Genomic DNA, 72089 nt, shown 5'->3' with positions numbered 1-72089 from the left:
GATGTTTCTGTGATTAAAACGCTCACCGTCATCATGGCCATTCTGCATCGACTTTAGAAGGAGCAGTCAGAAATCTTAGCCAGGCAATGGTAGCTGGTTTCTGCAATCCTAGCTAAGCAGCAGGCTGAGATCTATTTATATCAGAAAAGTGCACTACACTGTAGCTCCAAAATATCCAGCAGAGAACCAAGGCTGGAGGTGTGGCTCAAGTGGCAGAGCATCAACTAACCATTTTAATGTATTTTCAGTTGTAGTTACTAAATTTTTGTCTATTCTCAGTCTTAATGATCCAGGAAGTCCAATTCTCCAAGTTCAAGACGGCAAAGGAGATCCTTGTAATACAAAGGACACTATTATCTATAGTGGGGTTGAAATATTTTCATCTTCTTTTACTCAGAGCGATTCGAAGATCTCTGATCTATAGGTAGAATGAATGTGAACTTGTGATCAGACTATTCCCTTCAGCCTCCAAAGTATTGGAACTACAGACATGTTTCACTATATCTGGTTTGCTGTGGGGGGGGGTAGGTTTATTTAATAAGAAGGACAAAAATAACCTCCCAAAGAGTAAAATGACAAAATATGATTTCAGAGGAAATAGGAAAGCAACAACATCCTAAAAGGTATAGAACAATGGATAGCTGAAGCTCTCTAGAGTTTCTGATTCGACTCTACAAAGTAGAGTGTATTTCTCAAAGTTTTAAGTGTACAGGTTGGTATCTGCACCTTCTGAGTACCTGACTAAGAGGACTGATGAAGGACTTCAGAATTTCATCCTCCCCAAGCCATACTGACAGCTACTCTGACAACAACCTCTTGAAGACCATCACTATTCCCATGTAAGATTTTCCTAAACCAAAATGAAAAATCTATGTTCCTAGACATGAACTTCCCAAGGTATACTACCTTCTCCTTTCTTGCAAGCAGCTTTTGGTAAGAAGTAGGAATGTGTGTGGAGTCCTTGGAGGTAAAGATGCCATCAAGGAAAGAAGTCGTTACAGACAGTGGAGGCTGTGCACAAAGACAATTGACCTCTTTACCCATCTGCTCAAGGTCAAGCTGCATCTGGTATAAATAGGGAAAGCATCTCAATTTAGACATGGGGATATAAAGATAGCTAGGCTAGTAGCTATCTCACACAGACCCTTTAGGAAGACAACCTTGCAGAGATTTCTCCTGAAGTTAGATGCAATCTGAGGGCTTGAAGATGTAATTGTGAGTAGATTGTATGCCCTAAAATTTATGCTCCAATGTGTCATTAGAGTACATGATCACATGAAAATATTGTTTCTATGGATAGACTTTCTCTACTGGGAACTGTTCCTATATTCAAGGATTTCTGTTGTTTGGTAACCATGTACTTAAGCATTAAATCCAGGAATTAAATGGCTACCACCATCACAGTTATTTTTCCATAGTGAGGAAACATACTGTTTAAACTTGTAGTCAAAAGCAACAGATGTAGCAGGAAGAAGAATGTTGTAGATGACTATTGGCTGAGCCAAATAATATAATACCCAAGGCTGATATAAGTGTGCAATTTTGTTCTCAAATGTTCTACACTTCTATGCTGGCATCCTTTATCGTCAGGTACTGGGTATGGGATGTTAATTTCAGGTGATCACAGATGAATTGGAGACTTCACCCTGGAATTTGAAAATTAATATGTTTAAGAATGAGATTCCAGGGCCGGGAGTTTGGCCTAGTGGTAGAGTGCTTGCCTAGCATGCACAAAGACCTAGGTTTGATTCCTCAGTACCACATACATAGAAAAAGCCAGAAGTGGTGCTGTGCTCAAGTGGCAGAGTACTAGCTTTGAGGAAAAAGCTCAAGGACAGTGCTCAGGCCCTGAGTTCAAGCCCCAGGACTGGCAAAAAAAAAAAGAATGAGATTCCAGGCCAGACACTGTGGCTCACGCCTATAATCCTAGCTTCTCAGAAGGCTGAGATCTGAGGATCACAGTTCAAAGATACCCAGGGCACTAAAAAGCGGGATACTCTTATCTTCAATTAACTACTAGAAAACAGGAAGTAGAGCTGTGGCTCCAGGGGTAGGGAAGTAGCCTTGAGATGAAGAGCTGAGGGACTGGCCCAGGCCCAGAGTTTAAGTCCTATGACCGACAGAGAAAAAGAATGTGATTCCCTTACTCAAAGCACACTTAAGAAGTAGTTTGTATTATCTTTTTCTACCCACATGTTAGAGAGGCTTGTTTAAAAGGGTTTGCTCAGACATTTCCATTTCCCAGTTGTTTTCATAACTTCTGAACATCAGAATCTCCTAGATTGCTTTGTAAAACAGGTTTCTAGGATATATTCCAAGTGATTCTGACTTATTGGGTCTGGGATGAGGCAAAGAATTTTCCTACCCAGTGATATTTAGCTCTGGTTTACAATTGATGAACTTCACCTCTGACCCCTGCCAAAAAAATTATGTGGGATAATACTAGAAAGTTCTACAATAGAAAAACTGAGGCTCAACTAGGTAAGGATATTTGCCAAAGATCAGAATAGTTGTTAATGAAATAATTTCCAAGAAAAGTAACTGTTATACAAAATGTCCTCAAATCTTACCAGAACATTTCTCATACAATATTATAAAAAAAAGCCTATTTTATTTCTAAGCATCAGAAGGAACTCAAGTGTTAATGAAAAATGCATCCATCCAAATAAGTTCACATTTTCTGAGAAGTATTACAATTTCTTTATGAGTACATGATTAAATTAAGAACTTTGGTTTCTCATATTCTTTTTATTCAGTCATGAGTTATTAGGAATGAGGGTGATAGGCTATGAATTACAACATCATGCTTTCCAACCACCATTTACCTACTTGTTTTATTCAGGATCAGGTCTGAACTCCACCTTTAATCCCTTGAATGTGACAGATCTCATTCTATGATAATTTGAATGGTAACTGTATTGACTGTATCTGCATTGTACTTTTTCAGGGCTACTTCTATTAAATATATGTAAATATATGAATAAATAGTCAAATATAAGATATTATTCACATACATATATGTGATATATATTTTATATGAATAAATAAGAAATGTATTATTCATATAAAATACATATGAATACATTTCCACCGGTTTCGTCTATCAGGTCAATATCTCTCCAGTTGGACCACTGCAATAACTTCTTGATCTTTACCTTCTAGAGATTCCTGTGTTTCAAACCATTCATTCATGGTCTTTGTCTCCATAGACGTGAATGTCTCTGTGATATGCCCTACCACACTGCGTGCAGATCAAGATGCCTTCATTTATGGGCCTCAGCTGAGCTACCTTCGTCTGGATGGAAATGACATCAGATCTCCAATCCCAATGGACTTAATGGCATGCTTCAAGCTTCTTCAAGCTGTCATCATTTAAATGTATCATTGCTAAATCCAAAACTGGCCTTAGAGCTAATGTTTCTGATATGAAATTTGGCTACCAAAAGATAGGTTTAGGATGAAAATCGTATTTCTAGAGCTGCTGTTGGCTACCAGATTCATGCGTACAGCTGATTTATTTTTTTCTATTCACAGATGCTACTGCTTTTCTATCAGTTTGCTTTTCTTTAACAGACACAGAGTTAAGATAGTAAATCAACTCAAAGGTATTTACTTTTGTCTCTTTCACAACTAATATTAAAATAATCCCTCTATACTATGACACAATAAAAGGCTGATATATTTGTGTATGCCCAAAGTTGCTTTGCAGATGATATGTTAAAAATATTAATACAGTGGGGAAGAAAGAAGAAGAAAAGACAAAAGGACTGAAGAAGTTATATGCCTGCTCAGCCATGGAATGGAAATGTAGTCTTTTGTAGAAATAAAATATTCATACATTTCAAATCATGCACCATTCTGATTATCATGATGAAAATTCCCATCTTCTTCCTGCATCTCACCTAGGACGTGAATCATCTTGCCTGTATACATTGTGTCTACCCTCCCTGCCTGATAGTCACTTAATAACCCTCTGAGTTATCAGATGTTGTTTGTATTCTGGTCATGTTTCCTCAATAGACATACTATGTCAAAAGACCCACATTCACCTCACTTCATCTCATTCCACATAAGCATGAAAAACTTCTATAACGTTCACAAGAACAGAGAGTATATTACAATAATAGACTTTGGGAAAGAAAGAAATACTACATTCCCATAACTTTTATTAAGATATATCGCTATAAACTGCTCTGTTTTGTTTGTAATTGTTATGAATTGTGTTTAGTTTATAAATTAAACTTTATTATAGGTGGATATGAATAGGAAAAACATACCATACATATCTTCATCTAGGGTTTGGAGGATCCACTTGGAATCTTGGAATGTATCCATCATAGATAAAGGGGAATAATTATAGTTTTCAGAGTTGCCCGGTCTTTTTTTGTCACCTCATTTTTATATATCTCACTTCAATCGCTCATCATGAGAACTTTTCAAGTACAGAATGATTGGCAATTTAAGAGATAGGATGGATACATTAGACTAAAGAAAAAGTCTAAAGCAATACAAGTAGGGGTGAAAATATTCTAGGCAGAAGTTAAAGACTAGAATCCATAGGGACATTCTAGAAATTGTATTCCCAGCCTCAAAGCTAAGCGTGCATGTAGTCCTGGAAGGAATCTTTGCAGCTCCTTCTGTGGGGATTCACAGTACAGTGAGGATTCAATGAGGTAGAACATATGAGGGGCTGGAAGAGACTGTGAAACTTGGTATCTGTGTGTCTGTGCTGAAGTTTCTTCTGACATCATGGGTAAAATGGTTCAGGATCCAGCTAGGATTTTGTTCTTACGGTTTGGAGTACAAAACATGTGATGAATGTTCTGGAGAAAAGATCAGAACAGTAAAATAACGAGCAGGAGTGATTTTTTTTGTTTGTTTTGCAAAACCCATCTATAGAGATATGCATAGTGTATGTTGTGGTGCCAGGGTTTGTTTCTAATAGGGCAAGGGCTCTGCTGCATATTTCATTTTCCAGGTATTTTGTTTATATTAAAAATGACATACAGGCCAGGAGTTTGGCCTAGTAGCAGAGTGCTTGCCTAGCATGCATGAAGACCCGGGTTAGATTCCTAGGTACTATATACATAGAAAAGACAAAAGTGGTGCCATGGCTATAATGGCAGAGCTCTAGTCTTGAGGAAAAAGCCCAAGGACAGTGTTCAGGCCCTCATTTCAAGCCCTAGGACTGGAAAAAAAATGACATACAAAGCTGTTGGTTATTGAGGGTGTTGGCAGCTTGTCTAGATTGAGGGGACACTCCACATAAATGGAAAGAGAAATGAGTGAACATTTCTAGATAAGATTAAGTACTTTGGCACATTTGAAGCATATACAGAGTCTAATACACTTAAGAAACAGAAAAGGAACAGAAAATTAGTCCACTGTTTCAGTACCACAGCTGCTGACCAACCAGGATAAAGTTTTGAAAAGGAACATAGAACATGTAGAACCAAATAAAAATATACCCACAAAACTCTTTACATGGAAATGGATTGATTTTCATAGAAAAATCTAGTGCTTGCCTCTGAGGATATCATTTTCCTCTCTTTTAGTAGCGTAGAATAGGATCACATTGGATGTTCATATGCTTTCAATTTTCTTCCAAGTAAGGAAAAAAGGCTTAAGACAAGTTTGGTCAAGGTGTAAAGAAGAGAGTTAACACAGGTCACTTCTGTACCAAAAGACTGAGTGGTGTGAGGAGGAGGGGCAAAGTCTCTATCCTCCGGGATCCACACGTGGATCTTTAGGTATCTGGCTCTCAGGTAAATAAGAGGAGCCTAGGACTACTCTACTATCTAGTAGAGACACTTCTTGATTTTGATATTAAGTTACTGAAATGCCAAAATGCTGGGGGTTCCCTGGATAACTGGGTTTTGATCTACCTTTCAGTGATATAAATTGCTAAAACCTAAGTACTTACTATTTATAATGTAATATGTGTAATTTGAATTAAAATGATACATCAGCTTGGTAAGTTGGTTAGTTAAGAAAAATTTAAAGCTAGACAATCAGTCTCCCATCCTAGCCTGACAGCCTAGAAACAGAAACATTTGAAATATGTACTGATTCTGTATTTCTTGTGACTTTATATTTAAAAAAAAAAACTCTTCTGATTTGCCAATTTAAAGGAGTTTACATTGACTCTCTTACAGGAGTTCCTTTCGTACATCTATACACAATCTGCCACTTTTGATCCTTGCTTGCTTTTAGCCAACATCAGCCCTAAGACTACATCTTTTGTTTCACATATATGTTTTCCACATACTTCCTATATACAAATTTCAAATATGCAAGTTAAAAGGAATGCTTTTAGTATGACAAGTACATGAATCTTCAAAGTACATTTATATTTCCCCCTGTCTTCAGGGTTTTAATAAGAGACAGGCTCTCCATTTTCTGCACCCATCCCTCTAAATATTGAGCTGAATTCTTGGTGTCTCTGATTCACCACTTAACATACTTTTTTATTTTATTTCCATTGTCAACCAAGAGGTTGAAATCTGTCATATACAGTTGGCTTCACCTTCAGTTTTGCTAAAATGACTTTTAGTATTAAAAGGGTAATCTTACTGTTTAGTTGGTATAGCTTTAAAACTGATCCAGTTGGATTATTTGGTTGTTGTTGGTGGTAGTTGTGGGGCTTGAACTCTGGGCCTGGGTACTGTCCCTGAGCTCTTCAGCTCAAGGATAGCTCTTTACCAACCACTCTGAGCCACAGCACCACTTCCAGTTTTCTGGTGGCTAATTGGAGATAAGAGTTTCACAGACTTTCCCCAGGACTGACTTTGAATCATGATCTTCAGATCTCAGCCTCCTGAGTAGCTAAGATTGCTGGCTGAGCCACTGGAACCTAGCTCCAATTGGATCTTTAATCAGGCTTGCATATAAGACATTACTAGTAGATTCAATCCTTAGTTACTAGCTTTGCACATTGTATCAATCCTTAATCTAATCATCCAGATCTGATAGAAATGAAACTGTGTGAATCATTTTCTTAATGTACAGCCTTTGTAGATGACACCCTTTGTGATGAAAATTTAAGCAAATAAACCATACAAAGAGAAACCATACAAATGAGAAAGAGTTCAACAATTTTTAAGTTATTTCACAGAATTATTTGCTTCCAAGGAATCATTCCAAAATTTTAGTGGAAGATCTCAGCAGAATAAAATGAGAACAGCCACATCAAAGCTTCAGCATTTGTGAAAGAAACAGCTGTGACTAATGGGACTATAAGCAAGGAATTAACATTCAGTTATTCTGAAATACAGTTATGGATCTGAATGTGTTCACAAAAATATAAGTCCACACTCATTTAAAATGATCTTTCTGATGCCAGTGTACATGTATACATGCATATAAAATCTGATATATGTATGTGTATATATATGTATACATATATATCAGCTACACAATGTAATATCACATATTTTAATTCAGTGACTCTAAGCCAATATTATGATGCAATTCTGCTTAAATTTAAATTGTGCACAATACAATACTGTGTATAATGAATATTTCAGCATTATCCCTTTAGAGTCTTCGTCTCCTTCCCCTCCTTCTTTGTCTTCCTCTTCCTCTTCTTCTTCCTTTTCCCTCTGTCTCCCTCTGTGTCTCTGTGTATGTTTCTCTCTCACACACATGCAATATAATAAAACCAATGTAAATCTGGAAAGAATTATGTCTTCTCTCTACTGGAAAACTCAAAGGAAAACTTCAGAGGAAAAAATAGCATATATTTCATGTGCACAGGAAAAGAGTTGGCAAAATTCCCTCTCTGTATTATTTTTTATAATCTAAAGATTGCTTTTTCTACAATAATCTTGCAAAGATGTCCAAATGTTCTTTATCTGCTTTTCTAAATGAGAAGCATTTTGATCCCAGATGGTACATATATCATTTATCAAAAGTTGTGTGAGGCTAAGCACTTAAAGTAATTTTGCAAAACACACTTCATGGCTTTGGAGCTCCTTCCTCCCTATTTTTATTTGGAGTGATGAGAGTGGTAGAAATTTCTCTGAGATTGGCATCTAACATCTCTTTGAAAAGCTGTAAAGATTCAGAAACAGTCTCTTTCCAAATAGGTCAGTCTTCACTTATAGTTCTTTTAGCATTCATTCTCCCAATCAATTCTTTTAACATGTTCTTCAAAGGAAGTATGAATAGTAAAGTAGCTAAAGCAGTCACCAATATAACAGGGATAGCAAACTGTAACTGATATAAATCAAGCAAAAGATAAAGTGTCAAAAATGTTATTCTAGCTATATATGAGATTTCCCCCCTAAAGAACCATATGTTATATTTAAAGATTCAATCAAATTTCTAAATTGTAGTAGAATGTTTCCTGTAATGTATCAATAAATCTGTTGTGCATTACAGGTAAAATTAAAAAGAAAGAACAGTAGTATTTTGTTTTGTTTTGTCAGTCATGGGACTTGAACTCTGGGCCTGGGTGCTGTCCCTGAGCCACAGTGTCATGTACAGTTTTCTGGTAGTTCATTGGAGAGAAGAGTGTCATGATGCAGAGAGACTTATGATAAGCTGTGATTTAGGATTAATTCTGCCCACCTGGGCATTGTGGGAACAGCACCAAGTCCAGTTTTTCTGATGCTACCTAAAGTCTGTTGCTTACTTGAGAAAATTTTTTCACCAAGTGCAGTGGCCTGTAATCCTAGCTACTCAGGAGGTTGAGATCTGAGGATCAAGATTCAAAACTGCCAGGGCACAAAAGGAACTGAGACTATTACTCCCAGTTAACCTCAAGAAAAGGGGAAGTGGGTCTTGGCTCAAGGGTAGGGGAGTAGTAGCCTTGAGCTGAAGAGCTCAGGGGCAGCACCCAGGCCCAGTTTAAGCCCCATTACCCATAAAACAAACAAACAAACAACAACCACAACAAAAAGTTTCATGGATTTTAGTGCCTGGACTGGCTAGGATTACTGGCGTGAGCCACCGAGCAAGAGTGTTTTCTTAATTATATGTGTGGTGGCTTATTCCTATAATTCCAGATACTTGAGAGATGTGGCTTATGTGGATCATGGTTGAAGGCCAGAGTAGTCAGGCATCATCTCAAAAAATAATCCACGATGATTCACATCTATAAACCTAGCTACTGGGAGGGATAGGTTAGAGGACTGTGGCGTAAGGCCTGCTCTGGGAAGATCCTACTTGGAAATATTACTGAAAGAAGAAGAAGAAGAAGAAGAAGAAGAAGAAGAAGGAGAAGGAGAAGGAGAAGGAGAAGGAGAAGGAGAAGGAGAAGGAGAAGGAGAAGGAGAAGGAGAAGGAGAAGGAGAAGGAGAGGGAGAAGGAGAGGGAGAGGGAGAGGGAGAGGGAGAGGGAGAGGGAGAGGGAGAGGGAGAGGGAGAGGAGGAGGAGGAGGAGGGGGAGGGGGAGGGGGAGGAGGAGGAGGGGGAGGGGGAGGAGGAGAAAGGAGAAAGAGAAGGAGAAGGAGAAGAGGGAGAAGAAGGAGAAGAAGGAGAAGGAGAAGAAGGAGAAGGAGAAGGAGGAGGAGAAGAAGAGGAGGAGGAGGAGGAAGGAGACGGAGGAGGGGAAGGGGAAGGGAAAGAGGAGGAGGAGGAGGAGGAGGAGAAGTAAACAATAGGGAAGAATGAAGGAAAAAAGGAAAAAGGGGATGAAGAAAGGCTGCCATTTTTAATTAGCCCCCCCAAAAAACTGCAGAATATAGAGATATAAGTAGACATGAATGCAATTCAGATTGACCAAGACAGAGTAGAAACAGTTTTAACTTCACAAATTTCCCTGAAAAATTATCACAAAGAAGATAGCAAATGTGTTGCTTCTTTTTAGGCAAAATCAAAAAAAATCGGGAAGAGATGGCAGAATCAGCTAAGGCAAAGGAAGCTGAGCGCATGTCTATTGTACTGCAGCCATGGTGAGCATGCTTTCACCTTCTGTAGTTGGTGTACTAGCTATCACACAACCAGCTTCTTACCCAATTCTTATGGTTGGCTGAATATATGGAAAAACACAACAAAAGTTCATTTTCCCCCTACTTCTCTATAGATATAAGAATGGCTGCACATTCACTTCCAATTCTCCTTCTGCAGTAACACCAACTATAAATCTGATTGGGGGTGACTAGTTCATGGATGTAATCCCAGGGACATGGGGGGAGGGGTGGAACTAAAACAACAGTGAGAAAGAATGCCCAGAAAGTGTAGTCATGTATAATATCCATGGCGGATCCTTGGAGACTGAACTCCATTCATAGGAATTGTCTCAATGATTAATGCCATGGCTTATGAAAGCCTCCAGTGATGTTGAGGAACCTGAGGTTGTTATGTATCTCCTCCCACTCTATAACCATTTTTAAAATTCATTCCTCACCCCCTAAACAAACACCTGATCATGAATAGTTAGACATGAAGACACAGTCTGAAGAACTCATGTTAAAATATGTATTTGTTTTCTCCCCTTCCCTTTCCTATTTCAAATAAACAAATAAATAAACATATACAATATGCCAGCTATCAAAGTCAGCTATTGTAATAATATGAGATTAACCAAAGAACAACAAAAGAGAAGATAAAAACAGTACAGTATGATTGGGAGGGGATAGGGGAAGGGAAATTGGGACAAAAACATGAGAAGGTGCATCAATGTGTGAGAAGTAATACATCTACTATCTGGCAAATATAATTGTAACCCCTCTATACATTACAATAAAAATATGAACCACACCTAGAAAAATATGTATGTGTCTATATTGGGAGTATCAATCTGCTCTGGTAGTAGATAAGTGTACATACAGAATTAGATCAACAGATTTTGTTTCATCTGGATAGCAAAAGAAAATGGCCTCCTCCCTCAGCCATACAAGTTTGTCATGTGAAACTTACATAGTTGATAAAACTAACTCTTCCTTCAATTCTGAGCTTGATAAGTTTTAATCAAATAGAGTTTATGGGATTTATAACAACTCTACTCATTTATTTGTTTGTACTTAAAAAACCTCCAATGTCATATGTACCCCTGCTCATTAAATAAAGAATGGACTGTCTTTCTAATATCCAGAAAATCATCTGTAGAGTGAATAAATTAGCATGGCAGAAATAAAGCTTCTCCACAGGGGTGAAATCAACTTATCTGTTAAAGTAATTGAACAAAGATCACATTTTTTTATGATAGTCCATGTAATACTACCTTAAGACATGCAAAGAAATTTGTCAGTCTTTAATTTAGAAATTTAAAGAAAGACTCAGAAGAGGAAAGAATGATGCCATGTGTAAGCAATAAAAATTTAATCTCAAATAAGCCAGATCCTCCAAAAAAAAGAAAACCCCAAAACCCTATGATCAAAATTGCTTTCCAAACTACCTCATAATTGGTACCAGATGTTAATCATGAAAACAGCAGATAAAGAATTTATGGACACGGACACTGAATGCTTCATTTTGAATACTCAGAAGGTAACTTATGAAAGAGAAGGTCAGTACAAATCTGGTCAAGCAATAAGCCTTCTGTGATCATATTTTTTATTATTACAGGTCGAAATGTATTTTTGGATAAAGTTTAGGAAGTTAAAAGTCAACTGCATAGGAACAGATTTCTGGAGTTTTTCTTTTTGCATAGCTTTCATAATTTCCTCACTTGATTGCTACTTCAACATCAAAAGTTTAATAAGTCTAAAACTTATTTTCTCCCAAAGTTCTTTACTCTTAGTGCTTTATTTTTTTCTGTTTATTTAAACCTTCAAATAATTTGCCTATGTACAAATATTTTCTGTATTCAATTGGGTTCTTTCCTCTTACCACCAATAGAAACTCAAGACCCATGAGCATAGATCGGAAACAATCAATTGGTAGGAGAAATGGCAAGTAAGAGTTTAATGTTGGTGCAGAAAGATTGCTTTAAGGGAGAAGATATTTTCTATCCTCCTACCTCTGTCCTTTTCATTTTTCTATCCTCTTACCTTTGTCCTTTTCTCTTCTTTTTTTTTCTCTCCCTAGATATCTTTCTCACTCAAGCAAGAATGAGCATGATAACACTACATGTGTCCAGCTACATCTCATTTTAGTGAACTAGACTGAAGAGAACAGATAGATCAAAAGCTACAACATATTCTCCGAGGACACAGATGGAAGTGAATTTCCATGTCTTGTATGATGTGTCCCATCTGCACACAATTTCGGACCTACCTCATTGTGAGTAGGGACAGTGTCAGATTTCTTGATATGTCAAAGTATCTTATTTCTGGAAGAAATTATGAAAGAACTATTGATTATTAGTTCAAAAAGAAGACTGTTATCCTCTGTCACTCATAATTCAAGTTCTGGCAGTAACTATTCTGGGGCTCAGATATTCCACTGGGCTAATCCTGGCATGGCTACATTTCCAGCCTCCAGCTGTATGGTAGATGCTCATGGGTGGTCCAACCTTGTTAATGTGTGTGTATGTGCTCGTGTGTGTGTGTGTGTGTGTGTGTGTGTGTGTGTGTGTGTGTATTTCTACAGTAGCAAGCCAGGCCTATGAGCTCTGTGTGGAAGCAATTCCCTGACAGTGGTTCTAGACTCTGTAGAGAGCATAATTGTCATGTCCAGATGAAAAACTATGATTTCAAATGAAGAATGTTAGTTGGTTATATTTATCTTATGTATCACAAACTAATCATTTTCTTTCCACGTCCACTTTATTTGTCAATAAGTAAGTCCTTTAAAGGAACACACTGGAACCCCACCCCACAAAATAGAACCATTTCAGCCAGGTTGTTTTTCTTGTCATTAGACAGGTCCTCACTATGTAGCCTAGGCTTGTGTCCAATTCTAGATCCTTTAGCCTTGGCCTTATAAGTATTGTATTACAGTCATTTACATCTGACTTAAAGTTAGAAATCTTTACTGAAACTGAATATTTATTTCGTACAAAAAAATCACTTGGGCTGGGAGTTTAGCCTAGCTTAGCATGCATGAAGACCCAGGTTTGATTCCTTGGTACTACATACATAGAAAAAAGGCCGAAAAGGTGCTGTGGCTCAAGTGGTAGAGCTCTAGCGTTGAGAAAACCCAAGGACAGTGCCCAGGCATGAGTTCAAGGCCCAGGACATATATCACTTATATATGGAGACAAAATAAATGATATCCAAAATAGTTGTCTACATTATGTTTACTTCATAAACTTACTGTCTACTGAAATTCTAAAAGGTTCTATAACTTCATATTTTACTCTTCAATATACGTAGATGTTTAAATCAAATCAACGAATATTTATTAGAACACATAAGTATTTTGGGCATGATGCTCAGTGGACACAGCACAATAGAAAAAATTACAAATAAAAATTAAATGGTTGCAGCACTATTTACCATAGCAAAGATATGGAACCAACCCAGATGTCCCTCAGTAAATGATTGGATCAACAAGATGTGATATTTATACACAATGGAATTCTATGCTGCTGTCAGAAAGAACAACATTGCTCCATTTGTAAGGAAATGGAAAGACTTGGAAAAAAACACATTAAGTGAAATAAGCCAGACCCAAAAGAATATAGGCTCAATGATTTCCCTCATTTGTCATAATTAGTATAAACCTTGGACTCTCCTAGCAGAGGATTACAATAGAACAAAAGCTAGATACATAACCATAAGGCCATATAGAATGATGCTAAATGAAAGGACCTCCAAGATTTAGAAACAAAAGCCATATAATGTGTGGTTGTTGTTCTTAATGTACTATGTTATCTCTCATCCCTTTTGTTGTCCCTTGATTATCTCATATTGTTACAATATCTTATCTTGTTATCTGGTATAGTGTATATGTGTTTATTTGAAATAGCATAGAGAGGGAGGAAAACAAGATGAGGGGAGGGGGTAGGAGGAAGAAAATGGGCACAAAAGCATGAGAAGGGGTATCAATGTTTGTGAAGTAATGCATCTTCTATTTGGCAAATATAATGTAACTCTTCTATTAATTACAATAAAAAAGCTGTTGATGAAAAAATCAAATGGAAGTGAGTATGGTGGCTTTATCTATAATTTCAGAAATCTGGGTGGTGAAATTTGGAGGATTCCAGTTTGAAGCTAGCTCAGACAAGTTAATGAGACCCATATCTCAAAGAATAGGCCAAGCAAGATAGTATATATATATATATATATATATATATATATGTAATTGTTTCTGGGCAAGTGATGTAGAGGTTGCAGAGTCTCTTGACTAAGGCCATTCCTGAACATAATTTGAGATATTCTGAAAGCTGGCTAAAGCATAAAAGGACAAGGAATGGCTGAAGTGATAGAGTGCTTGCCATGTAAACAAATAGCTCTGAGTTCAAACACCCAGTACCACCAACAAAAGAATCATTGAAAAAGAAAATCCAATATTTAATACGCTATTTGAAGGGTAAATAAAGTCAAGTACCAATTGACTAGACATGCTTCATACCTTTAAGGATTTTCATTTTAACCATAAGTGCATGTACAGTAGAATACCAAACCTTATAAAAAGTAAACTTCATTCTGAAACATAGTACACAAGAGAACAAATACTTTTCTTCCTTATTTCTGAAGACTAGGAAAGGCTTTACTTATAAAATCTAAATTAAATATTTAATAATTCCAAAGGTTTCCTAGTGCAATGGAAAGGAAGTTCTCTTTCCTCAATGAAAACTTCATCATGCATTCCTCATAACACAAGACACGCCTGGATTGGCTGCCTGCACTTATCATAAACACATGTGTCAGCACAGTTGTTCATAAGGTTCATAAAGTTTGCTATTCTTCCCAATCCCTTTCCAGATGTTTGAAGTAGTCCTTAGCCATTTGCTTCACTGCGAAATAATAATGAAGTATCAAACTTTCCCCACAATCCCCTCCTCAAGATACCTTCATCTTGTGCTGTTCAACACACATCTTTGAAAGCTGTAATGGAGATGTATTTGTCATTTCATGTCTTAGGTATTTATATATACTTAGAAATAATAGTTTAACTTTCACATGTGATATCCTTTCACAGAAGAGAAATGCCAGGTATGCTGACCTGGATAACCACATGGCCTGGCCATCTGTGGATTTGCACTGTGGCTTTGATTTCAGATTCACATTATTTTCATCCTCATCGTGTTTGTATTTCATGACTTCTATCTGGGTCCCTTAAATAGATGTTGATTCATTAGTATTTAGTTTCATAATTTTCTTTCATGACTGTATTCCACCATCTCTGACATGCAATATTTTTGTTAAAATTTGGTTCAAATTACTATTTTTTACCTTTATTGCAACTTTTCTTTCACCGTATTCAGACATGCTTTTCCTAATATCTAATCACCCTTTTATTTTGTTATTTTTTTATGTTTACTTCTTTTGGTGAGATAATAATATTCTCCACAAGGTTTCAATCCTTAAAATTTGTAGAATGTTCTTAATACCTCCAAAAGTAATCAGTTTTTATAGGCATTCTACGAACTAAAAGTAATTCTACAAAACTGAAGGTAATCTGTATTGTACATTTGGTGTGTTTATAGAAGGTTCTGCAAGCAACCTAGTTCTCTTCTCCTCTCTTCAACTTTTCTGTGACTGCACTATGGATGGAGCTTATTTTTCATACCTTGATATTTAGTACTGGCCATGTAATTTTCTTTGGTCCATATCATGTGGGCAGATGTGAGAATGTAATAATTGTAGTTTAGTCTTTCAAGTTTCTACTTTCTTATTATACTACTGATATGAGATAAAAGAAAACTCATCATATTTGTGACAGTCTGAGACAGAGTCATGCTAGGTAGTTGAAGACCCGTGGAAATAAGTAGCTGATATTTTACCCTTCTGATTTCATACTTGGTGATTTATTATGTTGCTTTATTCTGGTAATAATTAGCTGCCACAAAAGTTTGCTTTACAGACTTTCTGTATCTCTAATAACATTTTAAAATTTATCAATGTAATTCATAAAACTATATTTGGTAATTGAAATTACCAATGCACAATGCCATATATAACATTATCTTTATGTGGATTTTCTAACGGCCTTACTATGTTGATTCCAGAACTAACATAACATCCTAACTATTTGCATTTATTATAGTTAGATAGATGATAGATAGATAGATAGATAGATAGATAGATAGATAGATAGATAGATAGATAATTGCCAGTCCTCAGGTCCTGAGTACTGTCCTTGGGCTTTCTCAAGGCAAGTGCTCTACCATTTCTGCCAAGGCACCACTTCTAGCTTTTTCTATGTATGTGGTACTGAGGAATTGAACCCTAATCTTCATGCATGCTAGGCAAGTACTCTACCACTAGGCCAAAATCCTGGCCTCTAATAGTTTTCATATAAGACTTTTCTTTTTTAGGTCAGTCATGGGGCTTGAACTCTGGGCCTGAGCCCTTGTCCCTGAGCTCTTCATCTCAAGCCTACTGCCCGCCTTACCTCTGGAGGCACTTCTGGTCTTCTAGTGGTTAATTGGAGATAAGAGTTTCTAGGACTTGTGTGCTCTGGATGGCTATGAACCATGATCCTCAGATCTCAGCCTCCTGAGTTGCTAGGATTACAGGAGTGACCCACGTCATCTTATAAATCTTTTCTAGCAATCCATTTTATTATTCAACTTCTAAAAAATAAATTAGAAATATCAGAATATCACTATTAGTACTGTATTAGTATTTAAACTATAAATACATTATAAATATATAGCAAATATATATTCATAAGTATATATAAATCATATTATGCACCATATTTTTCTTTTTATACTAAATTTGTATGCAATTAATATTTAAAATTTTGTGTACATTTGTCAAGTTTTAGTAATCACTCCAACTAAAAAAATTCTTACTAAGATAAATATTGTCACTTGCCCTCCAGCTCTTGTGATCGTCAATTCTGCTGAATTTTTTTTGTGTTCATCTTTTTTTTTAAGAATTTATTAACATTGATTTTTATATCATATTTTAAATGACAGGTTTAACAAAAGAGTGTTCAAAAAGGGACTCTCTATAATCACTGGGACTTAGTATTTAGAACTTAATCAAAATTAGGCTAAGGGTTTGTATGTCATAGAAACATATTAATTTATGAAATAAAACATTATGTCTATAGAGTCATAGGTTTTTATATCTATATAGTTAGGTTTATCTAGTTTCATTTATGCTGTGGTCCAAATTTCATCATATTGAAACTCAGGGGCCTAAGTGATAGTCTCAAAAAGTCAAGCCTTAAGGCGTTGTCAGTGTGGAGAGCAAAGCCCCTGTGGATTATATAAGTGACCCTATGAAAGGAGTAGCAAGGGAAAGAGAACTGGAGGAAAGAGCATCATAAGCATAGAATAGAACAGTTTAGACTCTGATAACTAATATTTGAAAAAAAACGCATTTCCTGCTGGTTTATTTGCAAGCATTTTTTTCTAAAAGTCTTGCCAGTGTCATATTTTGGCCTGGTGGAAATGCATTGCTATGCTCTAAGTTGGTGAGTGCTGGAAGTTTGTTAGCTATAACTTATCCAAAAGCATTGAGGTCAGCAACTAGAAGCAGCGCACAGTAATGTGAAGTGTTTGTCCTCAGTGTGTGGACTGACGTGCTATGTAGGGGTTTTCTGTGTGATTTTCCATTTATCTGTCTCCATATTCTTGTCCTCAAAAGCAAATTATCCAGATGGAAATTCCCCACCTCTGTGAAACCAATCGAATGCCATTTTTGCAAACATAACCAGTTGCTTTTGAATCTTAGGATGAAGGAGGTTTCATAGTGTTAGCACTCTGGACTCTGAATTTTAGGATTATGTTACCTGCTTAAAAATTAGCAATGCTTATGGATTTGTTATTGAACCTTGAAACCACAGGAATATCTCCTCTGGATCCTGGTTAGTTTTTGCTTTTTGGATAGTATTTTCTTATAAATTAATCCTAGGGCCACTTGTGGGTATACATGCAATTTTGTTAATTTATTTTTACAAAATGATTCATATTTGTATTTCTAATCCATCTTGATGCCTTTAGATGATTATCCTATTAAAATTCAAAATCTAAGTAGTAGGTAACTTACTCTCCCAGAAACTTACCTTCTTGTCAGCATTATTTTCTTTATAGTATGTCACTATTTAAAATTATTTTTAACAAAAGTATGTCACTCTTAATTTGAAAACACATTAAAGAAAACCAGTTTTGACTACTTTTAATACATTGCATCCACAGTTTAAGATGTCTTGACATGGTCATCATCAATTATTTACTGCAAATACTTCATAAATTATTTGTTTAAATATAAAACTACTTGTTTTGTATTGCCCTTTGTTTTTATATTTGCTTTTATCATTATCTCTTTACATTGACCAAAGGTAATATGGATTTAGGCAGAGTACACTGATAGATTTAAAATTTACTATCATTTATTTGTATAGTGCTGGGACTTGGACTCAGGGCCTTATATATGCTAGGCAAGCATTCTAGCACTTGAGTCACTCCCTCTCCTACCCAAATCCTTTTTCTTTTATTTTGCTTTGAGTCAAAGTCTCACCAGGAACTTTAACTAGGCTTGCCTGTTAAATTTACAATCTTCTTGTTTCCACCTTCTCAGTAGCAATGATTATAGGTATGCAATCACCATGCCTGCTAAAATTTATTCTGTGATTTACATATGCACACAAATGCAGATAATAACACTTACGATTCCTTAGAAATTATTAAACATCCAGGTCAAGTTGCTTTTGATTTAATAAAAATATGCATTAAGGAAATTGGTGACAAACATTACTGAAGTCTTTGGGGAGTAATGAAAGTTTGAAACCACTGTATTGGTTCATATATTTACATTAGAAATGTATAGAAGCCAGGTGATGTTGGCTCAAGCTTGTCACTGAAGGTACTCAAAAGGCTGAGATCTGAGGATCACACTTCAAAGCCAGCTTGTGCAGGAAAACCCTTAAGACTCACCTCCACTTAATGATCCAAGAGCTGAAGATGAAGCTGTTGCTCAAGTGATACAGATGCAGCCTTTATTTTAAAAGCTTGACATATGAAATGATGCACTGCAAATAATTCAGTGGATGTGAGACTAGATTCAGTGTATTAATTGGAAGGATAAATTTATGTTCATAGAAAAGTCCCCTTTTTGGTAATGAACAGGAAATTTCCCCTTGTTAATCAAAAGAACTTCTAATTTTGCAGTCTGTTACTTGGTGTTTTGAATTATTAGAAAAAGGCGAGATAAAATTTAATGTTTATATCTGGTGCCGATGCTGCAGACATTTTTAAAATATTTTAAATACTAGCATGTAAATCTAATAGACTCTCTTCTTAAAGTCTATTTCAAAGATATGTTTATTTTTATAAATAATTATATTTCAACAGTCTTGAAAACAGTACTTTCTAAACTTGAAATAGTTCTTTTTGAAACCTAAAGTTAAAAAACTACACAAAATAAAGAAACATATATAAAAACAACAGAACAGAGTTCCTAGCAACTTCTAAAAACTGGACCAACTGTTATCACTGCCTAAAAAAAACATAGCAAAATTAATATTCGAAGCACAGGACAGAACGAATGTTGGATGATGTTTTGGGATACGAATCAAATTTAGAGCAAAAAGCCTATTCAACTTAGACCCTTCAACTTATTCAAAAAGCTTATTCAACTTACCAGCAATGAATGCCCAGGGGAAAAATATATCATTTTGTAAATAAGTGCATGAATCAACTTATTTAATTCACACACGCTGAGTTAACCAAGTTAGACAACATAGAGAAACTCTAGCCAGAAGAAGATTCAGTATTAATCATAACAGACCTAATAAATGTCCAGTGGGAAATGAGGGCGGCAAAGCATTACAACTGTTGACATTCAGAGGCTTGTGAGGCCTTAAAAGTTAGAAAAAGATTATTCTGTAATAAGAACACCATACATGCACTGTGTGATACCATTCTCCTGCTCTAGTGAAAAAACAGCCTTCTTTGACTTAAAAAAAAAAATGTTCCTTTAGCAGCAAGAAGTATTTACTAAAGTAGACCAGAGTAACTGAGCTGATGTATAATACACACAGTGTGCATTGCCTGTGCAGACTAATGCGGGAACTTATCCACGATGATATCATGGTGGGAGGCAAAAGAGCACTAATGCTGTTGGTGAGAGCCTGAATTAGTTTAGACCATATAAGAAGTGCTATAGAATCACTCAAAACATGAAAGTAGAACTAATGTATGAATCTGCTCTAACATTTCTGGGTAAATCTCAAAAGATTCCAAGTCTGTCCACGAGAGCACTAATCACAATGGCCACTGGAAATCCATCTAGGTGACCATCAGTAGAGTTAGTGACAAGCAAAAGGTGCTATGTATTCACGGAGAAGTATTACTTTTCCATAAATGAGAGAGCAATAGTTTCCAGAAAATGAATTTGAACTGAAGGTACTCATGTTAAAAGAAATAATATTGAATTGATAAAGAATGCATGTTTACTCTCATATGTGGCATCTGGACACACATGAAGAACTAGGAGGGAAGAGAGAGGACTAAAAAGAGGCAGAACAAGAGACAAGAGAGAAATGTGGAAGAATGCATGTGATCAGAAGACTCAGTAGGCCAAGTGGTAGAATGTTTGTCTAGCATGCATGAATCCCTGAGTTCCATTCCTCAGTACCCTATATGCAGAAAAAGCTGGAAGTGCTGCTGTGGCTCAAGTGGCAGAATGCAAACCTTAAGAAAACTCAAGGACCATGCCAGGCCTTAAGTTCAAGTCCCAGGACTGACAAAAAATGTCATAAATAAATCTCTTATTTTGTAAAATTAGTAAAGGAATAATCATTTCATTTTAATATATTGCATATCCTTAATCCAGCATGATATTCTATATTTAGTTTGCATTCTCACTACATCATGAGAATGCTAAGAGCATGTGCCTCAACTATAGAGCCTGTGATACAACAGGGATTTTTTTAAAGGGAAATAAGGAAATAAGTATACTAACCTGTTATTGATATGCAATGGCAGTACTAAAAATGTTTTGGAGCCATTTTAGGATTACAGAAAAAAACTGAGCCATTAGTACTGAGTAACACCATGCTGTCCCAACCCACATATACTTTTCCTATTAATAATACCTTTCATTATTGTGGGACATAGTATAATTAGTGAACCAATATATTACCCCAAATCTGTAATTAATATTAAAGTTCACTAGAGTTGTAGGGTTTTGTCCTTATTTTTATGGGCTTCATTGGCGCAATAGGTCACATATCCACCATTTCTGTACAACATGGAGCAATATCCCCACAGATTACCCAGGCTTTTTCTATTCACCTCTACTCAAGTCTTCCAAGCTCTGACATTCATTAATATTGTTACTATTTCTAAATTTTTTGCCATTTCCAGAATGATGTGGTTGAAATAAACAACATAGTGACTTTTAACATTAGCTATATTTAACAATATATTCTTAATTTTAATTAGGAAGCCTACAGAGTGGGAGAAGATCTTCACCAACCAAACAATGGACAAAGGCCTCATATCTAAAATATATCAACAGCTCAAAAAATTGAATCACTCCAAAACTCATCTCCAAAGTAACAACCATCCCATTAAAAAATGGGCCAAAGACTTAAAGAAAGTCTTCTCTGAAGAAGAAACAAAAATGGCCTATAGACACATGAAGAAATGCTCAACATCTCTGGTCATAAAGGAAATTCAAATCAAAACAACTCTAAGATTCCACCTCACTCCAGTTAGAATGGCCAGGTTCAAGAAATCTAATAACAACAGATGCTGGAGGGGATGTGGCCAGGATGGATCAGTACTACACTGTTGGTGGGAGTGCAAACTCGTTCAACCACTATGGAAAGCAGCATGGCAGAGCCTCAACAGGCTAAACATAGAGATCCCCTATGACCCAGCAATTCCACTACTTGGCATTTACCCAACCATCCAGAAACTAGGGCATACTAAATCCACTACCACAACAATGTTCATTGCAGCCTTACTCACCATAGCAAAAATATGGAACCAGCCTAGATGTCCCTCAGTTGATGAGTGGATCAACAAGTTGTGGTATTTGTACACAATGGAATTCTATGCTGCTGTCAGAAAAAAATGACATCTCCCCATTTGTTAGGAAATGGAAAGTCTTAGAAAAAATCATATTAAGTGAAGTAGGTCAGACTCAAAGGAACTTAGGCTCAATGGTTCCCTCATTTGTCATAGTCAGTAGAAACCTTGGGCTCTACTAGTAGAGATCTGCAATAGAGCAAAACCTTGATACACAAGGCCATATAGTATGAAGGTAATTGAAAGGACCTCCAGGATATTGAAACAAAAGCCATATGATGAATGATTGTTGTCCTTAATGTACTATGTTATCTCTCATCTCTTTTGATGCCCTGGGTTATATCATATTGTTACAATATCTCACTTTGTTATCTGATATATTGGATTTATTTGTATTTGGTTATTTGAAATTGGACAGGGAAGGGGGGAAACCAAGACAGGGGGAAAGGAGGGTAATGGGCACCAAGACACATGAAAGGGTATCAATATATGTGAATTAATGCACCTTCTATCTGGCAAATATCATGTAACCCTTTTATTAATTACAATAAAAATATATTAAAAAGATTAGCTATATTTAACAATATATTTTTAAATTTTCCATTAAATTTGTCACCTGATTGAGCATTTATAAATTTTTTGATAATACACTACTACATAGAAATGTTAATATTCGTATGTTCATTTACTTATTAGAAAATAGGTTGTTTCCAATTTAGTGTAGTTTCAAATAATCCTGCTATAAACATTATTCTTATTTATGCTTCCCAAACTTTATAGTCCTTTTGTTACACATTAATGAACATTCAATACATGGTTATTATTATTTAGAACAAATTGTTATTGGTTAGGTAAATTAAGCTGAATATAAATTAGTTGAATATTCATCCTCTTACATACTTCCTTTTTTAAGAAATAGATCTATTTCACCCATAAATGTTTTTACTTTTCTCTAAGGAATGTTTAGCAATCTTTTTTTATTGCAAATGTACATATGTACAATTCTACTAACTTACATTTCTCTGCAAAGTCTTTGTCTTCCATTTTTGATATGTCTCTTTTAATGGACATATTATTCTGGAAATTTTTATAAAGTATTAATAATTTTTTCTTCTTTCTAACATTCATGGTTTCTGATTTAAAAGCTAATTGTAACTATTATTCCTATTCATACAAATATAAGAATATACTTGTACCCGTCTGGATCTATCCAATGATTCTCATGTCTTGTTCTGTAGTTTGTATAAGACATAACCTGCAATCCTTTGGTTTTTATTCTACTTGGACTTCTAAGTGCATAGAAAATATACTCGGTTTCTGTGGCAGTATCTTTGATGTGTAGAATTTCCTTCCATTGCCAGTCCTGTATGTTGCAGATTATTTCAGTAGAATTCTTAACATGTTAAGTATAGCTGCTTCTAGCTATACTTTGATCATTCAAATCACTATCCCCTCAAGGTGTTTCTTGATATCTTCTAACACCCCTTATACTTTTTATTTTTTGTTGTTGAAAATGTGGTATGATACACTCATTCCCTGTAGGAATCAGGGTTTTCCTATCAAGTATTGTGTTAATCTAGCGAAGGAAATGAGCTGTACTTAATATCCATGAAATGTCATTAGCATCATGAGCTTCCGTTTCCTTTTTCCATTGTCTTAGAAGTGATCAAATTTTTCTTACTGCAATGATGTTGAAGTGGTGGTCATTTGTCGAAGAGTGTTTCTATATACTAAAATGGCAGACCTTAGTAAACCTGAGTTCCCTGACTTTGACGTTCGCAAGCTGTTGTCAGTCAATTATATATATATATATATGCATTATATATATGCATATGAGTCAAGGGAGGCTTGTCTGGATAGGAGTTGTCTGATTTGAGTTTTTCCAGGCCAAATTGTGCTTTGTTATTCTATGTTCCCATAGAAAAAGGCCTTTGCTCACTTTTCCTAGAGAACATTTTAAAATGTTTACTAAACATAGAAATGGAAGGAGCAAGAAAATATGGTTGATAGGAGCATGGAAAATATATTTCAACAGGACATTATTATTGTTTCAGGAAAAATATCACATTTAAAGAGAAATAAAAATCCAAAGATATGTAATATTATATTCAAAAAATAGAAATCATCAAATAAGAATGAATCTTCTCCAGGAAAAATTGATCTAGTAGTAGAAAGGCCAAATGACCACTGGTGAGGTTGCCATGGTTCAAAGTGTAGCAAACAACTTAGGAGTCTCTGGAGATCAAAAACAAGTGACCTACACAGTGGAAATAGTCTGAAATTAGACTTTTCCATTGAGGCCTGTAGTGCCAGAAGACAATGAAGCAATGTTTCAATGTCCTAAGAAAAATGTAACCCAGAGATGTACTACCAAACAATTTGCCCTTATCCCAGAAAGCTTACAGACATTTTCAAACATTCAAGAAGACAACAAATAGATCATGTAAGAGATTGCTTATGGGGAAAAAATGGCAATGAAAACAGCCGTAAAAAAGAACTATCTTAAAATTAATCTGAAAAATTAGTCTAGTATGAACGGAAGAAGCCATTAATACTATTAAAAGTCATTGAGCAGATATTTAGAGACATATATCAAAGTATTCTATAATGAGACAATCTTGAGAAGTGAATTATACTCACTTCTTTTGGGCGGATGTTGCTGGTGATCCCGGGACTTGAACTCAGGGCCTGTGCACTGTCCTTAGCTTTTTCACTCAGAGATGGTCCCTCTAACTTTTGAACTTCAGCTCCACTTTTGGCTTTGGAGTAGTTAGTTGGAGATAAGTCTCACAAACTCTTGCTGGAGCTAGTTTTGAACTGCAATCCTCGGACCTTCTGAGTTATTGAAAGTATAGGCATAAATCTTGAGCATCCATGTAAAGGAGCTTTTTTACAAGGACATTGTGAAGGCTAAAACTGTTACATTATTCACAAAGAAGACTTGAGAGCCCCTCAAAATATATTAAAGCTTAAAAAATGTACATTCAGATATAGGAAAAATTATTACAAATGCTATAAAGAAAAATCCAACAAAAATTGAAATGTAAAAATTATAAATGTAAGCAAGTACAAGTATATATAAATTCAAGTAGTTAAAAATTATTTAACTTTCTTTTTTTGTGGGTCATGGGGCTTGAACTTTGGGCCTGAGCTCTGCAGCTCAAGGCTACCACCCTACCCCTGGAACCACAACCCTACTTTCTGTTTTCTAGTGATTGATTGGAGATAAAAGTCTCACGTTCTTTAGTGCCTGGGTTGGCTTTGAATCACGATCCTCAGAGCTCAGCCTCCTGAGTAGTAGCTAGAATTACAAGCGTGAGCCACCACACCCAGCTTAACTTTCTTCATATGTTCATGAGCACTACCCTTAAAACAGATAGCTGTAAACTAGTACTGTGATGAAATATCTGATTTTTACCACTTCCTTCAATTAAAGTACTTTAAAAGTATATCTAATGATAAGTATAATTACAAATTTTTAATTATATCTTATTATATAAAACTAATCTAGATATATAGATATACACATATATGTATATATACACATGTATATATATCTATATTTATATATTTCATCTCTCTTTTATCTGTGGATAATTAGTATAATTCAATGGTAAGCCTTCTAGTAGTGATTTTCTTTTTTTCCACATCGTTCTTGAATGTTTTAAAATGAGGTAGTTATACCAAAACAATAATTTTCTTTTTAGAAAATGAAATGCAGGAGCTGGAAGCAGGGCCTAGTGGTAGAGTGCTTGCCTATTCTGTATGAAGCCCTGGGTTGATCTCTCAGTACTACATATACAGAAAAAGCAAGAAGTGGTATTGTGACTCAAGTGGTAGAGTGCTAGCCTTGAGAAAGCTCAAGGACAGTGGTCAGGCCTTGAGTTCAAGCCCCAGGATTGGTTTAAAAAAAAAGAAAAGAAAATGAGATGCAAGTTAGTAAAAAGGAATAATGGGAAACCAAATTATCATGATAAAATTAGTGTTAATGGTGGCTGATTATAATTGTTATTTTAATTATGCATGAGTAATTTAATATTTATGGAATAATGTATCTTAGTCTAAACAGGAGAACTTTATTATTGTTGTCATATCTTGTTGGGCAATGATATTACTAGTATTTTTCATCCAAATCATCTGATCAGAAAAATCTGAAATTTGAGGAAACAGTATTTATCTCAGCCTAAATAAAAATCAATATCCATATACACACACATAACTTCAGAATATTTCTTTGTACATTTTCACAAATCTATTGCTCAAGATTATTTCTCTCTTTGTTTCCTTGCTGGAATCCTTCTTCATTCCTTTTTCAGTTCACTGATGATTCAGGAGTAAAAACATTTCATCTAAGGTCTAAGTCAGCTCATTAATTCTTTGATGATATTTATTTATTGAGTGCCTAGCAATAAAAAATGTCCACCATGTTTTCATGGAATGAAAATTCTAGTGGGAGGAAACAAATGAACAAATAATTTACAAAACAATGTGAAATGGTTTCTGATGTTACAAAGAAGTAGGCCTTAATCAAATGGAGTTTTCAGGGAAGGAATAAGCAATGATCTCATTTAAACAGAGCTCAGAATAAAGGGAGAAGTCAGCCAATTTGAAGATTAAAACTTCCAAACTCCATTAAAAATAAAGGAGTGATGAGGATACAGTGAGAACCAATGTTACAAGGGGAAATATTCTGGGAAACTTTTTAATATGAAATTTTCCTATTTCTGTCTGAATTTAATCTGAGAAGATATAGGCATAATATTTCCTCCAAATGAAAACCCATCTATGAGAAGAAAGCTCCCTAAATGGGAGAAATATTTGCCTTTCATTTATTCTTGATGCATTGTAATTTTTATTTTTAAGTATTTTTTAGCCAGAAGAATGATATGATACAGAAACTCTCTCAGACTGGTACCATAAATTTCTGTTATGTTTCATTGTATGGGACATGAACAAGAAGCCTAAGCAACAAGTAGAAATCAGGCCTTGCTTTAAGAAGCCCCTTAGCCACAGCTTGAAAAGGGACATAGGATAACAAACAAACAAAAAAATGCACTAGATCAGAAAAAAAGTAAGGAGAAAATAAAAAATGGGCAGCAAAGGTCTTCATTTACCATGTTCACCAAGAGTCAGCTACTGTCGCACAACCCAGACTACCATCACAAGGTATGTGTTTGTTTTCTAATTAGACACCACTTTGCTTTGAATGCTGCCACCAAAATCAATGGAGAAATCTAATCACCATTAGGAAAAGGTAAAACTTTATATACCTGTTCTGTTTGTAGGTGAGAATGATGGGAGGTAACTTAGTTTCCATGACACCATCATGGTTGCTTCCTAGTCAAATGTGTGAGATGGGGACATTTGAGTTGTGGCACTCTGTCCTGCAAGGCAAGGCTTCACGTTCCCTTCAGCATTTTCAGCATCTCTACTAGCAAGGATGAAGAATCCTACACCATGTCCTTAAACTTTCCAAACTATGACCAAATCAACTTTTACTCGTTCTAATTTACTTTGTCTTTTGTATTTGTTTATTGTAAAAGTAAGCAGATCAAGACAACATCCAAGTAGAGATCAACTTCTGAATTAGTCACTGTCAAATAGGTGTATGCAGCAAAAAGTGAAATACAATGAGTGCAGATGGTGTCACACTAGAAGCTTTGTGTTGTGGTTAAAAGAACTTGAGCTCTACTACCAGAATGCCTTAGTTATGATTTTGGCTCACGATGCTTGTTGTTGAAGTCATTTAACTCTCCTAGATCTGTGCTTCCTCTTCCATAAATGAAGGTATTAAGAATGACAGACTTACAATAAATACTTAACATGTTAGATATTATTAACATCAGTATTGGAGTATTTTTGCATGGAAGCAGATGAGGTTACACAAGAAGAAAGGATAAAAAGACAAGATGAATCATGGGACTAAAATCCAAAGAACTCCAAAATTCAGAGATTATGGAGAGAAAGAGAAAACAGAGAAAGCATGATCAATATGTTAGGAGACAATCAATTAAATAAACAGATACATTAAACAAATATAAAAGCGAAGGTGGGGCCAGGAGTTTGGCCTAGTGGTAGAGTGTTTGCTTAGCATGCACAAAGACCCAGGTTCGATTCCATCGTACCACATACATAGAAAAAAGCCGGAAATGGTGCTGAGGCTCAAGTGGTAGAGCTCTAGCCTTGAGAAAGTCTAAGGACAGTGCTCAGGCCCTGAGCTCAAGCCCAGGACTGGCAAAAAAAACAAAACTAAACTAAACAAAAAAACCCTGAAATTCTGTGCTAGGAGTTTTGCCTAATGGTACAGTGGTTGCCTAGCATGCACAAAGACCCAGGTTCAATTCATTCGTACCACATACATAGAAAATAGCCGGAAGTGGTGCTGAGGCTCCAGTGGTAGAGCTCTGGCCTTGAGAAAGTCCAAGGAGAGTGCTCAAGCCCTGAGCTCAAGTCTAGGACTGGCCAAAAAAAAAAAAAAAAGCTAAGGGAAGCTAATGATACAAAGCCAGAAACTGCAGTGGAATGTGGATTGAAAGGTGAATTGAGTAAGAGGAAATAACTAATGAATAACATTTATTTTGAATTTTATTTCTGTAAAAGGGAATACAGATATAAGACCAAAAGAAAAATAAAATATGAAGTTCAAAGTCTATTCATTAATGGATCATAATTATAAAGGTCAAAAATGAGTGATTTTCAAAGTCTTTACATAATTTTTATGAATTTTTAAGTGTGTTAAAAGTATTTGGAGAAGCCAGGTGTGGTGGCTCACACCTGTAATCTTAGCTACTCAGAAGGCTGAGATCTGAGGATCAAGGTTCAAAGTCAGCTCGGGTACTAAAGGACGTGAGGCTCTTATCTCCAATTAACCTCTAGAAAACAGGAAGTGGGGCTGTGGTTCCAGGGGGGGGGTAGGGCTGCAAGCTTGAACTGAAGAATTCAGGGGCAATGCACAGGCCGAGTTCAAGCCCCATGACCCACAAAAAATAAAATATATATGTATTTGGAGACCAGGAGTATGGCCTAGTGGTACAGGGCCTGCCTAGCATGGAGGCCCTGGAATTGATTCCTTGGTACCACATATACAGCAAAAGCCAGAAGCACTGCTGTGGCTCAAGTGGCAGAGCGTTACCCTTGAAGAAGCACAGGACAGTGCCCAGACCCTGAGATCAAACCCCAGGACCAGCAAAAAAAATATTTTGAAGGTATTGTGTCTCATGACTGTAATCCTAGTTATTAAGAAGGTTGAGAGCTAGAGCATCAGAGTTCAAGACTAGAAATAGTGCTAGACCCTATTCCAACCAGTAAAAGATGTGGCTCAAGTTGTAGAGCTCCAGCTTAGCCAGCCTAGCAAGCATGAGGCCTTGAGTTTTCGCGCAAGCTTGCACACACACACACACACACACACACACACCACATACCTTTATCAGGAGCCAGATTCTTTACAGTAAAAAGGATTTTCCTAAAGAAACAGATGATGTGAGTTTGTAGACTGCAGCTCAGGCTTTAAAGCCCCTAGGACAAGACCATGTGATTATCAGGTATGGGCAACACAGTTTATATGTGCTTAAGGTGGCACCAAAGACCTGGAGGTTGGACTTCTACTGGGTGGTAGAAAGCTTCTGTACTAGTCCATGCTAAGAAAACAGCAAACTGTCACTGTAGGCATCCTTATTACTAACAGTCAGTGGGAGAGGTGGACTGACACTTCTGTGACTTTTATGATACTGCAGCGTTTTGTGCTCAGGGGAGAGCAGTTAAGGTTATCTTCAGGGTGAGGACTTATTTTGGATCCTTATTTATCAAATAGAAGACAACCATTAGAAAAAGACTGTTTCGTTTAAATCTAATTCTGTAAAAATCAATGGATGGTATTTTTTCATTCCATAGGGAATTACATCCCAAAAAAGTTTTCTAAACTGTTTTCAGGCTTAAAAGGGAAATAGCAATAAAACCTCAGTTATTAGAAATGCAACTAGTCATAACAACTTATCCTTTTTTCATATATTTTTATTGTAATTAATAGAAGGGTTACACAACTTATCCTTTGAGAGTTTCAAATAACCAAACTTGGGATCTATTGAGAAAATTAGCATGAGCCTAGAAGATACTTTACCAAGGATAAAAGCCAGTCAGAACCGGTAGGTAATGCTTTTTTAATGCTCAGTGTTAATTAGGCCCTCATGAGACTATATCAGACTTGAGCCTTCACAATTTAAAACAAGCAGTAAAATATTGGAGGGCAACCAGATACGCCCAATGGAAATGACTTAGCTACTTATAAATTTTATAAGGAAAGTGAAAATCTTATTCACTTGGAAGAATAAAACTTGGACAAATTATTATTTCCTGCTTTCTGGGCTTTCAAATTGTCATGAACATAGATCTCTCCAATTGCATGAGTAGAGAGAGCTCGGAAGCCTAAGGCAGGCCTCATTGAAATATCAACATTTCACCAAAGGTTAGCATGTCAATATTATTTCTGAAATAACCTTACAGGTTCAGCCAGATTCCTACAGACAGCCAGGACTAGATAGCCCCACCCTTTTGACTAAATAATGAAGGAAGAAAAAGAAATGTTAGGTATTTCAACGATGTTCTACTTATCTATTTTGACTTTTAAATATCTGGAAGACTTTCAAAGACTACTGATAAGTACACAGATTTTGAAACTGGATCTGCCTCCCTCACTCTCAGATGACTTCAGTGCTATCTGGGGACATTAGCCCAGGAAAGAGCCAATGTGGCGAGCTGTCTCTGTGTTGTGTGTGATACCACATTCAATGATATTTGAGTTTCCTGTTTCCCCATAAGGAAAATCACTCTAAATTGTGAAATCATGAAATGCATTCTGCTTCAGACCTTTTGAGGGAACTAACAATAATATTTGACTTAATTTAACTCAGTGTGGGACATTGATGCAACCCAGGGTGGACATAGGAATTCCAATTTAGTTCCTTTTTTCCATCAATTAGAGTGACTCGAGACTTCAAGGATGCCTGGAAGATATTTGTGGTTCCAAGATGGCCCTGATGCTTTTTGAGAGGTCTTGGTAAGGTATCATGCCACACACACTACTACTGTTCCCATTCCAAATAAAACTGATCCCAAGAAAAACAATACATACTCAAAATAAGTCATATGCAAACAGGAAGGTTGGTGAAGATATTGAATGAGAATATTCTGGGTAGCCTAGATGGACAAGGATTAGAGGAGCATGGAAGTTTGTTGAGGGACTAGAAAATGGAGTGAGGGAATTCTTAAAGACAGGATTCCAATCAGTTGTCCCAGAATCAAACTTAACTTCAAATTCATTATAGTCATTCATTTCATTCATGAAAGAAAGAATCTTAATGCATAAGAACCAGGACCCTAGATTCAAAATATACTAGAATATGATAAGCAAGCTTCATTTTTTTTCTCTAGGACCTTTACATTTGCAAGAGTAAGAGATAGAAATGTAATACACACAGTTTTTCTCCCCATATCTTTAGCCACTTAGTTATTTCACTAATCATGTCAGGCATTAAGAGCCTGAAAAAAAAAATCTTGCACTTTTGGGAGGATTTATTTTCTTATGTAATTTGATCTGTTTGGTTCTGATAAGAGTAAAAAAAACACTCCCTCAGAACACTTAAATTGTATTTATGCATTTTTTTCTAGAAATAATGTTTCTTCTTTTTAAATTTTTAGACAAAAGTTTCATTGTTCACTGCCATGAAAGCATTCCAGACAATGAAAATAATTGGATATCTTTTTATTTTGCTTACCAAAACTGAACAGGTAAATCTTTCACAACATTTACCACATTTCAGTTATTATTCAAAGTGAAGAATTTCAAGATATGAAAGTCATACAGAAATTATTTCTTACTAGAGCACTAATGAACACGATGTAACCCTCGGTGCATTAACTTTGTTTCTTCTGGCTTGTTATAGATATGAAATTGAGTTAATTTGTTATAGGTGAGATATTAAAGCCAACCTTTTCTACTAAAAATATGTAAGGAGATACATTGGTAGTTAAAACTCTATAAATTCAACTTGGTTGGGGTGGCTATAAAATAATTTGGAGATTTTGGAGACTGAGAAGCCTTTATGAAGGTTAGATTTTCCAAACAGAAAGTTGAGTGTTATAAATTCCACCTCCCACAGACCAGGATTCATATCCATTGGTCAGGGGACAAATACCCCAGGCTCTACACTCTCAGTCACGTTGTGCCACTCCACCCAGTCGGAGCCAAAGGTAAGTTTTTACACTTGCTTTTTGCTTGGATTAGAGACTTTTTCCTCCACTATAAAAAGAACCTTTAAAAATAATTCAAATTGCTTTAATTATCTCTTAGTGAACTTTTATCCTATGAGCTTGGTTTAATTTGGTTGTTGACATATTTGTATTTATCTGGGACCATCAAAAACTATGAATTAACTTAAGAATAAATAACAGCAAAATAGTTGACCTTAAAAAGTCATATCAGATGCCAACAAAATTATACTAGTTTCCAATATATGCCTTAAATCAAGAGCCCTGACACAAACCACAATTTTGGCAGTAAAAGACAGGCAGTATTGATTGATATGGATCAGAAGATTATTGTAAGGAGAGAAAATAGTAATGTTTGTATTATACTCCTATTATTTCTAATGTGTCTATTATATTTCTAAATAAAGCTATAATTCTAGGATACTGTACATTTAGAATGACTTTTAAACTACATATTCCAAAGTTTTAAATAAGCATAAGTTTTCCAAGTCCTATAGAATGGTATGAAGTAATCAACAAATTTTCAACTAATATACTATATTCGATACACAATAATTAGGTTGCACTTTCTTCCTCGAAGGACACAAGCATACTTTGGGTATTTTTTAGAAACAAGAGGTTTCTTATTTTATTTTTGTGATTTTTTTTTCTGTTTGTTTTTCCCTTTTTCACTATTTTTTATTTTTGTACTTTTTTTCTAGATGTGTTTTTAATTTTTTTTATTGTCAGGGTAATGTATAGAGGGGTTACAGTTACATTCACCAGGTAGTGGGTACATTACTGCTCACACATTAATACCCCTTCTCATATTTTCCTCCTCCCCGTTTTCCTCCTCCCACCCCCTCCCAATCACCTTGTTTCCCTCACCCTTCCCTTTCCTATTTCAAATAAACAAATAAATGTATATATAATGTACCAGGTAACAAACAGATACAATAACAACATGAGATTAACCAAGGGGCAACAAAGGAGAAGAAAAAAAAACATAGTACACTAAGAACAACAATCACTCAAGATAAAGCTCTTGTTTCCATATCCTAGAGATCCTTACATTTATTCTCATCCTATGTGACCTAGGTTTTGAGCTATTGTAATCCTCTGCTAGGAGAGTCTTAGATGAGTACTAATTATTACCAGTGAGGGAAACCATTCAACCTATGTTCCTTTGGATCTGCCTTACTTCAGTTATTATGATTTTTTCCAAGTCTTTCATTTCCTTACGCATGGGGTGATGTCATTCTTTCTGATGGCAGCATAAAATTCCATTGTGTATAAATACCTCTTCTCCTTGATCCAGTCATCTACTGAGGGGCATCTGTGTTGGTTCCATATCTTTGCTACACAGCATACATTTTTAAATGCATGCACTTAACTAGATGGTCTTCACAGATTTTTAGATTCACACAGATGACTTGATTGCTGATAGCTTTAGAAACTATGCCAAATGCAAGGAACTGTGAGGTGTTGCCATGTATAAGCAAGTGACTACGTATTATAACCATTTATAGACTACAGAGTAACATAAGGTTTCAGCAAGTGCTTGATTTCTTTGAGCAATGGAAGTTGTCATGAAAGTACAAGGAAAGTACTGTTGTGGTTTAGTGGCCATAGTTAATATCTCTCACTTGAATAAACAGTTCCAAATCTGTCATCCAGCAAAGATCTCTGCAATGGCAGGTGACATAAAGACCAAGTTAATCCAGTGTGAATTTTTAAGTATTTGAAAAAAGCATAGGAGGAGATAAGAAAGAGCTCTTTGTCCTGCTACTTATTCTCAGAGGAATTGCCCTATCCTTCTGACTAAACCTGTTTCATAAAGACTTTCTTTCAACTACCTGAAGGTCAGTTTGTCTGCCAATGAATTTAAGTCTAAGGGTAGAAGTTAGAATGAAATCACTTCAGTACTAATACCACATATGATGTCAGAACTTGAAAAGCTTCTATCTAAAATAGAAGCTTTTAAAATTTGTTTTATAAAATGTTTTATAATATTTTGCCACCTGAATACATCATCACTAGGTAACTTTTTGTGTGTGTGTGTGTGTTGGGGGGGGGTGTCATGGGGCTTGAACTCTGAGCCTGGGTATGCTATCCCTGTGCTCTTCAGCTCAAGGTTTCCATCTTCCCACCTGAGCCACAGCCCCACTTCCCATTTTCTAGAGATTAATTGGAGATAAAAGTCTCACATTCTTTAGTGCCTGTGCTGGCTTTGAACCACAATCCTCAGATCTCAGTCTCCTGAGCAGCTAGGATTATAGGTGTGAGCTACTGCGCCCTGCTTAGGTAACATGATTTTTAGCCATACCAACTTAAATGTTAAAAATTTAACATGAGGATATTTTGATCCTAAACTACAATGCATTTCCATGAAAACACAAAGAACATCTGAAACTTGAGGATCTTGCTTTAACACATGAAAGTTTGAAGTTACAATAAAAAAATCATTACACTTATATAAGGTTTAAAAAATTAGTATAATCCTATATGTACAAATATTTTATTCTGGGAAACTTTCTTAAGAGTAGCCATTTAGACCTCAGTCCTACTGATTCAGCATTTAAACCTTAGATATCTATTAAGAATTAAAATTAAATGCTAAGGATAACAATTTATATTTTATGCTAATAATTAAGGAAAATTTTCATGAATCATAAAGGTGGAATAATCATAATCATACACATTTCTTTATCATTAAGTTTATATCCCAGAGATAATGAAATGAACTTAATCCTTATGAAGTGGGAAAATTCTAAGATGATAAAAATGCTTGTGATTATCATAGTCTTTCTGCATTCTACTTTTTCCATTTTCTCTATGATATGACATGGTTTTCATGCCAATAAAATGTTTGTTATAAAAATGTGAATAGGTATATGAATTTATTTGAACAACTGGTACCAGTGACTTCAGAAGCCATCTAATATATTATCCATGAAACAAAAGCTAGCTGCTTGAGTTCCTTAATGTTGACATTGATGTATTATTCTTACTTCATGCAAGCCATTCCCAAGCTATTATGAACTTAATATGTATACATTTTCGTATTTTACAATTAGGCAAGTTTGAAAGATGAAACTGTTAGCAAGACTTATTCTAGGACTTGTCATCGTTGATGCTGCTGTGGCTGCTCCAACTCCAGAGTCCATCAACTATGATTCGGAATCTTATGATGCCACTTTAGAAGACCTGGATGCTTTCTACAGCTATGAAGACATGCCCATCGATCAAGCGAAGGTAGCTGATTCTTTCCATTCTTTAGACTTTTGACAGCATAACTGATAACTGGAATTTGCTCATTTCTAAGTTGAGATATTTCATCTTATTGATTGTACAATCGCTGTTTATCTAGAACAGGGCATTCTTTTTTCATATATTTTTATTGTAATTAATAGAAGGGTTACATTATATTCACCAGAGAGAAGGTGCATTACTTCACAAACATTGATACCCTTTCTCATGTCTTGGTCCCCATTTCCCTTCCCCTACCCCCATCCCTCATCTTGTTTTCCCCCTTCCCTATCATATTTCAAATAACCAAATAAACATATATACAATATATCAGATAACACGGTAAAATACTGTAACCATATGAGATAACCAAGGGACAGCAAAATAGATGAGAGATAACATAGTACATTAAGAACAACAATCACTCATTATATGGCTTTTGTTTCTATATTCTTCTAGGTCCTTTCATTTAGTGTCATCCTATATGGCCTTATGTATGCTCTCTTGTAAATCTCTTCTAGGAGAGCCCAAGGTTTCTACTGATTATGACAAATGAGGGAAACCATTGAGCCTATGTTCCTTTGAGTCTGGCTTACTTCACTTAATATTATTTTTTTCTAAGTCTTTCCATTTCCTTACAAATGTGGGGATGTCATTCTTTTTGGCAACAGTATAGATTCCATAGAACAGGACATTCTTTTACAGTCTAATAATAAAGTTGGTTTTTGCTTTCTACCAGCTAACTTTATTTGTCTCAAACAACTTCACTAAAACTTAAACAGCAATTGACAAAAAAAGAAAAGAAATAAGAGCTTTATCTTGTGTGATTGTTGTTCTTAATGTACTATGTTATTTTCCTCCTTTTGTTGCCCTTTGGTAAACTCATATTGTTACTGTATCTGACTTTGTTACCCGATATATTGTATATATATTTATTTGATTATTTGAAATAGCAAAGGGAAGGGGGAAACAAGATGATTGAAAGGGGCTGGGGGAAGGAAATGGGGACAAAATGATGAGAAGGGGTATCACTGTGTGAGAAGTAATGTACCCATTATCTGGTGAATATAACTGTAACCCCTCTATATACTACAATAATAAATAAATACATACTAGAAAAAGGAAAGGAAAAATACAACTTGCACAGAAAATTTGGGGGCAAAGATGTCTGACTAAAGTAAATGAAAAGGAGAGAAAAAGCAGAAAGGACAGTGGTTTGCATCAATAGTGAATGTACCTTTCTGAATGATTGACTGTCATTCCAGGAGTAGTATAAACTTGATAAGAGTAAAAAATATTATGTAACTTAGGTATGATATCATCCTAACTGAATGCTTAGCATTTCACACTTACATAGTTAAAAGATACAGGAAATTTTCATGGATCAATAAACAAACACACTGTTAATTATTACAGATTGTTGATCTATTCTAACTACAAACACAAAAATATGACAGCACCTTTAAAGGGTGATTAAGTTTTGGGAACAACTAGTTTTTTTTTTGTTTGTTTGTTTTTGTTTTTTTGCCAGTCCTGGGCTTGAGCTCAGGGCCTGACCACTGTCCTTGGACTTTCTCAAGGCTAGAGCTCTACCACTTGAGCCTCAGCACCACTTCTGGCTTTTTTCTATGTATGTGGTATCGAGGAATTGAACCCGGGTATTCATGCATGCTAGGCAAGCACTTTTTAACCACTAGGCCAAACTCCCGGCCCGGAACAACTAGTTTTGATAAAGAAATATTTAAACAAATTAGACATTCAACTTATATAGAACTTGTATCTTTATCAAGAAAATTACAGTATAGAGGTTCAGTATTGTTTATGTTGCTTTGTGAAATGAGTCATATTTCCTAGTACAACTGTTTTCACAGTTCTCAGTCTATCACTCATAGGTTCTCCTCAATGTCTCTATTTCTCCGAGTATTTTTCCTTGTTTTGAGTAAAGTTTCAGTCCCATAGAACATAGAAAATGCATACAGTTTTAAAACCAAATAAAATGTTAGACCAAGAGAAATATATTTGATTTAATAATGATCATAACTTTTTAAATAAGGTTGAGTAGTGAATTTCAAGCTAATCTTTTCAGAAGATCCAATGTACAATAGAAGAAATTATTAAGTCTTCCTAAGCAAAATTATGAAAGAGATGTGCTTTATCTGTACAATTTTTAAACTCATTTCTTGCTCTCAGGCTCTTTTTCATTGCTTACAAACCTCTGGACAGTCTCAAAAGAGGTACTGGCCATTAAGAAATTCCAGCTGATATACATCTACACAATGATAATATACAACCCTACCACAATATTTTTATATTCTGTAATAGCAAACTCCGGGCAAGGCATGACATTATATCCTGAAATGGCTTCAGTCTTACCCCACACAAACATCCCTAATTTTGCATGCAAATATTTCTAAGTGAACTAAGACTCCAGACAACCTCTAACTTCCCAAGGCGGACTGAAATATATTAGTTATTCCTTTATTATGAATTTATCCCTCAGAAACTTGGTTTTAAAAGAGATTCTGTGAACATAGATATTAATACATATAAGAATGTGCAGCGATAAAAAATGATGTTTTAAAGAATCAGTGATATGTAATTTTAAACATTTGAAGGATTACTTCGGCAGCAAAAAATATGTCAACCAACATGTTCATTATCTTTTTATGAAATTATAAATGAAAAATTACAAAGAGTGAATAATCATGCCTGTTTAATATTTCACATTATGGATAATTTGGATATGATATGGCTATTTGTTAGGGCACTCTAACAAGGGAGATTAGCAGGGTGGGGCTGGCCTAATTTTTGAGCCATTTACATCAGCATGTGCATGAACCTCTATGGGGTAAGCAATGGGAAAGACTTCTAGATTCAGAGAGAAACTAGTAGCCAGCCATCACTGAGGAAACTCAGTGCTCCATAAGCAAGGAACTTGCTACATGACATCACAGCTTGGTCAGCATTGCTTTTGGCCTGAAATTTATTGAGCAGGGAATCCAGCCCACTTAGCCCTAGATTTTTTGTGTGTTTGTGCTGAACCTATGCTTAAACTTAGGGCCTGAGCAGTATCCCGGGCCTCTTTATGCTTAAAACTAGTCCCTACCACTTGAGCCACAGTGCCACTTGTGGCTTTTTCTGAGTAGTTTATTGAGATAAGAATGTCACAGATTTTTTTCTGTCTGGGCTGGCTTTGAACCATGATCTGTAGATCCCAATCTTCTGAGTAGCTAGGATTATAGGCATAAGCCACTGGTTCCTGGATTAGCATGGGATTTTCTTTTCCAATTGTATTTTATTGTCGAGGTGATATACAGAGGGTTTTCAGTTACATTCATCAGGCAGTAGGTACATTATTTCTTGTACATTGATACCCCTTCCGATGTTTTCCTCCCAGTTTCCCACCCCCTCCCAATGCTCTTGTTTTCCTTCCTTCCCCTTCCTATTTCAAACAAGCAAATAAATGCATATACAATATACCAGGTACCAAAGTCAGATACAGTAACTTTAACCACAGAAAATGATGAATTCAAAAGATGGCAACATGGCTGGAAAACTTGATGCACATCTACCATTTTACTTGTCTGAAAGTAGGGACTGAAGAATCATGTATGAAAGTAGCCAGGGCAAAACACGAGAGTGGTCTTGTTCAACTAAATGAAGCAAACCTTGGTTCACTCAAGAGGCTAGTAAAGGAGAACCCATTCCCTAGTGAATACACAAGAACTCTATCTAAAAACAAACAAAAGCAAAAACAGTAGTGCTCAGGATGTGGTCCAAGCAGTAGAACACTTGACTACTAAACTTCAGAAAAAAGGCACTTCAGAAAAAAGGCAGCTGCATTAGGTGATTTATCAGTTTTATGGTACTATGTTCATGGCAACATGGTAAGCAGCACTAGAGAATAAACACAATATGTTGTAACAAACATTGCTGTGAATGCTGAATTTGAATTCTACTATTACAAATTCAGCCTTGTGAGTCCAGCAATTTACCAGGTCAATAAGTCAAACACCTCCACAAACTCACTGTTGGGTTCTCAAGTGAATTCTATTGACTTCTTAGTGGCTGGGGAAAGCCAGTAAGCTATTTTTGTTTGGATAATTCCATACAGCAATAGTATAATATTGCATGATTTATATGATTTCTGATAACCTAGAATATCCACTGAATTCTTTATTGAAAAGTTTTAGATCTAGCTGTCCAATCATAATGCTATATCACCAAGTGAATAAAACAGAGGTATGACATCAAATGAAGCTTCTTTTAATTTAAAGGTATTACATGATCAAAATATGAATCTTTTGCTTTCTGATGAACAAGAGCTAATCTGAAGCTAAGTAGTTTGCTTTAGCCATATGACATATTAATTCATGTATTTTTACAGCAAAATTATCATGTGCTACTATTATTTCATTGACTAGATGAAGATATTAAGACAGTGAAGTTAAGTAACAGAGTTAAGAAAAAATAGTAATTGTAGTTATAGTGATACTATCTTTTAGTAACTGAAATTGACTTCCAGCAGAGCAATAAAAGACTGCATTATCTTCCCTCTGTTTCCTTCACTGTTTCCAAACTATCATTTTAACTTGATATTGGTTTTACTTGAACTAGATGCCAAAAAATTCTATTTGTGGATAATGTGAACTACAGATAACTGACTCTGTTAACTAATTATTGTAAGAAAGAATGTCTTGAGATTACTTCCAAGAATAATTGTAGATATGTATTCTTCAATATTTATTTAAGCTTTAGACAAAAGATAAATATGAGTGCATGGGTTTGTGAGTGTGGCTATCTGTGTATCACATTGTTTTGGGAAAGATTTCTAAACATGTCTTCAAAGATTCTTCAGAAACCAACATTTTTCAAAAGTTTTTCTCAGAATGGCTTAATCCAAGGTTTTTTTCTGGAAAATATTTATTTGGTGTTTTATGTTTCTAATGTTTAGTTTGGAAGTGGTAAATAGGCCATTTCTCTTAGGTTGGAGGGGACTTTTGTGCAGCCTGGCCTGTACTTCAATTTCTTAATTATGCATTCCATGTAGTTGAGATTACAGGCATGAATTACACACAGACTGACCACTATCATCCTACTCTCTACCTCTGGAGTTCAAGTGGTGAGCCACCATACAGGCACAGAGACTCACTACACTGGTGTTTCTTTGCATGTGTATTATATGTTATTTATCAGATCACAAATATATTCATTTCAACTATATAGGAAACACAGATATTATAGCCATTTCATGAGAATAACCAGGAGCTTCAAAGTTTGTTAAGGTTATTCAGCTAATAAATCGCAAAGCAGAATTTAAACCATATTCTTTCAGCACCGAGAGATAAATGGTAGTGAAAAGCCTCCTTGTTTTGCTGCATTTCTGTAATCTTCACTTCTTTTAACTGTGTCCAATATAGAGGTTTCCATTCCTTGAAATTCAGTAACTTGATTACTGGAAACCAGACAAATAACATTTTCAAGTGATTATAATCAACACAATATCCAGCTCTCTATGTGAGCTGTCAAGCACTTAACGAGATGTAACATAAAACTTTAGAATTTTTGAAAGCACCTCTATTAGAAACATGGAGATTGAGAAATCTTTGCCAAACTCACTTCTGTAACATCCAATTCAATCTTCAACACAAAAATAAGGTACAGCTTTATTGCCAGGTGTCCACAGTAGCACTGTTTTAGATACTGAGTAAAATAAATTTGAACCCAAGAATTTGGTTCAAATTCCCTTATGCTTAACTTATCTGGTGCCAGATGCTAAATCCATACAAATGCATCTTTGGTAGCTAGGCTGAAAGGCTAAATCCCTTTTAATATCTCTGAAAGGGAATTGCTATAACAGTAACAAGGAATAGTATCAACATGTATCAATGCAATAGTGGAAAATGATTTGGGGAGAGAGTTTTTAAATTTTGTTTTACAAACAAGTCCAAGACCTTTGTCTATGATTAGATGAACCTCCAATTGACATTTTGCTTTCTAAATACTTATTTTTCTAAAAATAAAGGTAGGTCTACAATCTGCAAATGGTCTAGGCTTTTCTGGTTAGGAACTAGTTGACAGAGTAGGTTTCCTAGCCTAAACTAATAGATGAGGATATTTGCTTAAGAATTTATCTTTGTTTGGGCTCATAGGCCATGAACATGCATACTACAGAGAATATCAAGAGAAACCATTGGCTTTGAGTGTTGTGTGTTCATATAGTTGCTTTTATGTGTGTTTGTCACAGTGAAACGTTGAGTGGCACAGATTCTAGAGTCAATATCCCACATGTAGTATCCTTTTGTCATACTTATACAAGTACTGTTGCTTCGCCTTGTACTATAGCTCATCTGAACCTCAGCATCTCATTACAATAGTTTTTGAGTATTAAATACTTTAAATATATCAACTTAGGGCATAGTAAATATATATAGTCATCAACATGAGTACTCTTACAATGGAATTGCAAACTTGTTGGTGATGACAGTTTCTTAATGGGAAAAATGGGATTTGCACTATGATGCAGACAAATTTTATTGAGCTCAGGTTTACCTTAGATGTTCTTGCCTACTTTTTTTAAAGGAACCAGGAATTAGGACAGATAAATTAGACCAAGCCCCTCTGTCCCTCAAAAATTTCAGACTAGCAGTTTAATAAATGGGAAATTTAATACAATTTTGGAAGACAAAATGAGGTAGAAAAGATATGTATGTAAGATTTACAGGTATCTATTAGGATGCAGGAGTCTATAAGCTTATTCACAATGTACTTACTACTGCAAAGTTAGATTGCCAAATTAGTTATTAGTCGTAAATTTGACAAGTAATGTGAGATATAGTTACTACTTTTGTTGTTGTTGTTGGCTAAGGGGTTTGAACTCAGAGCCTGAGTGCTGTCCCTAAGGTTTTATTGCTCAAGGCTAGTGCTCTACCACTTTGAGCCACAGCACTATTTCCAGTTTTCTGATGGTTAATTGGAGATAAGAGTCTCATTGATTTTCCTGCCCAGGCTGGCTTTGAACCCTGATCCTCAGATCTCAGCTTCCTGAGTCGCTAGGATTATAAACATGAGTCACCAGTGCCAAGCTATTTATTACATTATACCTGTGTGTTTATCCACCATCCTTTATGAATATTACTTACTTCATATATATAGGTAATGCTATCATATGTATATAAGTAAATATATAAAGATTTATAAATATAATCCTTCTAGATAATTTTACTTATAATTTAGAAATATAAATGTAGAAACACATATATAATAGACTGTATTATGTCATATTTGCTTTAATATGTCAGGTGTTAATCAGATATTATATCATAAGGTACCAAAAAATTTAATTATAAAAGTATAGAAAAGGACCAATAAAGATTATGAGCACATTAAGAGGCCAACACTCAGTTACATAAAGCAAAATGCATATTCTATTCCATTACAGATCATATATTTATATATACCTATATAAATATATATATACATATATGTATATGCATATATACATATATATACAAGTATCATATATATATATGTACAGAGAGATTTAATATTTTTTAATAGATTCCTTTGGATATTCCCCTTATGCCTCATCTAATTTCAGGATTGGCTGTGAAACAGAAATGAGACTTAGACAAAACTGTTCAAATATTCCCTTTAATGCATGCCGTTAAGTGTAAGCAACTATGGACTCCTCCACAGAGACATCCAGAAATACACAATGCAAACAGATACAAGCTGCACTGCTCTTCTCTTAGCCATTTACCTCAGAACAGAGCCTGTTCTAGGGAATCACAGGGCATAGAACAAAAAAAACAGAATATGTGCTCTTGACAAGTCAGTAATTTCCCCATAAAGGAAAACGAAGCATCTACACCAATTCCTTCTCCCACTCACCATCAGTTTAGTCTTCCTTCTTCTTTCAGCAGGACATGTCCTCTCACAGAAGGATATCTATTCAAGCCATCAGTCTTGGTTCTGAAGCCTAGCATGGGTTTTCCTTTCAATAATCCATTTTAGCATGGGCATGCTCCCAATATCCTGAGACCCAGAACTGTGCCAAGGATCACTACTATGCATATGTATTTTCCTTAGAGAAGACTAAAATACATCAAAGAATCCATCGATGAATCTACCCAATCCAAGTCAAGATCTGAGATTTGCTATTCCTCTCTAGATTCTATCTTCTACATAAAATCATACCAGTGTATCCAAGAAAAGAAGCTTGTGTTAAGTTCAGCAATAAAATCAATTGCTCGGTGAATGTCCTCTAATCTACCTGCAAAAACACCAAGATGATGTAAATTTATAAAGAACCCCACACCAATAGTGTAGTATGTGAGAAAAGATTCACTGTCAGCTTACCCCTTCTGTGGTTTGATTATGGTCTGAATGTGTCCTGAGAGTATTCACATGGCAGGACTTCAGACATCACTATGGTGGTGGTAGGAACTGGTAAAAAAAAAAAAACCTTTAAGAGATGAGATTTAGTAGGAAGTAAAATAGAGTATTAAATGATCTACCCTGACTACTAATTGGTGTAGTTTGGGGAGATCTTGGATAATTTCCCTGAGGAAGGTTTTCTAAAAGGGCCATATTGATTACTCTCTGGTCTCTCTGGATTCCTGTCCTATGATGTGATTTCTCCTTTTTGTCCATGCTTCCATCCTAATACCAACTAGCATTCAGCTGTCACTAGAGTTCAAACATAGCAAACAACTTAATCACAGACTTTCAATACCCAAAACTTTAAATAAGCCCTTTTCCTAATATAGTTCTCATGCTTGACTACTGTGGGGACATAATGGAAATGGACTAGTACAATGCATCGTACAGATTACAATTTTTTTAAATCTAATATTAGAGCACAAATTTAAAATCTCTCTTTATGATGTCCAGCCTAAAATATGCAGTATAAAAGTCCCCCTTTCAATGTCTTTTAGCTTTTACTTCACCTCAGCTAGCTAGCTAGATGATGATGATGATGATGATGATGATGATGATGACGACGACCAGCCATTGAACTCAGGACCCGAACACTGTCCTTTTGTTTTTTGGCTCAAGGCTAGCAATCTACCACTTTGAGCCACAGCTCTACTTCTGATTTTGTGATGGTTAACTGGAGGTAAAAGTCTAACTGACTTTCCTGACCAGGTCAGCTTTGAAGCATAGTCCTCAGATCTCAGCCTCCAGAGGAGCAAGAATTCCAGGCATGAGACACTGGGGCCTGGCTAGATAGATTCTTACTGCTTGATTCAAGTTGAGTTATTTTGTTCATTACAAATCAAGTCGATTTTTCCAAACACAGTTTCTTCCAATGCATACTAATTTTATGAGTTTAGTGCCAAGTCTTCTGCTATCTACGTATTTAGAGAATGATGTCTTACTTGACTTACAATGCTGATTGTATCCCTGCTAAATATAAAGGACATACTAATCCTGACTCTCCCCCCAAATATTTATATTCATGAAAGAGCCTAGAGATTTGCCAGAAAATGAAGTGACTCATTGAAACCTGATAAAACCAGAAAATGGAGAGGAAATAAATCGTAATTTCACACTATCCAAATTCTATTTCATTGCCTGTGGCCTACAACTTGTATATTTAAGCACTATTTTAATAATCTCTCACCAGCAGTTAAATTATAATATCACCTTTTATCAGTCTTAGAGCAACTATTCTGTAGGCATGTCCCATTATGAAAAACAGCCTGTCACCTGAGAGCTAGGCAGGAATATATGTAGTCTAGTTCTTTCGAGACAGAGAAATCCTAATCTCTACAAACACCTAAATGTCCACTGGCTTATCAAACACTCCAGGTACTTTGGACAAACCTACAATTGAGAGTCAATAAGCAGGAAAACCATGTACCCATATTAATTTCTCTTCTGAGTAACATTTGAGATCTTACCTCTGTGCAGGGCAGTATGTAATTAACTCTACATTGGTGTCTTACTCAGTCATTGGGTTTCACCTGAAGCTTCTTTGTCCTTCCTACACATATAAAACTTTGATTTGTAATTTTACTAAGTCCTGAGTTTTGGGTACTTGCTGCTGCTTCGAGTGCGTGTGTGGCCAGCTGACACACTGCTGAGAGAAAGACTTTCCAACCAGAAAGGCTCTTGTGCCTGGATAGCCTGTGCCCAGTGCCTTTACAGTTGTCTTCTACCATGGAGCTTATGAAGTCTACCTCACAGAGAGTTTCACCATGACTTGTGCCTTCTTTTGTTACGTTTTTCTGCTCAGCAGTCCATCTCAGCAGTCGTCTCCTATTAGCAGGGTGACTTCTATTTTGCAATGAATCTTTTTTTTTCTAGTCGTGAGGCTTGAACTTAGGGCCTGAGACTGTCCTTGGATTTTTTTCAAGGCTAGAGCTCCACCACTCAAACCATAGCACCACTTCTAGCTTTTTTCTATGTATGTGGTACTGAAGAATCAAACCCTACTCTTCAGTCATGGTAGGCAAGCACTCTACCGTTCCTGGCACCTGCAATAAAATGTTTTTTAAACAAAACCTCATAAAAATCACCAACTTGAGATAGGTTTTTATCTCTTGAAAAACAGTCTTTCTTTCATTTTATGATGATAAGGCTGACTTATCTGGAGTCCTTTGTTATTGTGCCTCAATAAAGGCTGTGTTGGAAGGGAAAGTTTGCTTTGTGTTCACATGGGAAAGATTGACTTTCAAAAACAAACCCAGCAAAAGCAACTAAAGTACTCCATTAAAACTAAAGACCTAAAATTTGGATGGTTTCAGATATGGTTTTCAGTCCAACTTGTTTTAAGTTGCTATGACTGCCTCCCTCCTCCTTCCTTGTATCTTCATGAAATTACTGACTGAAAGAGAAAAAAATTTTTTTGGCAAAGAAAGCTGGAATGTAGCCATTTTCTAACAAAACATGGAAGAAGAAAATAAACATGGGAGCAAAGAATAAAAAACACCCTGATCCTAAAAAGAGACAAACATTAGAGAGTTTAATTAAATAAAAATTTAATAAGTTTGTTTTTTCTGCATTGAATTTTCTTGAGTTATGAATAAGCACATACCAAAAAGGATTGACATTCTAATATGTAACACTGATACAAGATGCCTTGTTTAGTGAATATCAAATATTAGGATATAATATTTTGTTGCAAGCAAATATATTAACTAATTTTGATATTTAAATTACAGTGTTTTAGTCATTATACAACTATAAGTTTGGGCTTAGAGGAACAAATGTTAAAAATTTAGAAAAAAAGAATTGTATATAACCAAATAACCAAAGTCATTGAATGGCTGTTTATACAAGAGAAACTTGGAAGGTTCTAGAAACAAACAGCAAAATAATGCTCATTCCTGTTATTCTAGTGTCATACCATGTGCTAGATTAATAAATCTATAGAAACATTCTCTCAGTACAGTAAGGGAATTAATAAGGTTGGGGAAGCTGAGCAAGTCTGAGAACTCAAATATCCCAATGGTGATATTTTCTGAGATGTTCTTTCCTTGTCACTGCCTCTGGGATACATACTTATCATTTCTGGTCTACACTGTTTTGTGGACATGAAATATACTAGATAGTCTGTCCTGACATGGTGACGTTCTAATGACAGCTAAAAATGATAAGACATATATACAATTCACTGCAAATCAGTGAACTCAACGATGAGCCTGGCTAATGCTAACTGATGAATTACAAATATTGGAAAGATCAAAGCCAGAATCCCACATTGGAATGACATCTTCATGTTTCTAAAGCTTAGGGAAACATAACAGAATATACCATCAATTCATAAGAAAATCAAAGAGAAGGATAGAAAGGAAAAAGGATAAAGAGAAACTGGAAAAACACATACAGGCTCAAGACTGAATTACATTTATATTTGAGTATTCTTGATTGTACCTTAAAGGGGGTAAAGATGTTTTATATCTAATATAGGTTTTAGTAGCATAAGCAATAAAAATCAGCTATGTGGACAGACAGGTAGTCTGACCGACAGGTGTTTTGTATCTGTTGCTTCACACCTTCAAATGATAAATTGAAGGTGATTAAAAGAAGGGAAATGGGCCTGGGAGTGTGGCCTAGTGGTAGAGTGCCTACCTAGCATGCACAAAGCCCTAGGTTCAATTCCTCAGTGTCACACACACAGAAAAATCTAGAAATGGTGCTGTGGCTCTAGTGGCAGAGTGCTTACCTTGACCAAATACCCAGGCCTTTAGTTCAAGCCCCAAGACTGTCAAAAAAAAGTGAAAAGACAAGCCCGAATAAATACTTTAATAGTAAGAATAAATGCATCTATAATAAAAAATACTCTCCAGACATGGTACAGTGAGGTTATAGTTTCTGCAAATATATTGAACCCCAAAAGGCATTCTTCTTTTTACAGGTTGCTTATTTTATTTGTGAGCAAGCATAAACAAAACAGCTTCTAACGAACCCAAAATTATTTTGCCTCATTATATTGGATGACAAATGTGATCATACAGCTTCACGGCAGATACGGGCAGAAATTTCCTTATAAAGTTAAAGATTCAAGGGAGATCTCTGGAATATGTTTCTCCCTTTAGACTGTTTCTATTTCATGAAACATCTGTTTCAATTTCCCCCCTTCCTGGAGCCTCCTTTTGGTCTCTGCAAATCCATTTTATCTGAATCTGAGTCAGCGTCATTCTGCCACTCTCCCCCTTATCCTCTCCTACCACCTCCCTCCAGCCTGATGAAATTCATATGTCTCCTCACAGAGACTTAAGTCTTCTCAGCCTGAGATCTCTCCAGGCTTTATAATATCTTTCTAGAGCATCAAATGCAAAATGATTTCCCTTTTTATGGATTTCATTTTTGAAATGGTTAAAGTAGTAAGCATCAATGAGTCCTTTCTGGAAAATCCCTACAGCTAAGCATAGAGCTATGAGTTAAACATATTTTAGATAAGAATTTTTTTTAATTCTGCTTTGTGAGTGTTGTTTGCCTATAAGCTACATTGTAATGGTGCAAAGGGGAAAGACAACTGAGTTTACCATCTAATAGCTTTGGATAAGCATAAATCTGAAAAGTTTGTTGTTTCTTTGAAAGAATTTTTGTTGTTTCTGATGTGATACATTCAAATGCATTTCAATCTGTTAAATATGTCATGAAATAATAAGTGTATCTTTAAAATCAGGTAGTTATTTAAAACAATCTGAAAATATCCAGTCTAGCTATCCCACAGGTTGAAGTAATGGTTAGCACATCATTTGACATTAACTTAGAAAGCAATCTGTGTGGGTTTTGCCCATAAATAAAATAAAGGACCCTGAAGGACCCCTAGAAGCCCATATTAGGGGAGGTTTGTTCTAACTACAAACAGTATTCTTACAAGAAAAGGCTTATAACATCAGAGATGCAATTCAAAACAGAGAAACACATGTAATATGAGAGATGCATGACTTGAAAAAGTATCATTGTTTGCAGTTTTATAAATTCCTCCTGTTGGCAATGCTCTCACAAAGGCCAATTTAAACATAAATTATTTGTTATTCAAATCATATTGAATATATGGAAAGTTCATGCAATAATAAAATCACTTCGTTTTCATGTCACTGTACATGTTATTTTAGAAGAAAGGATACTTGCAGTAAAATATCAAATACTGGGGCCAGGAGTTTGGCCTAGTGCCTAGCATGCATGAAGACCCGGGTTCGATTCCTCGGTACCCCACATATATATCAAAATGCCAGAAGTGGTGCTGAGGCTTAAGTGGTAGAGTGCTAGCCTTGAGAAAGTCCAAGGACAGTGCTCAAGCCCTAAACTCAAGCCCAGGATTGGCAAAAAAAAAATCAAATACTATAAACTGTTAGTGAAGAAGAGAATATAGAAGAAATGAGAGATTAAAAATGAAAAGAAAAATGCACATCTTTTTCTCATCCTTTTTTTCTTCAAGGGAGTAGAATGAGAACTCACGAGTGAGGGGCACTTTGGAGGTTTGACTTTGAGCGGTATCAAATTAATCTGGACACTTGACAGCAATAATTCAATTCTTGTAAATCTCTGTATCAATCAAAAAACAATAAAATCGGGGCCCTTCAAACCCCATGAAATGAATAAAGATATTAAATGTCAAAAGCAAGGAGACAGTTTCTAAGGCTTCTTAAGAACCAAATTTCATCAAAAGAATTATTTGATAGGTCACAGATCCAATATGTGCTTGCACAAGTAAGCAGGCCAGGTACCTTGTTGAACACAACACCAGCGACATCTTGTGGCCAAGAAGTTACAGTTCCCATTTGTGTCCCTGACACAGGGACTGGAGACTAAGACCTGAGATTCATTTTTCTTTTGTGTTCAGATTGAAAGAGTGACAGTGATGCCATCTGGGAACAGAGAGCTTGTCCACCTAAGCCCAGACATGAGGGGAATGCAGGAGGAAGAAGATGAAGAGGAATCCACACCCAGGCTGATCGATGGATCTTCCCTACAGGAGCCAGAATTCACAGGGGTTCTAGGCCCACACACCAATGAAGGTCTGGCACATCAAAGATACTTCTCAGCTGAGTCTCCTTTGTCATCTCTGAAAGCTGCCAAGCTCCCACCATAGAGTGGTCTTGTGTGATTCAGAAAAATCCGGCACAGTAGACTACACTAAATTTGTAGCAGGGGCTAAATGGGAGGATTTTGCATTTGAATACAAAGCAGATTTAAACAATTCATCTTTGGCCTAATGGGAAAAACAAATCAAATAACCTGTGATTTGTGGCAGAAATCTTTGATGGGGTTAATATTTACTCAAAACCTTTGCCGTGGCATAGATTTCTAAGACAATTAAATTAGAAAGATGAAATCTAAGCTTTTGCAAACTGCCACAAGCCAAAGAGATGAAGTAATGATAGATGAGGGTGAGGATAATATTTTACACTAACTAGACATGTGCCATCTCTGCCCCACTGTACTGAGTCCTTCTACAATTTAACATACCACAGTCTCCTGTGAGGGTGTTAATAAGCCTTCTTTCATTATCTCTGTAACACAAGAGAGTAACTTATTAGATGCAAGGTGGATGTAATGCCAGTCTATTTGAATTCTGGACTGTGTATTTATTGAAAATGTTTGCTGTCCTCATTAATAAAAACAAACCTGTAGGGTTTATTTACTCTGCATTACTGAAACTTGAAAAAAATATATATTAATCTCTAAAGTGTTCTTCTTTGGGGAGTAGAGGGAGTGAGGCAGATCTTGAGACTAGAACTCACGACCTGGTCCTTGTCTCTGAGCATTTTTGTTTAAAGAAATTTGTCCTGCCCTTTCATTTTGAAAATGGTTTTCATTCCTATAGTTATTATGGATAACTTACTGTCCTACATAGTGCTGCCAGTGAAACCTTTACAGGCACATTATTAGTTCTTTATCACCAACTACAAGTGGGGCTCTTTTATCTAATAGTTTGAATCAAATATCTAATAAACATAGATGCATTATTTTAACTGCATAACAAAACAGTATCTCCCTAATTGCATTTTGAAGACATTTCTGAATCATTATAAAGGAAACATGAGGGATATAGCCACTCCAACATTTGAAGTAGATCTTCAGAATGCTATTGGGGCAGATGTAAGCAAGATATTTCATATTGATACTTACTTGTTTAATCTATGGTAAAATGAGAAATGTGCCAAGTGAGAGATTTGAATCTTCTGGACTACATTTTATTATCCACATTACTCCTACAAAGATGCTTTGACTCACATATACTTATTTATTTTTCACTTTCAGACTTTCCCACCTGCCTCCTGTGTACTTGCATAAGCACTACAGTGTACTGTGATGACCACGAGCTGGATGCCATCCCTCCACTGCCCCAGAACACTGCTTACTTTTACTCCCGCTTTAACAGAATCAAAAAGATCAACAGAAATGACTTCACAAGCCTGAGTATGGACGCTAGAACTGTGATGTTCTTTCTTTATTGACTTCTCAGAAGGTTATATGATAATGAAATAGATAAAACATACCTCATAAATCAATGGATTTTCCTCCTTCAATATATGAGATCGTTTGGATAGTGATAAGAATAAACAATGAATAGCCACTATAAAGTTCCTGTCAACTGAACATAAATCATACATAAATGTATACTACTGTCAACTGAATATAAATCATAGATAAATATAAATCATAAATATATACTAGTACTTACCATTACATATGACATTTGGAAGAAAATGTAATGGTTATAGGTTAACTGGGATTTAGGTATTTTTGAATAAGCATCTATGAAAGCATAGTTGCTATGTTTAATCTATATAAGCTTATATGTTGACTTTATAATTACTGCCAACTTAGAGTATCAGGTCCTATCTTTGTCTAGTATTTTAATCACTTGAAGATTTCTTATTGCCTGTGTCTTTGGTTATTAGTAAATATTCTACATAGGAAACTATTTGAAATAGAAATACAATCTAGACAAAGTTTATGAAAAGTGTGAAAAATTTTAAAGACAATGTACAAATTTATTTCCTAATGCTTCATTTCTTACCAACATATGAATGCAAAGTAAATTTGGAGGAAACAATTTTTAATAGGTACTTATTTCAGTAACTGTTCAATACTGGAGAAATTCATACTCTTGTTTTCAACATGCATGAAACTCTATATTCATATTTTACAGAAGTAAGCCATAATCAAAGGTGCTGAACTGTCTTATTCATTTTTCCTCCTAGATAATTTAAAAAGGATCGATCTGACTTCCAATTTAATATCTGAGATTGATGAGGATGCATTCCGAAAGCTGCCGCAGCTTCGAGAACTGGTCCTGCGAGATAACAATATAAGGCAGCTCCCAGAATTACCAGCTACTTTGACATTTATTGATATCAGCAACAATAGACTTGGAAGGAAAGGGATTAAGCATGAAGCATTCAAAGTAAGCTTTAAGTTTCATATGACTTTTACCCTTTCCATTTACTTGCTGTTCGTTGCAAGCACTTTTATTTCTTTGAGCAGATTCAGTTTCAGGAGACTTTGAACCTCTAAAATGAACTTTTCTTACCCAGCATCATGCTTTGGAAAAATAATGCTTTCTGGAATATTCTGAGGTTGTTCAAACACCCATCTACAGGGATATTCTAGAAGCGCATTAGTCAGCTAATAGGATTTACTTATATCGATGCTCCAGAAGAAAAACCTGATGTGGTCAAAAGATGATTGACATGAGTAAGTTATGGATATTGTTTTAAGGACAGAAAGCTTCTAAATAATACTGTATGATGTGTGAAATTCAGTTAACCATGATGATTTTGTTTTGTTGAATATAGCAAATGTGGTATTGGAGAACTTTCTTCAAAAAAAAAAAACCCAGTAATCAAATAATTTTGTCACATATTCTTATCCTATTGGAGCTACTCTTCTAAATAGACCTTATGCAAAGAATTTCCGAAGTGCTCTTTGAATGATCACCAGGATATTCTAAGGGCAGTCACAGGGAGTGACCTCACCACAGTGCCACTGTTCATCTGTCAGTGGTAGATGAGGTATCATTATAGTTGGAGAAAGGATGAAATCTCTAAGCATGAATGGTGGGGAGTCATTGTTTTTGTGGAGTAATTAGACAAGACTAATAGTTGTCTCCATCTCTTCTGTTTTGGTAGGCTGCTTTTGGCTTTGGTAAGTAACCAGTCTTTCTGTAGAGAAATAATGCCTAGACTTTAAAGGAAATTCTGTATCTTACCAAAATCTGAATGCAGAATGCCTTCTATGCAAACTAGGCTTCCTTGCTTAAACTGAGAACATTCTAGTGGACAAAGTAAGGTTCTTCTTAAGAGACTGAGAAATAGTTTTCATTTTCATAAAGAAATATTTGATCATAGCTAATAGATTCTAAAATTAGGTTATATTACATAGTAACTTAGAAAAAAGGACCTAGATAGACACATAATATTTTAAACGTGGTTGCAAGGAGCTATTTCTACTAAGGCCTGCATTTGAAATACTTACAGGACATGTACGATCTCCACCATCTCTACCTGACGGATAACAACTTGGACCACATTCCTCTGCCACTCCCAGAAAATCTACGTGCCCTTCACCTCCAGGTAGGCTTCTAAAGCTCCAGAAAAAAACAACACCAAACGGAGAAATGTCTGGGCATATCACCTGCACCCATGGGACACATTTTCTGCTTTCTTCTCTCCAATTGCTTCGATCACACAGTAGTTATACATTCATGGCACTATCTAGTTTGATTTCTAATAACTTTAGCCGTCTGTCTCCACTCTTGGAGCTTGGGATGCATCTTTTGGATACACAAAGGTGCTTAACATTAAAAAAAGTAAAAGCTTGACATAATTTAAAAATATGTGCAAGGACTAAAGGTGGAAGAGAAATAATCTTAAGCAATAGAAAAGATGAAATAAGTCACAAACTATAATATATGAATGTTTTGGAAACACGGACGATAAGTTTCAAAACAGAATCATAATTTGTAGTTTAATTATTCCATGTTTTGTAAATATCCCAGAATATAAAAGTCCGTAGAAACATAAAGTAGACTAGCAGGTGTCAAAAGGGGAAGGAAGAGGATAACCAATGTTAATATACTTGGAATTGCTTTAGTTGATATGAAAGTATTCTAAAATTGCATTGATGGAGAGCCCCAGCATCAATCACATTATATATTATATTTGGTAAGACATGGGGCTTGAACTAAGGGCCTGGGAACTGTTCCTGAGTTTTTCTCCTCAAGACTAGAGCTCTACCACTTTGAGTCGCAGCAACCCTTCCAGCTTTCTGGTAGTTAATTGAAGATAAGAGCTGGTTTGGAACTACAATTTCTGATATTTGCTCCAGACCTCTCATTTCTCTTCAACCTAGTTAACTTGAATGTGAAATGTGGGGAGATCTGTGTTCTTTACCAGCTCATTGGGGTTTTGAACTTGAAATTCTCTCTTCCTGCAAATAGTCTTGTTTTGGTTCTTCCCAGGCCCCTACTGTTTTGTCATTCCATTCTTAGCTCAGTTGCTACCTCTTAAGATAACTTGACAGCTTCTACCTTTTCTTTATAGTAGTCATAGTTTGGAGAAGTATTTTTTTCTATTCAGTTGATTTTCTGATATACTCATCTCATAGTTCTCTGACAATATAAGCTCCATAAAGATAGGATTTTTCTCCTTCATCTGTATTTGCTTAGCATGTAAAAACCACCTAATGCAAAGTCTTGATTGAGGAAAGATAAAAAGAATGAAAAGAGAGAGGAAGCAAAATAGACCCAGTGATGAGAATATGGTATGCCTTGTCTTATAATTTATTTTTGTCTTCCAGAATAACAACATTTTGGAGATGCATGAAGATACCTTCTGTAATACCAAAAATGTAACTTACATTCGTAGGGCATTAGAAGACATTCGGTTGGATGGAAACCCTATCAATCTCAGCAAAACTCCACAAGCATATATGTGCCTACCTCGTTTGCCTATTGGGAGTCTTGTGTAATTACAGATAAGGATTGGAACTATAACACTTCCTTTCACAAACCACCTCTTAAAGTTCTCTTCATGGTTTCAAATTACATTCTAAAAGATGGGGCTATTACATAAACTCCAACTAAAAATGCTAAGATATGATAAAAATGGATTACTTTAAGTAAATATCAAGTTAATTAGGAATAATCCAACAAAATAATGGAAAGAGAAAAACTATGTAACAGAAAAGGTTTCGCAGATGGTCTTATAATTCATGCTAACTTGCAAGTTTTGGTGAATCACAGTCTATTCATTTCAAATTAAGTATATGATAAAGAACATCGAAAACAAACACTTTAGTTATTTTCCCAAAGCTTAATAAACTTTTATATTCCTTTTTGCTCACTGATGCAATGTTTTCCCTAATGTACAAATAAAAATATCATAAATAAAATAGCACATGTGTTAGAAACTTACAATGGCCTCCTAAGGAAATATTCATTATAATTGAAATTTTTGAACTGGCCCTAAATTGACTGGTTAGATGGCATGTGTCTATGCATTTCTGCATGTACTCCCAAATTATAAAATATATTCTTGATCAAATGTAAACATACTTGTGAACATGTGAGAGTATTTCTAATCATAGAAGTAGAATTCTTGGTCAAATACTATCTCAACTACTAATAAACTCTACCAAATTATTCTTACATCAAATATTAATAGACTTTGCCAAATCAAACATTTTTTTCATCAACAGTGTGAGAGTGCATGACTCCAGAAAATCTCACTATCATGGTCTAACATCTATCTTTTTCAACATGGTATAGTCAATGTTTTAGTTGCTATGTTAAATTTAAAACATGAAAAAAAAATCTCCATTTAAAACTTAACCCAGGATTTTCAGCCATTTTTTTTCAATCAGCTATATTCCTATATCTAAATTATCTGATTTTTTTCTCATTGTTCCATATTACTTGTTTAAAGCCATTATGTATAGACACTAACGAAATGCAAACTCTGAGAGAACATTTATCTAATGTGTCTTTCTCTCTTTAGCTATAAAAATATTTCCTTGGCTGGGCACAGTGGCTCATGCCTATAATCCTAGCTACTCAGGAGAATGAGATCTGATGATCACGGTTCAAAGCCAGCCTGGGCAACAAAAGGACCTGAGACTCTTATCTCCAATTAAATTCTAGAAAATGGGAAGTGGGGCTTGGCTCAAGGGCAGAGTTGTACCCTTGGGCTAAAGAGCTCAGGGACAATGCTCAGGCCCAGGGGTAGGGCAGTAGACATGAGATGAAGAGCTCAGGGACAGCACCTAGGCCAAGTTCAAGCCCCATGACCCACCAAAAGGATATATATATATATATATATATATATGGATATATATCCTTGAATTAAGTTAAGTACATGCACACCAATACATTTTTGATAATAAAGTATATATGTTGATTGGCTTGAAACCCATGAAAGAAAACTAATCAAAATCTGAATACTCACAAAATAAAATAACCATCCAAACATCAGGCACTATGAGCCAATGACACTAAAAACTTGAGTTATTGTCTGGGTTTCAGATATACTTTCTTTTTTTGTGTGTATGTTTGAATATTTAATGCACACAAAAAACACAACGATACAATGGAGAGAAGTAGGTAACTGTAACCCCTCTGTAGATCACCCTAACAATAAAATTATTTTTTTTAATTTTTTATTGTCGGGGTAATGTATAGACGGGTTATAGTTGCACTTGCCAGGTAGTAGGTGCATTACTTCTCACACATTGATACCCCTTCTCATGTTTTTGTCCATATTTCCCTTCCCCACCTCCTCCCAATCATTTTGTTTTTCCCCTCACCTTGTCTATTTCAAATAAACAAATGTACGTATCATATACAAGGTAACAAAGTCAGATACAATAACAATATGAGATTAACCAAAGGGCAAAGAAAGAGAAGAAAATAACATAGTACATTAAGAACAACAATCATTCCAGATAAAGCTCTTGTTTCCATATCCTAGTGATCCTTCCATTTAGTCTCATCCTATATGACCTTATGTACCCAGGTTTTTAGCTGTGCACTAGTTATTACAAATGAGGGAAACCATTGAGCCTATGTTCCTTTGGATCTGGCTTACTTCACTAAATATGATTTTTTTCCAAGTCTTTCCATTTTCTTATGAATGGGGTGATGTCATTCTTTCTGATGGCAGCATAGAATTCCATTGTGTATAAGTGCCACATCTTCTTGATCCATTCATCTACTGAGGGGCATCTGGGTTGGTTCCATATCTTTGCTATGGTAAATAGTGCTGCAATGAACATCATTGTGCTAGTGGATTTAGTACATCCTTGTTTCTGAACATCTGGGTAAATGCCAAGAAGTGGAATTGCTGGCTCATAGGGGAGCTCTATGTTTAGTCTTTTGAGGAACTGCCACAGTGCTTTCCATAGTGGCTGAATGAGTTTACACTCCCACCAACAGTGTAATATCAATCCCTCCTGTCCACATCCCTGCCAGCATCTGTTGTTATTAAGAGTTCTTGCAAATCAAAACAACTTTGAGATTCCACCTCACTCCAGTTAGAATGGCCATTATCAGATATACTTTCTTATAACTACATTATTTTGAACAAGACTGAAAATGAAATCTTATTACTGAATGTAAAATCTTGTTCTAACTTCAAATACCTATATTAATTTTCTATTATGGCTTAACAAAAACTGCAATGAAATCATCAGCCTAGACAGTGACCATTTATTATCTCTCAGTTGCAACACAGTAGAAACCCACATGACTTACCTGACTAAGCTAAGTGGGTTGTAATCCAACTGGATCCAGTTGTTAATGGCTTTTCTCTTACCTGAGAGACAATGGGAAATCACTTACTTCCAACACATTTAGATAACTGGAAGAGTTGTTTCTTGTAGTTGTAGATTTGAGGTCCCTTACTGCAGTCTGTGAGTTATGGACATCTATAATTCCCCTACCAAACTTCTGTACTTGGGCCCTTCCATCTTCAGCATCTTCAGCAACATCTTCAGCATCAATGAATGCTCCTCCTCTCTCTGATTTGTTGTTCTGCTGCTATGCAAAGAAAATGATCAAGCACCAGCCTTGCAAGTGTGAAGCCTTGAGTTCAAACCACAGTACTGCCAAAAGAAGAAAAAGCAAACTGTAGATTTTCAAGTGCTCATTTAATAGTCAGGCCCACTTAGATCACAGCCATATTTTAAAGTCAGTTTGCCTGTGACTTTAACAACAATGCAAAAATTCAACAATAATAGCTACATCATTTGTGAATAACCAGAAGCTAGAAATCTCAAAGAACTGTCTTTAAAAGTCTCCAAATCACAGTAGTCTTAAACCACAGAGAATAGCCTTTTTTTTTTCCCTTCAATCTCCATGTAATGAAATAAATGGTAGTAGTGGGAAACATAAGAAAACACTAGGAGTATTTGCTGATGTCATTTTTTTCTTTCCATATATTTTTATTGTAATTAATAGAGGGGTTATATTCACCAGATAGAAGGTGCATTACTTCATAAACATTGATACTCTTTTTCATGTCATGGTCCCCATTTCCCTCCCCCCTCCCTCCACTCATCTTGATTTCCCCCCTTCCCTATCCAATTTCAAATAACCAATTAAGAACGTATAAAATATATGCTGATGCCATTTTATTATTATACTTATAATGGAATATTTGGTCACATTTCCACATGAACAAGGAAACATAAATAATAAAACTGACTTCTCTCATTTTGAGGCCATTGAATCATTTCGGTTTCAATTCATTTGTTATGTTATAAGAAAAAGAACAGCAATAATCTTTAGAAAAAAATCAGCTATTTTTAACATACAGATATACTTCTATCCAAAAATATACTGAAGTATTCTTTGAGGTTGGACATTTTGGGAAATATGATGAAAAGTAATATGGGCCAGAGAAAAATCATCTGGCAGATCTTACCATATATCTATTTTAATGAAAGTAAAAGATTAACCTATTAGTAGCTCTAGAGTATTCACAGAGCTATGATGACTTTGTAATATATGATCTAAAATGTTCAACTTAGAAGAAAATAGATATAGATAAAATAAAAGAGACCATAAGCATGATTTTAGTAGATAATGTCATAAAATTACTTTTAGGCCTAGAGTTTAACTTTAAAGGATGGTAAATGCTCTCTTGAAACTTCTTCTCCTTCTTCTCATTCTTTTTGTTTTCCTCCTCCTCCTCCTCCTCCTCCTCCTCCTCCTCCTCCTCCTCCTCCTCCTCCTCCTCCTCCTCCTTCTTCTTCTTTTGTAAATATTAAGGTAGGTGTAAGATATTTCAATTCCATAAATCAGGTCATGACTACAAAGCATCTCAATCAACATTACTTGTATCATTCTCCCCATCCTTCTGCCTTCCACTCCTACCCTAAACTTAGGTAACCCAATTTTTACATGTCTATTGAATATAATGACTATATTGGCTCACGCTCACCCTTTCCATTTATGTCCTCCCTTTTCCCTACCCCCCAATGCTTCCATTTCTAGTATTAAACTTGCTAATTATACACTATTATATCAAACAATGTGTCAGACATTCTGTATTTGTTACTTCACAACAACCTAAGAACTGAGAAGAAGAAAAAAAACCCATCCCAAGCCATAGATCAAAGGTTGGAGCTTAAATTACGTGTGCTGTCACAGGCTCACTCCTGAATCTTTTCATCCCACTGCACTGGTATGCTCAAATATCACAGAGGCACCAGCAGTCTTCCTGATTCAGCCTGTGATCACAGTGCACAGAATGTACAGGGTTGCTAAGATTATCATGTTTTAAGGCAGGGTCTCACAGCGTTCTCACCTCCCCTAGTACTGGGATTCTAGGCTTGTCCCAGGGTGTACAGCTCATCATGGTTTTTCCTGTATGTAGTGATGACTATCAAATGATCTATGATTTTCATTCAAGTCACAATCGAGAAACATTTCTGGAGACAAATGCTAGAAATACTCTTTACCAATGCATTGAGATTGAAGCTACCACACAGAAAAATATCCCAATGATATCTTTGCCTTAGGGTTTTTTTGGGACAAGGGAAAGCTCATTAAACACAGTAGAGACAAAACTTTGTTAAAATGTGAAGTAATTTAATCTAATATAATCTTATTTGATTGTTTTTACTTTGTGGATGAACAGTATCATGAAATTCATAATAGAGCTCAGCCTAGCAAAATATTGATAGCATATGCCCCCACAAATGTCATGCAATGTCTTTTTGTCCTTATACCCTTCTCGGAGTATCATTATTACAAAACAAGGGGAGATGTTTAGATAAAAACAAGAAAAATAAAATATTGAATGAAAAAGGCACTACTATGCAAATCTGAAATGCTAATTAACAATTGAATAAATATATTTGCTTACTCAGTTGCTTTGCTTGTTGCTTCTTTTTTCCCCTGAGAGCTGAGGACTGAACTCAGCCTTGTACATGGCCAGGCAAGTGCTCTTCCAGTGAGCTAAATCTTCAATCCCATGGCAGCCAACTCAACAGGCTATTTGGTAGAAGTCCTCTGCCATGAAATGTGGAGAGGCAAAGTGTCTGCTCTTTCATGGAATTGTGATAGTAATACCTCAGCAGTCCTTCAAACTGTAGCACATTTAAATGACCTCCTACTCTTAAATTACAGTTCTGATTCTAAAGCTGATCCCAAATTGAACACAATATAAATAATCCAATTTCTTTTGTTATTAAATTGCTAAGTTGCTACATATTTATTTTTCTGTAACTATTACAGGTCATTTGCCAAGAAAAAAAAAAGAATGCACTCAATTCTCCTATAAAAGAATACTGTATTCCTTAAACTTCATTTGTAAGCCAACATATCTAGGCCAGAATCTACTGTTTGGATTATTGAGTAATCCCATGTTTCAAATAACTATGTGTGGTTTTCATTCTATGAAAATCCTGAATAGCTATAGGATTGATAACATTTTCGGAAGGTGATAGCAAATCATATCCCCACATAGAGCTACTGGAAATGTAAAACTGGCATTCTTATCTTTAAATCTCTTCCCGATGTATTGAGATTATTCGAAGCTACAAAATAGAAAAATATCTCAATGGTATTTTCTGGTGTATAGATCACTTCCCAAATTATTAAGGGAAAATAATGAATGACTGTCACTCACATCTGAAAACTTACTACCTAGCATTTAGGCTTAGTGAGCACAAGATGGAAATGATCTTTTGGGCTTTAAATACATGTGCAGCCCTTTGCTATGGAAAAAGATAAGGTTTTTGGAAGAGCATGTGTTCCAATTATTTAGGTACATTTGTAGCTCATAGCACAGAATTGGTTGTGCCAAAAGAGATGAATGAAATTTATTCAATTTCATTTTTCTGGCCCAGTATATCAGGCTTAGACAACTTCTCCCTGAGACATTTTATCAAATTAAGCAGCTGAGGTTTGTTTTTAGAAAGCCAAATATGAAATCTTCAAATCTCTTAGATATATCTGATTCCGCTGTATTAGAATAAATGAGATCTAATATTGTTAATCTAAACCTGTTTAAGATGGACTGTGATAAAACATAAAAAGGAGTTTGCTTCTCATTGTTTTGAAGACTCGTGCTGATTGAAATGGGCTATTACTGCCACCAAGTGTTAAAACTTTAATGTTGACACCATAATGTTTTCAAGTTTTAAAAATACTGTACACAATTGAAAGTACAACCAGTGTCATCCTAGCATGTTTATTAGAATTTCAAAATACCAAGCATGTCATTTAAAGCTTAAAATTAAGGTTTTTCTCTAGTATGAGCAAAAGGGTAAGTGAAGCTATTCTTGAATCCCTACTACTGGGATTTTTCAGAAAATAAATGGCTCTTAAAATTTAATCAGAATATTTCATTTTGCAGTATTTAAATCATGAAGACCAAATTAAAATGTTCTTTTAATTCCTAAATTATTTTTCTATTATGTTTAATGCATTAGCATAATTGTCTTGGGTAGTTTACTGGCATACTATTAAATTTTGCATTATAGTCCCAATCTTAGGAAAAAAATGACAATTTGGTGCCTGAGAATATGACAAGAAAATACTGAAGCACCAAGAAAATAAAGTACTTAGGAATTAACTAAGAATGTAAAGGAACTTTATGATGAAAACTTTAAAAACCTGAAAAAGGAAATTAAAGCAGAACTGAGGAAGTGGAAAAATCTCCCATGCTCCTGGACTGGAAGAATTAACATTGTGAAAACAGCAAACTTGATGGAGCTATCTACAAATTCAATGCAATATACATCAATATCCTAATGTCATTCTTTAAGGAAACAGAAGAAGCAATCAAAAATTTCATATGGAATAATAAAAGACTCTGTGTAGCAAAAACAATTCTTAGCAGAAAGAACAGTGCAGGAGGAATATCAATACCAAACTTTAGACTCTATTACAGATCTATAGTGACCAAAGCAGATTGGTACTGGCACAAGAACAGGCCTGAGGACCAATGGAATAGAACTAAAGACCCAGAAATCAACCCACAGACATATAACCACCTTATCTTTGATAAGGGAGCTAAAAAAAAATAGAATGGAAGGCTGGCAGAACTGGTTAAGCACCTGTAGAAAACTAAAGTTGGATCCTTCTATGTCACCCTGCACCAGGATTAACTCGAAATGGATCAAAGACCTTGAGGTAAAAGTAGATACCCTGAAAACTTTACAAGAAGGAATAGGAGATACACTAGGTCTTCTTGGCACAGGTTGAAACTTTCTTAATAAAGACCCAGAAACACAACAAATTAAGTTTGGACAAATGGAATTGCATTAAACTGCAGAGCTTATGTATGGCAAAGGACATAACTAACAAGTTATACAGAAAGCCCATAGAGTGGGAGGGAAGATCTTCACTAACCATACAACAGACAAAGGCCTCATATCTGAAATATATCTACAGCTAAACAAATTGAATCTCTCCAAAACAAATCTTCAAAGAATCAACTATCCCATTAAAAGATGGGCCAAAGACTTAAAGAGAGACTTCTCTGAAGAGGAAACAAGACACATGAAGAAATGCTCAACATCTCTGGCCTTAAACAAAATGCAAATCAAAATGACTTTGAGATTCCACCTCACTCCAGTTAGAATGGCCATGATCAAGAAATCTAGTAACAGATGCTGGTGGGGATGTGGCCAGGAGGGATCACTACTACACTGTTGGTGGAAGTATAAACTCATTCAAACACTATGGAAAGCAGTATGGCGATTCCTCAAGACTAAACATAGAGCTCCCCTTTGACCCAGCAATTCCACTCCTTGGCATTTACCCAAATGTCCAGAAACAAGGACATACTAAAGCTACTAGCACAATGATGTTCACTGCAGCACTATTTACCATAGCAAAGATAGGGAACCAACCCAGATGCCCCTCAGTAGATGAATGGACCAAGCAGATGTGGCACTTATACACAATGGAATTCTATGCTGCCATCAGAAAGAATGACATCACCCCATTCATAAGAAAATGGAAAGACTTGGAAAAAAATCATATTTAGTGAAGAAAGCCAGACCCAATCGTTTCCCTCATTAGTACACATCTAGGACTCTCAAGCAGATTACAATAGCTCAAACCTGGTCATATAGGATGAGACTAAATGAAAGGATCTGTAGGATATGGAAACAAGAGCTTTATCTTGGGTGATTGTCGTTCTTAATGTACTATGCTATTTCTCTTGTCCTTTTATATATGTTTGCGTATTTGAAATGGGAAAGGGAGTGGGGGAAAAGATTAGAAGATGGGAGGGAAATGGGGACAAAAACATGACTATCAATGTGTGAGAAGTAATGTATGTACTATTTGGTGAATATAACTGTAACCCTTCTATACATTACTTCAATAAAAAAAATGAGAAAATACTGAGGCAAAGACTTTAACAGAGCATAGACAAGTTAAATGAAAACTGTTTTTAGGGCCAGGAGTTTGGCCTAGTGGTTAAAGTGCTTGCCTAGCATGCACAAAGACCCGGGTTCGATTCCTTGGTACCACATATATAGAAAAAGCTGGAAGTGGTGCTGAGGCTCAAGTGGTAGAGCTCTAGCCTTGAGAAAGTCCAAGGACAGTGCTCAGGCCCTGAGCTCAAGCCCAGGACTGGCAAAAAAAAAAAAACTGTTTTTATACAAGACATGTGATCAAAAATGTCACATATAAAATGAATCCATCATTATCTGTAAAATAAAAAAAAAACCAAAGTACAGAATCTAAACTAGCATGGTCAACTTTAAAACTCTCAATTTAAGTCCATAGTGGATGATCAACATGTCTTTCGAGAGACAGATCAAGGCTATCACCAGGCCATTCTGAGTTAAGCAGAACAAGGTTAGACTAACTGTATTTAGGTGGTTACACGGGGGCCTAAGTACGTCAGCCTTCTGTGCTTCGAGTCTTCAGCAAACCACAAGTGCAGTAAACTTGAAGCCAGTGGAATGGACAAGTCCCAAGGCGATTGCTGGAGTCCTGAGCCAGGAAGCCCTGTGCTGGTCTCAATTTTCAGACAGAAACGAATAAATGACCTTCACAAACGTCACTGCTTTCCCGCGTGTGTGGCTCTTCTGTCATTTAAGGGATTCACTCTCCCTGTTCGACTTTGCACAATTGCCCCTCTCCGCAGGGAAGTAACGGCGGAATCTACCTCAGAATTGTTCCTTTAGCTCCAAGCCCTGTATCACTTGGTTGAGTCTTCCACAAAGTGAGACAAGAACAGGACACAGGACACGGGGGTGGGAAAATGCCTATTGTTGCATCAGGCACAAGGTTAGGTGTGTGCTTATACTGTGTACCGTCCCGGTAAGAGCTCTAGACTACTTTTTAAGACGATAAGGATGGGTTACCGCTATGTAGGGGGTATTGGTGCTAAGTACTTTAATGGAGGAACCTAATTCTCTCACAACCCTGTGTGGTGTTGCTATAGAACAAGCACAATGATCATACGGATAAGAGACCTAAGGCTCACGGAGGTGGCAGGCTGGAGATGAAAGTTATAGACTCCATACTCTTAACCACCCTATTAGGAAGGTTCCTATGTGGATCCTGTACGGTCTGTGGAGGACACAGGGAAAAGCCCAAGGCCACGAAGCAAGCCACGGTTTTCTCCCTCGGCAGCAAACCTTCCTTTAACCGATGGAACTCGGTGATGGACCGAGCAGGATTTCCATGTGCATGTGGCACACACGTTGTGCCCAAGGCGAGGGTGGTGATGGTGGTGGTGGTGATACAGAGAATCCTGAAGAGCTCGGTACTGACTGAGGCTGAAGGGTCAGCAGTTCATCCTGGCCTACTCCATGAGACCACCAGGGTGAAGACCACCCCCCCAGGAGGCTTCCAGGATGGACGGGGGAGAGGGAGGCCCTCCTCACCCCCAGTCTACTCGCGCGGGCAGAAAGGCCTGTGCACCAAGTGTGATGGTGTTTCTTGCAGGAGGCGCCGCCGAGGGACCGGGACAGGGGTCAGAAGGCCGAGGCCCAGTGCTCCTGCATCCGCGGGGTGTGCTTTAACTCCTGTTCCCCGCATGGAAGCCGGGATGGGGGGGTGGGTACAGGTCAGTCTCCCACTCCACGGGGCCTCAACCGAAGGCCTCTGCATTCTGGCCGCCCCTCCCCCCCCGGCCTCCAGAGGCTCCCACGTTGCCCGGGATTGGACAACGTACCCCCCCCACCTCCACATCCCAGCCCCGGCCCCCCTCTTCCCGCCCCACCCGTCCAAGACCACGTCACAAGCCCCCTGAGAATGTTCACTGGACACCTAGTTGAGGCCGGAACACCGAGGCCCGGCCATCTCGACTCTGATTGGCTGTCGTCCCGGGCAACCCAGGACGCAGTGGTCACGTGGGGGCCCCCCAGCCGGTATTTAAAGGCTGCCCCGGGCGGGTGCCCACTCAGTCCGGCCAGGACGGCAACGGTGAAGCACCTGGGTTGAGAGGGAGTAGCAAGGTAACCGCGCGCAACCCCCCCGCCTCCCCCAGTCCCCAGCCCGCACCGCCGCCGAGGCCGGGGGTGCGTGGGGCCCGGGAGAGGCTCTCTCTCGCTGCGTGTCGCCCACCAACACCTTCCTCCCGCCTCCACCATCCTTACCCAACCCAACCCACCTGGGCAAGACAGAACCCCCCTTCCTTCTCCCTCCTCGGGTGCGAAGGAGAAAGCGGTTCCGCGGGAAGAGCCAGAGTGAGTGGAGGAGAGACAGACAGACAGACAGAAGGGTCCTCGTGGAAAGAAGAGGCGTGAATCCCAGCAGGGCGACAGGCACGTGGAGGCGCTGGGATCCGGTGGGACTCGAGGACCAGCTTCGAGACCAGGGGGTGGGAGGGAAAGGAAGGCTCCCGGAACCATGACCCAGACCCTCCACAAGAAGGAGGACCCCCTGAACCTGGGCGGCGGCTGGTCGTCGTCCTCCTCCGTCCCCCTGCGCTCCTCCTGGTCATCCTACCACCCGAGACGCAGAGGCGCTCCCCTCTACAAGCGGCGCTACCGCTATGGCCCCAAGCCTGACTTCGAGCCGGCCAGGAAGCAGCCCAAGCCGCCGCCGCCAGCTCCTCCGCACTGCGCGGCCGCCTCGTCGGATCCCTGGTTCCCGCCCCCCGGGGGGCAGCAGCAGCCCTACTGGGCCGTGTGCTCCGACTGGGAGCAGCGCTGCGGGGGCCCCTGGCATCCGCCCCTGGCGGGGTTCCGGAACCCGCTCTGCCCGGTGCAGATGATCCGCGTGTACGGCCTGCACCCTCTCTGCCTCTGCTGTTGCTCCTGCTGGCGCGAGCCCTGGAACCCGGGCTGGATGCGACCTCCCGGCGGCCGGAAGAAGCGCTGGGGTCACCGGGGTCGTGGCGGAGGAGGCGGTGGCGGCGGAGGAGGAGGAGGTGGCGGCGGCGGCGGCGGCCTGCGTCGACACCATCAGGGCCGGGCGTGTCCCCGCAGCAGCCAGCAGGTGGACCTGAGCCAGCTGCTGAGGCCCGTCAACCTGTACGGGTGGCGGGCGCCCGGCATGAGGGCGCCCCGGAACACCACGCAGTTCATCATGAACCAGGTCTACGAGGACATGCGCGAGCAGGAGAAGCTGGAGCACCAGCAGGAGGCGCTGCGGGCGCAGCAGGCCCAGCAGGCCGGGGAGCTGCCTTCCCCACCCGGCTCCCCGCTAGGTAACTACGTGCCCCTTACCGGCGGCGAGGAAGAGAGTCTCTATAGCTTACTGCAGGATCCGTCTCTAGCCTTGAGTCCCGTCCCCGTGGAGGAGAACGAGTCTCCCTTCCTGCCACTGATGGAGGAAGAGAAAGAGGAGAACAATGATGAGTGTGAGCAGGCAGGGTGTGATGGAAAGGAGGAGGAAGAGGAGGAGAGCGAGGTGAGCGAGGAGGAAGGGGAGGAGGAAGAAGCCAGCGGAGAGTCAGAGTCGGAGACAGAGGAGGAGGAAGAGATGGAGGAGGAAGAGGTCCAAGAGACTGAGCAGGGAGAAGAGGAAGAGGAGGAAGTGGAGGAGGAAGGGTTGGAAGAGGAGGGGCTGGAGGAGGAAGAGCAGAGAGAGGAAGATAATCACTTGCCTCTGGAGATGCCTTTATCAATCCTAGTAGGGGCGGAAGAAGAGCGAGATGACTTTATAAACTACTCTTATTTAAACTCAGAGCAAATCATTCCCAAAGTGCCACAGGAAGCGCTGTTTATGCTACAGGACATTAACGATTAAACATCTGCATGGGAATTAAAGAATGGGATGGAACTGATTTTGAGGCTAAAATGGATTGGCAACTTAAAAAAAAAACAAATTCAGAAGTGAGTCCCATTAATAAAACATGTCTATGTGAACCCTTCTTCTTTGGCCATTATAAAATATTTAAAAGTTGGTGTGGATGTGTATGACTGTGGGTGGGGGTGGGGAAGCCTTCAGATACAACTTTATTGGAAATAATTAAAGGCCAAATATTTTATTACTGTAGTTTGAATGTTTTCGTTTTTCTTTCTAGACAATTGAGATTCTTTAAAACTCATGCTGAAAGGAATACAAATTAGCTTATCTACCGAGCTTCAAATCAATTTGATAAACATTCTTAAGCACAAGCAGTAGCAATTGACTGTCTTCCCAACTACTCTTCTAATGGTATTTTAAAACAATTTTTCTAGACTTTTTTTGGTTGTAGATTTCTAGACTTTTTTTGGTTGTAGATTTCCTACAGTCAAAAGAGGCTCAAACTGAGGGCCTCAAACTCCTATGCTCGAGGATGCAGCTAGCTTTCATTTTAGCCACAGCTTCATTTTGGGCTTTTGTTGTTGATGTTGTCGATGAGTCTCCCAGGCCGCCCAGGCCGGCTTTGACCTGTCAGGCACATGATAAAGTGTTCATTTTTAAGGGTTGTATTTGGTTACCCCATCTGCATTGTTGCCCAGGCTGGCTTTGACCCGAGATATTAGGCATCTGACACAGTGTTCATTTTTAAGGGTTGTGTATGGTTACCCCATCTGCAGTGTCTTATGACAATGCTCATCTATATTCCTTGTTCCACAGTGCTATGGATCTTCCTCAGAAGAACATGAAGTTGCTTCTGTGGAACTGGTTATCTGCCATGGCCTCAACAATCCATAATCCATCATGGAGAGGAGTCCCCATGGTCAGAAGTCAGCTCCAAGGTAACTGCAGATCACAGAACATGGCTAAGGTTTTGAAGCCTTGTTCTTGCATTTAATCCTTGCATGCTTTCAGAGGAACTCTATAGTTTTTGCGGAGTGGATTTTTTTTTAAATCAATGAGTAGTTACCTTTTGGGGGTTGAATAACATGCTCCTTAATCTGTCTTTTCTATAAAGGAGATTAAAACAAAAATTATGTGCATGTGTGCCTGTGTGAGCTATTTTTTGATACTATCTAAATGGTTATCTGTGGTAAAATATTTCTTCCTGAGCATTGACTAAAACATTCTAATTGTAGTACCTTTCCAGAATGCTCCCACATGAAGAATTTGAAGGTTTCTTCTCCAAAATTACATCTTTGAACACATCATACTTAGTTTGAACTACCACTTAGTATTTATTACTTGAAGAGAAGACCGATGGCATTATCTTACCTGGGTAAGTGCAACAGCACTTTAATGGCCAGCAAGATGCACAAAGGAAGAAACAACCTCAAATACTGTGGAAAAAGTACATCGCCCATTACAAGTTACAGCAACAAGTAACCAGTGGTACACTAAAAATGCTTTACTTTTTGTAAGACACATACAGCTGACACATCAAAATAGACTAGCCAAATTTGCTACCCATATGACTATTCTAGTGTATATGTAGAGAAAAACCAATATTCTCTTCTTCATGCAGACCAATCCTAAGTCATAACCCATAAACACTATCCTCCCTCAAATGTCTGTGTATTAAGCCCATTCATCTAAGATTTTCATCTAAGATTTTCATTTCCTCACAATCATTTTGGGGTAATTCTAAATCTTGCAAGAAATTCAAACCTAACACATGTCAATTGCCTCTTCATATGCAGAAAATTATTCAAAATTATTCACTAGTCACTAAAAGGATATGAACAATACTTCAGAAGTTTACACTCCACTGTTACTGTCTTGAAATGATGCAAACACTGAATAGCGGTAAGGACACAATGGTGAATCAGGACACAATGGTGAATCAGAATTCCCACTAGACAAATTGATCACTGCCGTTCTGATGAAACACTATGAGGATAAATTAAAGAGTTTCATCCCTGATGCCTACTGTATGAGAAGTGAGAGGATCACTGAGTAAAGAAGAGCATGTGAATTTAGGGATTGAAAGTGGGAGGTTCAGGGGCTGGAGGTAAAGTGCTTGCCTAGCATGCATGAAGACCCAGGTTTGATTCCAGGTATGACATACACAGAAAAAAACAGAAGTGGTGCTGTGGCTCAGACCTTGAGTTCAAGCCCCAAGGACTGGCAAGGAAAAGAGAAGTGGGAAGTCCAAGTCTTACTAGAACAGCCAATTCAATTCCAATTTGAATTGATAAATACAAAATGAAGCTTCATTTGTGTTGAAGGGAGGGCTTGAATTTAGGGTTTGGACACATTCCCTGAACTTCATATTTGTGCTTCCAGCATTTGAATCATTAATTGGAAATAATGGAAACATGAGTCCCATGAAGTGTCTTGCCTTGGGTAGCCTTGAACCACAATCCTCAGATCTCAGCCTCCTGTGTAGTTGGGATTAAAAGTTTGCACCACTGTTGCTTGGATTTTATGGTCCCTTGTAAGGAGAAAGAGATGCCAAGTACTTGGGACTCATCAAAGATTAGAGCAGAACACACAGAAGTCTTTAATGGATTTAATTAAGCAAAAGTGAAATAATTAAGCAAAAGTGACATCTAGAGTTGATTAAAGTAGTCCTTATAAAGCTTAATTATACCTCAAAGGAAACAGACCATAGGTAGCTTGACCAAGCAGTCAAATGGCCAATTTCCACAAATGAGAAAATGTAGTGGTTTGCCTAATAAAGTATCTTCAGAACTAAGACAGTAATTGCTTTCTGTGAGTGGAAAGAAATGTGAGTACTGTTTTACAAAACAGTACCTACAGCACCTACAGATGATGTCGGGAGAATCTCAGCTATCATGAAGTAGCTCAACTGTTACAATGTTTGGAGATGTTTGGAGAAATGTACTCTAATTTTGCCTTCTCTGTATCTCACATCCCCCTTTCAAGGAAACTACATCCTCAATAATCTTACATTTACTCTTACAAAGGAAGAGGGAGAGACTTTTCTGGGGGGGCGCATTATATGGGTGGGGGAGCCAGCCACATAGTAAATGATGGTAGTAGTAATTAATTGGATCCAAGGACTGTGGCTTCAGAGAAAGTGAAGTCTCTTTAACCTGGAAAGTAAGTAGGAATGAAATTCAGCATTTTAGAATGGTTGGGTGAATGAAATTCAGCATGTTTAAACGACAGCATTTTAAAATAATAGGGTGAACAATCATTGCTGCAAAAGTGAGTGCGAGTGCCAGCTGATGCTGTTCTGTGACAATCCTGGGTGACATGTTTCTTCTTCTGTGCAAGTGCCTTTTTCAAGCAGATCTAGTGACTTTATCAAGCAGATCTATTACATTCCTTTGAATCAAGATTTGTTAACCCATGACAGGAAGTTATAGGCAATTCCTGCCAAGGAATGGATCTGGTCTTGTAATGCAGCTAGAATCTTTGCAACTTCCTGCGATGCCTCTGAGAGACTGGAATATATCATGGATACTTAGATGGTTTCTGACACTGGCTTAGAAATCCCTACTAAACTTCCTGAGACAAAGACATGTCCTTCAGGACATGAAGATAGTGAGAAGGGGAAAGTAAGAGGAGGGGCCATCTAAGGTGTATTTCCCAAAAAAAACATTGTGGTCCTCTCCTCCCCCTTCTCCTTCTCTTTTGTTTCCTTCTCGGCCTTTTCCTTTTTCTATTTTTTAGTAAGTTCAAGCTTGAACTCTGGGCCTGGGGACTGTGTTCCTAAGCTTTTAAGTCCCTGAGCTCTTGAGAGTTGTACTTCTGGCTTTTTAATGTGCATCTCAAGGACTGTCTTGCCCAGGCTGGTTTTAGTCATAAAAAGGAAGAGAGTTATTGGAGGAAAAGAAATTGAAAGGGAATTTCAGTGTCAAGTTAGCAAAGCAGGGCAATTGTAAAAAAAAAAAAAAAAAAAAAAAAAAAAGCTTACCAGTCCCTCAAGTTCAGTTATCTGCCACACCTGACACATCTCAAGTGTGTTCTGCTATGGTCTGTTATGGAAGATTGATTACAAGTACCTGGTTTCAATGAAGAAAGAATACAGGGATGAACATACAGAGGAGTCTCATGAAATGAATTAGCCATGTCGAGGGTTTTCGGGGTTAGCTTCAGTACAGTGGATATTACAGTGCTAATTCTGTCCTTCCATGGCTTGAGTACAGGAGATTTTGAAGGCTGCTGCTTCATATTACAGAAGCACTCTGGCTCTTTGCTGTCATTGAGACGCTCTTCACTGCAGTCTCTCCAATTGTAGCTTCACCCCTAAGAGACTTGATCTTTAGTTTTAGAGGTAAGTAGGCCCTTGACTAAAATACATAAACAAGTACACACAGTTTTGGGAAAGAAATTCATTCACTTTAAGTCATTTAAGTCATTTCAAAGGTTGATGGAGAAGACACTGAGAAAAAAAGAAGGACCAAAC

The 72089-nt window shown here is 37.0% G+C and overlaps 3 protein-coding genes across 3 annotated transcripts in view; all 3 read left to right on the top strand.

The window, feature by feature from the left end:
* Positions 1 to 3376, top strand: part of Kera (keratocan) — a 4291-nt gene extending 915 nt beyond the window's left edge. The window contains exon 2 of the mRNA XM_090357615.1: positions 3210 to 3376. Within this exon, the coding sequence (XP_090213741.1) occupies positions 3210 to 3376 (167 nt within the window). The remainder of the gene's footprint in view (positions 1 to 3209) is intronic.
* A 28634-nt stretch (positions 3377 to 32010) lies between these two features.
* Positions 32011 to 55320, top strand: Epyc (epiphycan). The gene is made up of 7 exons (XM_090328374.1): positions 32011 to 32232; positions 35307 to 35484; positions 49784 to 49958; positions 51205 to 51363; positions 52152 to 52354; positions 53427 to 53522; positions 54748 to 55320. Exons 2-7 carry the CDS (start codon positions 35320 to 35322, stop codon positions 54916 to 54918), a joined length of 969 nt encoding a protein of 322 aa, XP_090184500.1. The 5' UTR covers positions 32011 to 32232; positions 35307 to 35319; the 3' UTR covers positions 54919 to 55320.
* Positions 55321 to 65787: 10467 nt separating this feature from the next.
* Ccer1 (coiled-coil glutamate rich protein 1) lies at positions 65788 to 67736 on the top strand. Its single transcript, XM_090328373.1, has 2 exons — positions 65788 to 65877; positions 66080 to 67736. Exon 2 carries the CDS (start codon positions 66272 to 66274, stop codon positions 67613 to 67615), a length of 1344 nt encoding a protein of 447 aa, XP_090184499.1. The 5' UTR covers positions 65788 to 65877; positions 66080 to 66271; the 3' UTR covers positions 67616 to 67736.
* The last annotated feature ends 4353 nt before the right edge of the window (positions 67737 to 72089 follow it).

Source organism: Megascapheus bottae, chromosome 2, assembly GCF_031878675.1.
Source record: "Megascapheus bottae isolate mThoBot1 chromosome 2, mThoBot2.hap1, whole genome shotgun sequence".
NCBI lineage: Eukaryota > Metazoa > Chordata > Mammalia > Rodentia > Geomyidae > Megascapheus > Megascapheus bottae.
Note: the sequence above shows the minus strand (reverse complement) of the source record. Positions and strands in the feature narration are given on the sequence as shown.

What these genes read in the sequence shown, in the direction of transcription:
- Epyc (XM_090328374.1), top strand. Translation starts at nt 35,320, where the DNA reads ATGAAACTGTTAGCAAGACTTATTCTAGGACTTGTCATCGTTGATGCT. An exon ending in TGCCCATCGATCAAGCGAAG is followed by an intron (nt 35,485 to 49,783) that starts GTAGCTGATTCT and finishes TTTTGTGTTCAG; the next exon opens with ATTGAAAGAGTGACAGTGAT. An exon ending in TACGTGCCCTTCACCTCCAG is followed by an intron (nt 53,523 to 54,747) that starts GTAGGCTTCTAA and finishes TTTGTCTTCCAG; the next exon opens with AATAACAACATTTTGGAGAT.
- Ccer1 (XM_090328373.1), top strand. Translation starts at nt 66,272, where the DNA reads ATGACCCAGACCCTCCACAAGAAGGAGGACCCCCTGAACCTGGGCGGC.